Raw genomic sequence first — 72089 nt, 5'->3', positions numbered from 1 at the left:
CCACACACATTCGATACTGACCATCGGATTTCTTCACCAATACTATAGGGGAGCTCCAAGGACTAACAGAAGGTTGTATTAAATCATGCTTCAGCATATATTCTATTTCCTTATTGACTATATCCATTTTAGTGGGATTTAGTCTATAAGGACTTTTGTTTTAATTTGGTTTGAAGCTTCTCCTACTACTACCACATCATGTTCAATTAAACTGGTCAATCCGGGAGAATCTCTAACCAAATCTGAAAAAGAACGAATTAAGCCTTCCATTTCCCTCCTTTGATTTAGATCAAGATGCTTCAGATGCTCATCTAACCCATCCAAACATTGCACATTCTTGGATAGAGCATCTGAAGGTACTTGATTAATTATTTCCTCAGACCCATCAGGAAGCACCTCTGCCACCAAAGAAACCGATTCATACCCTGTTTCCAAAGGATCAGATCTACTAGACACATAAGGTTTCAGTCTGTTAATGTGAAAAATTCGACACTTTCGTTTGGTCCCGGGAGCTTCTATTTCATAATTAAGATCGGATACCTTCCTCAACACCTTCCAAGGCCCCTTATATCTTGGTTCAAGGAAGTTATCCGAATCAGTACCTAACACCAAAACTAATTCCCCAGGCTCAAACGACCGTGCTCGAGTTTTCTTGTCATAATTAATCTTCATAGCAGCCTGAGAGCTAGCTAAATTTTCTCTAGCAAACTTCCAGGCGCTAGAAAGTTTTCCCTAAGATTATCAACAAATTCACCCACGTTCGTCTCCTTTATTTGATCAGATTCCAAAACCTCATATAAAATTTCTAAAGGGCCCCGTATTTTATGTCCAAAGACTATTCAAAAAGGAGCCACGCCCGTGGATGAATTTGGATGACTTCTAAGAGCAAAGAGAGCAAAAGGAAGACCCTTATCCCATTCCTCTCCATGCTCATAACAAAATCTTCTTAAAATTGATTTAAGAGTTTGATGGAATCTTTCCACCACTCCCTGACTCTCTGGATGGTAAGGAACACTAGTAGTGTGCAGAATGGCCAGATCTGCACACTTACTTCGAAATTCCTTACTAGTAAAATTAGTTCCACAATCAGTTTGTATCTTACGAGGGATCCCATACCTCGAAAAGAAAATTACCAACTGGTCAAATACAGCCTTAGATGTGACTTTCTTCATGGGAATGGCTTCAGGAAATCGTGATGCCCGATCCATCACAGTCAGTAAATAGATAAAACCAGTTTTAGTTTTAGGCATAGGGCCTACTATATCAACTACCAGCTCATTAAATGGCTCCCCAATAGCTGGTATGGGATATAAAGGTGCTTTTATAATTGTCTGATTAGGTTTACCTACCACTTGGCACACTGGACATTCTTTCACATATTGTTTTACTGACGATTTCATTCCTGGCCACCAAAAACATTTAGCCAACCTACGGAACTCTTCCAGACACCAAAATGACCAGAGAATGAATCATCATGTGATAAATTTAATATTTGTCTCTGAAATTGAGAAGGCACCACTATTTGCTCAATACGGGACATTTGGGGATCATTCGCAAACAGGGGACGACTCACCCTATACAATATGCCCCTTTTTACCCAGAATCGAGGCTTCGTCAAGTCAGAAGTATCACCTAAATTAAAATTACTCTCTCTTTTCTGGGCTTCAATAAAAGCTGCTCGATCCCAATCGGGAATTACATTATCACTACTTACTACACTACTTATTACAGACCCGGGTCTTCCTACATCTACGTCTACCTCTAAACTACTCAAATTTAACTCTTCATCATTATTTAATAAATCTGCAGCTCTTGTGGTAACTGCTACTGGACACTTATTGATTGACAATATTGGGAATAATTCCTGGCCATCACTATTAATCATATCATTTCCTAATATGCCATCAATACCAGCTATAGGAAGACTCTCGACAACGGCCAACTCGGTCTTTCCATAATACCCAGGGAATGACAACATTACCTCTACTAAAGGAGCTGAAACTATTGTGTTCGGGAAACCTCCCAGAACAATAAAGTTCCCTGAATACTTCACCAAACCTTTTAAACTGCTTTCCAGCACTAACGACCGAGCAGACCCTGTATCTCTCAAAAACCTAACATCAATAATGACAGAATTATAAATTACTTTACCAGGCCATATGTATTTATCATATTTTAGTCATTCCTGTGGATTATTATTTACATCTCCGGGCGTACTATTACCACCACTACCACTATTTATTATTGGTAATTTTACGTCAGGAGATGCACTTGGCATTAAAGCCACAGGATTATTCCTTTGAAGATAATTTGTTCTGGCGTGACACTGAGCTTGGAAATGACCGGGTTTATTACACCAGAAACAAGTCTTCATATTACTATTTCTCGTTCCAGAATTACCTCCATTGGAAAATACACGAGTACCAGGTTTACTCGTGAATTTTCCATTCTTACTAACAGGGAAATTATTCTGAACCACAGAATTCTTAGGCTTATTATTATCGCCTCTTATTCCTTTATGAAAATTCCCTGACTTTACTACATTATTACTATTCATATTCTTGCTGGCGAAATTGCCTGAACCTGTTCTATGGGTCAAGACAAATTCGTCAGCCACTTGAGCTGCCTTACCTAAATTAGTGACCTTCAATTCTTCCAGATAAATTCTTAGTTCTTTGGAGCAAGATTTCTTAAACTCCTCCAAAAGCATGAGTTCTCTCAAGGAAGAAAAAGGGACAACTTGACGACTTTTCAACCAGTCGTCAAACTGTTCCTCCTTGAACCTGGCAAATTCTACATACGATAAGGAAGGTTGTTTAACTTAAATTAAAATTCCTAACTTTAACCTGTATGCCTCAGGGACCAAATCATAGGCTTTTAAAATTAGTGCCTTTACCTTGTGATAATCCCTGGCTATCCCTTCTTCCAAGGCATTCTATACCCCGGATTGCCTTGCCTACCATTTACACTGAATCAGCACTGTCCACATCTCTGGTGGCCAAGACAACCGAGCTGACACCCTTTCAAAGGCCTTGAAGAATTCCGGAACATTCCTTTCATAAAAAATGGGGACCAATTTTAATGCAGCCCCAATATTAAACCTATCAGGCTGACTACCTCGTGGGGTGCTAAATTGGTTAGGAGCCCCCTGTAACCTAGCCATTTCCAAATTAAGGTTGGCCATCTCTATCTCATGCCTCCTCACCCTCTCGTTCTCTGCATGCTCCAATTTCAACAACTCTATTTTTTTACAAATTAAATCATATTCCTGAATTTCCGTTGATTCAGAATTTACAGGCATTGTAGGCACTGCTGGCCCTAAATTCTCTACAGTCAAGAAAGGGTTTGTAGTTATATTTCCTCTTGGCACCAAATTGGCTGGACCTTCATAAATGAGTCCAGTCTGAGGAGGATCATCAAATAGAGAAAAACCTGCACCACCACTAATACCATTATCATCTACAACTAACCTATCATCATTTCCTAATTCACTACCTTTATCACTAATGTTTTCCCCGACTAATCCCTCAGCTTCAGCCAAACCTTGCACAACACTATTCTTCACCATTATTAACAACTTTCTCTTTGTATCCGTCATTTTGAACGGAATACCCAACCACCTAGCACAACTAACCAGATATTCCTTGCCTAGTATTGGTAAATGCCTAATACAGTCGGCAGACCCTAAGAACTCTGCAGGACTAAACTCAAAGTCTTCCAAATTATCCATACTGGTAGGAGAGAAAGGTATTTCCAAAAATAAATACTATAACCCCCACTGAGGAGCGTTCCAAAGTCCCAATTACTGTGTACTCCTGAGCGCAAATCCTGTCACGGTCACCAGATTGTTACGACCTTATTTACGGCCATAATTTCAAGGGTTCTTGTCTCTACTCAGAATTTGCGGTCAGTAGAAATGTAACACAGCAACTTAGGAACAATAGAGCAAACACCTCAACAAAAGTTACAATATTTATTTACACCAGAAAAAGGTAACGGTTGGCAAAATTAATAATCAAAATTAATATATAGATCAAGGGAAAAACCAACCTTAAGATCTTTAAAAGATCACCTATAACTAAACTAAACCCTAAACCAAGAAATAGGATATTTTTAAATATATCTAAAGGTAGGTACCTTCCAAATAGCTGGCCAGACAAAACTAACCTAAGAAAATAAGTTAGGCAGAAGGAAGCAAGAGAAAATAAGAGGGAAACTTAATAATACTCCTACCTAACACATACAGACTAAATTATACTCAAAACTTATATTAAGAATAATTATAATAAGTAGATAAACAATAAATTATGAAAATAATCTTACAAACTGGTTCAACCACAAGAGGCTTAGTAGACTGTCTCTTCAGGCCATACAAGGTCCAGAAGACCGTACTGCAAACAGGGGCGTGCAAATCTACAGGTACTCAGCGATTCACGATCGTCTTAAATAGCTATAAAACATCTCATACCTGTAGAAAGCCGCCCTACTTGTCTCCACGAGTTCCAAGAACTCACTGACGCTGATGCAGAGGTCAACCGAGTCAAGGTGCAATGCCTGCAGGCAACCCAAAATACCACGGGAACACCGAGGGTGGTAGCCTCCGAGAATCCGGGACGTCAACGGTTCTCGCACGCCACAAACAGCGCCGTTCTCAGTAGATACGGGCCAACTCGTTCGGAATCCTTCCGAAGAACGAGGGAAGGAGCGTGGCTGATGAATGCCGCGGGTGACAAAGACCAGCGACCACACACAAGGCAGCGAAGGAATAAAGATGCCGTGATCCAAATCTCCGTACAAAATTGTTGAAGTGACCATAAATAAAGTGGCGAAGCGTCAGGATGTGAGGAGGAACTCGAACTAACCCTGTCACAAATCACCACTCTTACCATCAAGCCTTCCACTCGAGTCAACACAGCTCATAGGAGAGAAAAAACAACGATCGTTAATACGGCACTTCAATGGTTCACGAATACCGGGGGAGAAGGCGGTAAACAAAGCAAAACTGCGAAGTCATATGACTCCCTTACAGAGTTCGTCGAACTAATAAACGATACTAACTTGTTAAAAAAAAAAAAACTTAACCTAAAATAAGATCAAAAGGTTGGACAACTATTAACAAATTATAATTAACAAATTATTAATTTACTTTAATCTAATAGACGGCAATACCCTCGTATGGGGCTTTGAAAATATTTATAAGCTTTTCCTGTTGAGAACATAACATTGATCCCACCAAGACTTAAGATCCATAAAAAAAATGAACAAATAAATGCTTTATAGCCACAGCAAACCCTGCAGCCTAGACAATCACTGAGTTGCAACTCTAAACATTCGAGTATATCATTCTTCAATCCGAATTGATGTAACCTTCAACCAGGTAAAGACATGTACGTACTTAAAATAATAAAGTTCGAATGATAGGTCTTTACAAAACTTATTAAAATAGGTCTTTATAAATAAAGTTCGCATGATAGGTCTTTACAAACTTATTAAAAAAGGTCGTTACAAAACTTACTAAAATAATAAAGTTCACATGATTGGTCTTTACAAAACTCAATAAAAAAAAAAAAAGTCTTTACAAACTTACTAAAATAATAAAGTTCGCATGACAGATCTTTACAAAACTTATTAAAATAGGTCTTTACAAAACTCACTAAAATAATAAAGTTCGCATAATAGATCTTTACAAAACTTAGTAAGTTACTTGACATTAGGTACTTAATTATGACCAAGCAAAAGTCAAAAGCATTAATTTTATTTACATACATGCGCTTTTCTATAGATTCATGGTATGAGTGTCAAACTGAAAAGTATATATTTGTAGTAGTTTAACATTCTATGAAACTATAAATCGCACATATACTATATGTACATACACAAACACAGAAACACACACACACACGTATGTATGTGTATATATATATATATATATATATATATATATATATATATATATAGATATATAATATATATATATATGTGTGTGTATATATATATATATATATATATATATATATATATATATATATATATATATATATATATAATCTGTGCATGTGTATATCCAGATTAAAATGAAGTGCTTTGAGACGGACGAGGTTGCTGACCAAATGTCCTCCAAATGAGGCCAATGTCACGTGTAACATATGGGCGTTTACTTATAATATTTTTCTAACACTAATTACTTCATATTTTTTCTAATTTCGTGTTGTTTGCCCGAGATAATTGAAATAATAGCTTTTAATCTACACAGACGGAATTTCAACGCAAATTGAAAATAAATACGAGTATTATCATTTTTACACTAGAATGCACATAATAAAATATACTGCAAGCTTGTACTCACAGTAAATATGTAGACTTGTGTATTTGAACTATATACGTATGCATATACATATATATAGATAGATAGAATAGATATTGCATAGTATCTATGCAGACCTGTGTATATGAGATATATATAATATATATACGTATATATATATATATAGATATATATATATATATATATATATATATATATATATATATATATATATACTTTCATACATACATACCTACTTCATACATACATACATACCTACATATATGTATAATATATATATATATATATATATATATATATATATATATATATATGTGTGTGTGTATATATATATATATATATATATATATATATATATATATAACACCACTGTCAAATAAATACGCTAATTGCTGAAGCTTTGTACATCTACACAAAGGCTCATTAGCAGCTCACTGAACTCCCAATATGTTGTGCTTTCATCTCTTATCTTACACGTACTCTATCGCACTGCACTGTTCTTAAATATATTTCCACATGTATATATTATGTACCCAAACAAGTTGGACTTTACTGACTTAATTATCCAGGTAAAACCATTGTCATATGAACGAAGTAAATGTTTGAGCCCATCCCTCATTACCGAAGTATTTCCGGCGAACGTTAACATTCAGGAAATGTAAAATTTGGGACGAGATAAAATGGAAACGTTAGTCAACACGTCAATGACCTGAGGTCATGGTGGGAGAGGAGAAATCGTATTCCAGGGACTATTGTCGAAATGATCTGTCATCGTTACCCGGTTTGAAACTCGGCAGTGCTGCTCTTTCCGTGACAACTGTTCGGAATTTCATGTTATGCATACCGAGCGAGGATGCCTCTCTCTCTCTCTCTCTCTCTCTCTCTCTCTCTCTCTCTCTCTCTCTCACACACACACACGCACACACTCGCGAAAATTGATAACATTCCTTTTCCATCCCTCCCTTCTCTCCTCTATTTCAATAAATCTGAAAAACGACTGGAACCATAGTTAATACTTACGCACTGAATCCTCTTATACGGACTCTCTCTCTCTCTCTCTCTCTCTCTCTCTCTCTCTCTCTCTCTCTCTCTCTCTCTCTCTCCAAAGAAAGTCACTGACACTGTCACAAGTATTACCCTTCCTCTCTGGTATTTACATCTACAACGAAATAAATATTTTTTTGCCAAAGAAAGCAATCGTTTTTAACAAGGCAACATATAACAGTTGCAGTGAAATATTGCTTTAACAAGACATAAATCCAACTTCCCTTTCTGCGAGAAAAGGCGAATTAATTGACTGCTCCTGAATCAGTCCCATAAATATATCGTTGCTCTTTCGTGATGCAATTATATGCCCCGGGATATTTATTGGATCATCATCTCTCACCGTGCTTAATCTTTTGAGACTTATTATGGGAAAACAATCTCAATTTCTTGCTGCATCGCTTTCCACTTGCATCGACATTGCAACTTTACATATATACATACACACATACTTATTATATATACATATCATATATTATATATATATATATTTATATATATATATATATATATATATATATATATATATATATATAATACATGTATATATATAATATACATCATATATATCTATATCTACATACATACATACATACATACATACATACATATATATATATATATATATATATGTATGTATATTAATATCATATACATATATATATATAATATATATATATATATATATATATATATATATATATATGAATATACTGGAATGGAAATTTTAGTGAATTTTACATGCCAAAACCCTCGAAACAAGTCCTATTATCTACCCATACATTATGACAACTTTCGTCTTCAATCCCTTCCAAGTCAACTGCTAAGAAACACACCGCCAGTGTCAAGGCTGTGCTTAGTCCCTATTCAATAAGAACCACTACAAAGACAAACGTGTATATAAACGGCATCTTCTGCGCTGTACCCTTAGGTAGGTAGTAAAACAGACCACCCGAAAAAATAAACTACCCTAGGACGTGACCTTTGAAGGCTTGCCAACGTCCAATTCTTTTCCTTCAAAGGAAAACGCCGCCACTAAGGATAAGCGTATAAGGTCTTGCACTTCAAGCTCTGTAGACCTTGCTACACCTCTGCCCTATGGCGGAAGCATGAAAGACTCTCGTACCTTCTTTATTGCTACAGGCCATTTCCACTTCGTTTGTTGATTTTTAGTCCACCTACTGGACCTCATTTGGTCCAGCAAGTAAGACTCTCTTCTTCAGAGTTTAGAGTTTTCTTTACAATTTGATCGCCTGTGCCGCTTTTTTTTTTTTTTTTTTTTTTTTTTGAAAGAACGTCTTCTTATGTTCTTGAACATATCCAGACTTTCTCAATATTCAAGTCTCTTTGCATTTTATACACAAGGGTGGCTGCCATGTGTGCCAACAGCCTCCTTACGTCTTGTTTTACAATGACTTCATCCAAGATGAAACATGTAGTTCCACCTAGAGTAGTAAATGACTCAAAAACACGATCTGTTGTATCTTTCCATTCGTTCTTATATTTCACAAATGCACTGGTGAAAATTATACATAGTTAATTACAGTTATTTACAACAATCACCAACTATTTTCCAACTTCTAGTATTTATGAAAGTCACGAAGTACCTACAACAGGCAGAGCACGTTTATTATGCAAATACTGTGGCATTTCATTTTATTGTTGCTCTTTATCTGTGGTGGGTATTGAATCACCATGTCTTCTATTTTTTTTCTTCAGTGCACAAAAACCATAAAATCATTTTAATCTTTGATCATATTAGCGAACCGAAGCTGCATATACCGTCACCCTTATGTAGCAAATTGGTCATAAAAATTTGGGTGCCCTCTTCTTCTTTATCACCAAAAGCAATCGTGATTTCGTATTTTGTTATATTTATAACCTTTATAGTACGTAATAACCAAACAAACATTCCGAAAATAAATGAACGTCAGTTGCCTGCTTTGTACGCTATATTGCAATTTCACAAGTAGAGACGGCAATAAGCTTGGTTTCCATTCTGCTGCTGAAGCAGCGAGGTCAGCAGATCTGATGAATAATGAGTTCTCCGTTTCCACTTCTGTCTGCATAACTAAGTTCCTCTGATCTGGCACATCACATACGCTCGAGTTGTTTGCTCATAAATGCTACTGTTTCATTGTCCACACTGACGAAAAACACACGGGATAAGCCACTTACAAGAATTCTCATTCGTGGATTGGGAAAATTCTCTCTAAGGCTCTTCATCATTCTCTCATCATCCTTTTTAAAAGAATGCTATCTTGTTTTCATCGTACTACACACCATTTTTTTATGGATTTTTCTTGTGATGGGTCGACTAAAGATGGAGTACTTTCCTCACACAACCCAACATTTCATTATTTTCTAATACTGACCTTTGAAATCGGACTTTGTTTTAGCAAGTATAAGACGGCTTATTCTTACAATGTTTCTTCTCATAAACAAGCATCTTTCACCTTAATTAACGATCAATTTTGGTCATATCCTACACACGTAGATTAAAAGATGAAGCACACACAACGATTAGATGTGAAATTTATCACTGAGGAAAAATATTTTGGAACTACAACCTGCCTCCATAATATATATAATACACAGACACACACACACACACACACACACACACACACATATACATATATATATATATATATATATATATATATATATATATATATATATATATATATATATATATATATATATATATATATATATATATATATATATATATATATATATATATATATATATATATATATATATATATATATATATACATATATATATATATATATATATATATATATAAACTAGTCAATAAACAAATAAGAATAGGCTACGACATGAATTCTATGGAACATATAAAAACCATTAGACTGCAGAATTTTTTTACTTTTCGGGGAGGTGGGGGGCGGGGGGGGGGGGGGGGGGGGGGGTGGGGGGGGGGGGGGGAGGTGCAGAGAGAAAATCGACAAATCATATCACTCCGTCAATCACCGGTCGTTATCTGGATGGGTAGCGGGAGTTGATAAAGGGAGAGGACATTGGGATTCTGGTCAGATGGTTTTTTTTTTTTTTTTCCCCCGTTAATACAAAAGTATCAGGACAAAGGGATGCCCTCCTGTAAAAACAGATCAGTCTGCGTGGATGGAATCGACTGCGGATGCCAATAAGGCTTCTCTCTCTCTCTCTCTCTCTCTCTCTCTCTCTCTCTCTCTCTCTCTCTCTATCTCTCTCTCTCAACTCTCTCTTTCTGATTTCAATACTATATGTATCTGTAAAACAGATTTTAAACAAACATCCTATGTCTTAAAAAGTAAAGAAAATTATACGTATGACCATGATCAGAGTGATAGGATTTAGAGTTTTGAAAGGAGAGAGACGAGAGAGAGAGAAAGAGAGAGAGAGAGAGAGAGAGAGAGAGAGAGAGAGAGAGAGATTAAAATGTAAATGGCAAATTATCACAGACCCCCAAAATAAACCTAATGTCGTCAAAGAGCAAATCCAATGCCTGCCGCAAGCATATAACTGACTCGACAAAAATAGATTGATTCATTGATTGAGATTTATTAGACCGAACGCGTCTTGTTTATCATTCCTTCAAATGGCATTGTGAGCTGCTGACGTCACGTTGGACGTAACCGCCAATCAGGGGCTTTCGCAAACCGAGTGACCTTATTGACTCTTAAAATCAAATTAGGTCGATACTATGATGGCTGGCGAGGGAGGATGCCAAGCGCGTTCGTTCTGGTTTATGGATTAACAAATGAATATTATTTATTATTGACTATACTTTGTTCTCTTCAAATATGAAAAATATAATCTTAAACAAGCGGCGATTCGTAACAAATTTTTATCAAAATCAGTTCACGTTTTATACCCTGAGCTCGGAACAAAATCACAAGATACGTTACTGACCCAAGTTTACATTTTCGTGAAAGAATTCGAGTGACAATTTCACAGCCACTATAAATAAAATCAGAAATATCTGACTGAATATAAAATTCACATACTATGAAATGTTTGTAAAGCAAGAACACTTATAATTAATATATATATATATATATATATATATATATATATATATATATATATATATATATATATATAACATAAATGAACATCCACATCATTCATTTTGTAAAAGTCGAAACGCAACATCAATACCACTTGCCAAATACATCTCGAAAGTTCAATAAAAGCGCCAAAGCATAATCAGCGTCAGTGCAAGCGCCCCTGGGATGGGAGAATAATCACCAAAACATCACATTAAAAGATTTATTCAGAGCCAATTACAAGTAGCAGCATTATTCTCTGCTATAAAATGTGACTTCCTACGTCAGCAACGATTGAAGCTTTGCAAAATGCACGCGACTGTATTTTCTCTAAGCACGCAGCCACTCAATCAATCACACAGGAAGCAGGAACTTAAGCGTCAGTCACACCAATGAGTCAAGGTCTGACAGCTCACCAATCATCTGACAGGAACACGAAGCTCAAGATAGCGATCATATCACCGGCTTCACAACGGATTATTCCGCTAAGTGACAAGCAATTGCATCAATAGTGATTTCTTATGATAACAAATATCAATTATTTTCTCGTGACTTTAACAGGAGTCACTATTAAGTATATTGGACTGAATATAGAATTTTGGCCAAAGACCAAGCACTGTGACCAATGAGGTCATTCCGCGATGAAACGGAAATTGACGGTAAAAGTTTGAACGGTGTAACAGAACAACCTCCCAGTTGCGCTATGAATCAATTGTTAGGAGAGAGTGAAATGTAAGATGGAAGGGAGAATATAAAAGGAGGTACAGTAAAAGGAACGAAAGGGGTTGGAGTTAAGGGGCGAAGGCACGCTGCAAAGAACCATAAGTAGTGCAAAGACTTTTATCGATACACTCAAATTATAAAACAAAACAATGTTAAATCAACAAATCCTCTTTAAGCAACTTCCTAATTTTCTCCTTCCTTCTGTGTTCCCTATACGTTCAAAATCATTTACCTCAACACTGTGACTATAAGAGGCCGCTCAATCGACATTGACTATTTTTTCTTTTCTACCTTCATAATTGGATGATTTACCTTCATGCCTTATGCAGGAGGTCAATTTTCTATTTTCTAAAATGGATGAGTCTTCCCAATAACTAAATGACGATATAGCTATTAATCAGGAGTTGTAAATTAATGTAACATCAAGAGCAAATCTTGAATCATACTTAGAAAGACGGCTTTCATAAATGACTTAATATATTTGTTCTGATTAAGGGGGAAATCGGTAGGGAAGAAGACTAATATATTATAAAAACAAATGAATCAGAACATAAGGCCCAACTAATATATATATATATATATATATATATATATATATATATATATATATATATATATATATATATATATATATATATATATATATATAACGAAGCAGGAAGATACGTCCATATATACGTAAAGAGCAAATAAGTAAATCATATTAATTATTTTGTTTCACACACACACACACACACACACACACATATATATATATATATAATATCTATATATATATATATTATATATGTGTGTGTGTGTGTGTGTGTGTGTGTGTATGAAAATATATTTTTCTGATTAAGGAGGAAATCGGTAGGGGAAAAAAGTAACATAAAACAAAGGAATCAGGAACATAAGGCCGTACTAGTGTACACACACACACACGCACACACACACACACACGCACACACACACACACACACACACACACACACACATATATATATATATATATATATATATATATATATATATATATATACGAAGCAGGACATACGTCCATATATAAATAAAAAACTGCTAATATTAAATTCATATTAATAATTTTCATATATATATATATATATATATATATATATATATGCATATATCTATATATGCATACATATATATGTGTGTGTGTTTCTCTCCTTAAAAGAATAAAGCATCGTAGCTGCTGTATTGTACAGGAGCAGCATTCATCAACATCTTTCCATTTGCCTCACCTCCTTGCGAAGATAGATGTACTGTACGTGTAACCTTTTGAACTCCTCACCCCCATCTGGATACCGCAAACTTTCATAAGACTCCATCAAATCTCTTCAAGATAAATGATGGTGCAGGGGTAGACACCTAGACAAGACGAAGCGGACAGACGCCATAACAACAAAATGTACCCAAGGTCCAAGACCTTGGACGCATAAAAAGCAGACTCCAAATGGTACAAAGCAATTCGGGAAACCATTGTAGGAGGTAAATGATTCATAGCATCATGAAGACGACTACTTTTGTGTATTTATACGCACAGCCACAATCTTTCAGCAGAGATGGGCTAATTGTAAACCTTACTTAAGATCACGCGTGCTCAAGAATTTTTTTATTTCTCAGATTTTTATTTTATTTTTGCCAAATTTCCCTCGTTAAATCTATAGTGACCCATTTTTTTTTATCACCACTTTCCGATCGCCTCTCGATCTCGTCCCTTTGCGAAGAAGGAGAGTCAAGGTTGGGCTCGTAAAGTTAACCACTATCTTAAACCATCAAGATAGTGATATTGTGCGGATTTTTTTTCTACTTCATTTCCTTAATGTTTCCCTTTCTTAGATCCTTCATAGATCTGGACAGATCTTGGTCTGAAGCAAGCTGATTTTCCGAATTCTCATCAAAACTACTTGAGCTTTTATTGTAGGTTACTTTATCAGTACATAGATGTTCGATTTGCATGACTCTCTCTCTCTCTCTCTCTCTCTCTCTCTCTCTCTCTCTCTCTCTTCTCTCTCTCTCTCTGTTTTGCATATCCCTTATCCATCCACCCATGTAAAATAAATGACAAAGATTACCTAGTCATTACCTCAATTAGTCCGCATTCATATCAGCAATATCTGTATATTAAGTCGCAAATACAACTGTCATAAGAGAAATAAGCAGAAGATATTGGTCGCCCTTGTCTTTATACAGGGTAACTCGAGAATGCTAATAGGCAAATGACACTTCAACGACAATTTATTACGACAATTAGGAAGGAATATAATATCTTATATATAAGCGCACACACACATATACTATATATATATATATAATATATATATATATATATATATATATATATATATATATATATGTGTGTGTGTGTGTGTGTGTGTGTGTGTGTGTGTGACTGGTAAAAAATGTTCTGTTACAACAGAATTCCATCTAATAAAAGGAACCCATATAAAAGCCAAAATATAGAAAGTAGTACCATATTTCAGAGACTATATTCAGAGACTGCTGAAGCTCTAGAGAGACAGCAGATTCAGAAATATGGTACTTACTTTCTGTATGTTGACGTTTTCCCGGGCGGGTTCCTTTATTATTATTATTATTAATATTTATTATTATTATTATTCTTATTATTATTATTATTATTATTATATTATTATTATTATGATTATTATTATTATTATTATTATTAATTATTATATTATATACTTTATTATATATTCATTATATATATATGAGATGTGTTGTGTGTTGTGTTATACGTATAAATATGTTTATCAAATTATATATTATATATCTATATCTACTTATATATCTAATATATATATTCAAATATTACGTGTTCCGCCTATCCCTTAATGGGGCGGATTCATACAGTAACGTAACAGACATTAGTAATTATCACATTCATACTTTAAGCAAATAAATCGTGGATGAGCCACTTAGCAGAAAACTGGCACTTAGCCACTTCATACACCTAGGCAGGATCCTTATCTGCAGGGCGTGACGCTCCCCACCCCCCAACGAAATAAGAACACGCGCGTATATAATACTGCTTTCAATGTGGCCTCAGTTATATTTTAAAAAGGAAATAACACGGAAGCTTTTTTATTAGAGACACTCATTTCGTCTTGTTACATCGAAATATTTATGACGGTTTAAATGATAAATGAAAACAAATTTGTAGGTAGATTCATGATTCTTTCATAAACCTTAACCTTATAAAAAGAAAACCCCACCAGAGCCAAAACAAAGGTACTAAATAATAAACAACCAGATACACACATCAAAGGGAAACTACACACTCACACCAACAAAAATGCATTACTCAATGTTGATGTCTTATTTCCTACCGCTATACCATTGACAATGTTTTACGGTTTAATTAAGTTTATTTTAAAAATAATATGCATAGAAATCTAAAGCCATGACAGACTCATAATTTCAAAGGGTAGGTCATTGACGATGGGACCAATGCAACCTTGAATCAGCAGTGAGTAGTGGCCGTGGATTCTAACGTTCTCACTGAGGAGTTAATGTTGGTTCTTCAGAAATCGCATTGTTACAAATACAACCGGCAACTTCCTGTAATAATAAGTCCTTTGTCTTAATAAAAAATCTAACAAAATAACCCATCTTGAAACAAACTCGATGGGAACAACGAAATAAAACCTATAAAATAATTTTTGATACAACTACTTTTAGAACTTATAATAAAGGTAGTCTGTCATAAAATGGAATTCTTATAACAATGCAAGTTGACTGGGTAGTAACATATATACCTTGTTCGTTAATCTTCAATAACTGCAGAAGACCAGATCTTTCGCCGAACCATTCACTTATAAAGTTCGATAAAAACGTGATTTCGTTTCGAAAGGAATGCGGGTTACTGCTAATCTTAGAAGTTCAGTAACAGAAAACACTGCGTAACTAAATTCACCATAGGAGAATATATTTGGCTGAGAACACCCATGTCGAAACCTGTAAATGGAAACTTCCTAACTTCGGACAAAAAGAATAAAACAAACAAATTTCTTTACGATCAAGGGATATTAAAGAAAAGTTGACGAATTATTTCATTCCCTTTCTTTGGTGAATCCAATGTTGGCATAGTTTGTGTCTGAATATTCCAAAATCCCCTGAAATTTATCTCTTTCCTAAAATACAATACGTTTACCAATAAATATCCAAAGTTCTATTGAAAAGAATAGCTTAATTAGCTGAATTGAATTATATTATGCATCCGTCATTCTTTTAATATTTCTATTTCTTTGATATTGGTACTTAACAAAACGTGACAAATGTTCATAATTTGTTAGAAAAAAGGAATAAAAGAGACGTTCAAAGTCTTTGTCTATATATATTGCATACTGAAGGCAGTAAGCCAGTAAGGAATATAAACCAAGATGGGAAGTGAAATGTGGAGGAAAGAACCCATAGAGTTTCCGGTACGCGGTAGCAGAAGTTCGTTGCAGAACGTTTTGATGAACGTCAGCGTTTCAACGGTATCAACAGCTATCGTCAGGAAGAGCAGAACAGTTCTAATAGAAAGGGTCTCTATAGTCGGTAGCCTGTACATAACAGGATCCAGCTACATTATGAATATGGGCCACGCTTGATTAAGCACCGGTATCGAAGAAAGTAAAATCATTTAAAAATCTGGACGAAACTATATAATTAATTCAGCTGATGCAGCTGTTCTTTTCCACAGCTTGTCTAAAAAAGGTATCTACTCTTTTCAAAGAAATATAGTCCTTATTTCGAATGTTTTGCTAAGGGAAACCCATGCAGCTCAAGTAGTCTTAAATTTTATGAGCAAAATGGGTTAAAAGAATTACTGCTGTATAAAAGGTTCATGGCTTACAGTTCAAAAGTTTACCTTCGTCTAAGGATAACGTTTACACATACAGAGATGGACAAACACATCACTACAGATAGCCTAGCTTTTTGCTGAGTTTAACTGAAATTACTTCAACTGCAAAAGGCTGGCCATGATAAGTGTGGAAGAAACAATGACAAACAGATGGATGTGCTGGAGTTGCTATGACGCAGTGACTGACAGACAAACAAAAGGAAAACTACAGTTAATAACTCACAAGTAATGAATGCCTGGTACAAAATCCAATAAAATCCATACTGGCAGCCTTGTAATATTGGAAGGGCGCTGTGTGTGAATCACGAAGTTTCTTTGCGAAAGTTACCTAGTTTCTACAATTCCTAAGGCGTTCAATAACAGCAAACATCATGTCATATACATGCCAAGCACGGCAATTGAATAGTGATACATTTCAGACAAAATGTATCCTAGATACTCAAATGTAGGTTTTATGGCTAATTTATACCTTCATGTACATGTCATAGAGATTTGAAGCATAAGCCCATAAAGAATACTAATCCATAGTTTAAATACATTGGTGAGCTGTTGCAAATTAAATTGAACTGCTAGCTTAGCCCTTGATAATACAACTTTCATGTCGATTTAAAAATCCATCAAACAGAACTTTTCTTTGCTGGCATTCTATCTATGTAGTATATAGTGCAGTAATAAGTTGTAGATGAATCGTTTGAGCTGTAAATAACTGATAACAGAAGACATATGAGTTTGGTGGTTTTAACATACTTCTCTTTACATTAGTATAATCGATTCCTAATCCTTATCCAACGATGTGATTCTACCGGAGCTTCCAAAGCATATTTGTCTGTGCATTCAACAAATACATATAAATATTTCTCTGTACCTTTCAACAAATACATACAAATAAAAAGACACTTTAATTAAGGTATCTGTTAAATCTACTTGCATACCAATTATATATCATCAATTAACAATATTCTTAAATTGATATACCGATTTTTTTTCCAATTAAAATAACACTAGATTTCAATTAATGTCAGTGATAAAGACAAATGACAGAAATGTAAATCAGAATCTACGTTATTCTTCCAGTTCCGCGATGATATTCATAACTTCACGGATTATAACAGATGATACGGATTTTGTTATTCTCCGAAAACTAAATCTAGAAATGTTTCTCTACTCTCATATCAAACCCCTCTGATTTGCAAGGCGCTATTTGTTAACCATTTGAGGATAAATCTCGAACATTACGACACGAGGGTAGCCAATATATGTTGCGAATTATTCATAATACTAAGGAAAAAGAAAATACCTGTTATCGTTCAATGGTCAATGGCATTTTCATCAGTATAATTTCAAAAATATGTCTATCACTATTTTGTATTTTTGTCAGATTCTTCCTGTATTCTTTAATTTTGCCACGTCTATTATTCTTCCTTTTTTTATGTCAACTAGTGTTTTCACATGCAACGAAGCTTCAAAGATTCCCTATGGCTGAAGAACTTTCTACACTACAAAATTTATGTTAGTCTTATGGAATGTGTTTTCAATCTACATATTTCTATCTACACTTCAAAATAATAACGATTCCCTGTCAATTATCTTCAAATTGTAATTATCAATGTATACATATACATTTATATTTTGCACACAAATTATATATATATATAATATATATATATATATATATATATATATATATATATATACACATATATATTAGCTATAATGTCTCTCTTACAATATTATCACGATACCTACTTCTATCGGTACGATTCCGCAATTAATTGTCATACCTTTCAATTGTACACAATGGAATTAATATGGTCCTATTCAAACAGCAACTTCCAGCCTTCCAAGTGTTTTCTCATATACGAAATTAGTGAATACGTTGCAGATAAAAGTGAAAAACATAAAACATGATGATAAATTAGCGAGGTAGAAAGAGACATTCTTCGAGAAACACGTTGTTATCAGACAAGCATACCAGGGGACGATCAAATAACTACTATGTTTTATGGTACTAGCAACTTTCTTGACTGACTGACTGACCAATTTACCTTTATTATCAGGAATTGCAATCACTGTGGCATGTGATACAAAAACCTACACCAACTGCAAAAGTAACTTATCAAAGCCATTCACTCAATCAATACGTCAATATATCCTTCCAGTTCATAAAACCGAAACATTTTTCATATGACTGAGGACAATAAAAACGTGAAACTATTCAAAGGCTAAGGAGACTCAAACATCATCCTTCGTACATTGAAGAGAATCAAACAATCGATTAACTATTACATACCAATGAAATCAGTAACAATTAAAAACAATTTTCAATCATGTTATTTTGTCTGGTCAATAATTCATAGCATGTCAATGAACTTGATAACAGTGACTTATCTCTTTTCAGAATCAGAAGTATTCCATGGAAAGGCTAAATCATTTCAAATATAAAAAAGGTAAAAATTAAAATCCTTATATTTCAAAATCTAAGATGAAAATTCGGAATTCCTGTTTATATTATCAATGATAATATAAAGAATATACGGCTTTTTTTGCCAGCCGCCAAAAACAAAAAAAAATAAACCAATACTTATCGGAAAAAACATATGAAAAATTGATTTCCGAAACCTCCAGCCTCTCTGACAAGAATCAAAAGAAAAAGTAACAAAACATAAAAGTAATTGGCTACAAAAAGAGTAAATAAAAATAGAAGCGCCTCATACATAACGACTGACAACAGACATATTAGGAAGACAAAAGCGTGATTTCACGCGAACAATGCAAGAAAAATAGCCATCGTCATTAGGATAACAAAAGAAGGAATCTGAAAAAAAAAGAAAAAAGCATAATAACTACGAAGACAAAAACCTACAAGCAAAATGAAAAGTGAAACCCTGGATCTCAACGCTAAAACATATCCCAAGCACTCAATGATATGCTCCATTAATTTCCATTTTCCGCTTTTATTTCCAATTGATTATCCTCATCAAAATAATTTCATTGAAAAACTTTACAGATTTAACATATATATAAAATTAATGAATACTGAATATCACTTCTCTTCATTGCAACCAAATATCTCAGTGATTTTACTCTCTCTCTCTCTCTCTCTCTCTCTCTCTCTCTCTCTCTCTCTCTCTCTCTCTGAGCAGCTGCGAAGTCTCCTGATTTCATTAGCAGTAACAAATGAGTTCTCTTATCCTCTTTTTTTTTTCTTTTTTTTTTTTTGCCTAACTAGCAAAGGCAAATAACTGGCACAGCTAATATACTTCCGCGCAATTACATACTTCGGTGCTATTAATGCCTGGTGAAATGAAAGGTAATTTCATTTGCCGTATCTATTGTTATGTTAATGTTAGTTCTGTTTTTACGACAACGGCTTGACTTTTCGATTTCGCTTATCAATGGAGCATCCATACCTTCCCCTTCGTTATTGCATTTTCGCTCTGAAATCCAACAACGATTCCAAAGTTGCCTGCAAATGGTTTCACGAGAACATGTTTGGAGGATATCTATGACACGTAACGAAATTTAAACGACGGAAACGGGAAAGATAAATGCAAGAGAATAAAGATAGAGAGAGAGAGAGAGAGAGAGAGAGAGAGAGAGAGAGAGAGAGAAGAGGAAGCAGAATCCCCGATAGAACCAAAATGAGCACCGGGTTTAGACAATGGGCATCCCGATGAATGTGTGGGGAAAAGACAATGCTATTATTGGAGGTCGAAAACAAGTCGAGTGAGGCCCCTATGAATATGCACATGCGTTCATTTTCACATACACATTCGTGTGTGTGTATATATAATCAATATATATGTATGTATATATATATATATATATATATATATATATATATATATATATATATATATATATGTATATATATATATATATATATATAATATATATATATATATATATATATATATAAAGGTTTTTTTGCATATATACAAATCAGGTATGAAAGCATGCGTAAATCAACAAACATACGACACATGATTATGAAACTACAGACAATTATGAATATTAACAATGTTCAGATAAACTGGACAATTAGACTAAGCCAACATTCCCTCTAATTGAAACAGAGGATGAAGCCTTTGAAATGATCAACAAGTAAAAAGTGCGTCGAAGTTTCTTCGGGCACAATCGAGTTTCCTGTACAGCCGTTACAGTGTATATAATCAAGGCCACCGAAAATAGATCTATCTTTCGATGTTTCGGTATAATGCTGTATGAATCGTCTTTGCCAGACGCACGATTACTGCTCAAAAAAAAAAAAAAACTTATTGAGGATAGAGGGCTCCTTTGGTATGTTTGAGGATTGGAGGGTGGACGACCAACACACCAATTTGCAGCCCTCTACCCTCAGTAGTTTTTAAGATCAAAGGACGGACAGAAAAAGTTCGGACGGGTAGACAAAGCCATCTCAATAGTTTTCCTCTATAGAAACCTAAAAATTAATCAAACCGGCGTAAATCAACTTAGTGCGATTAAAAGGACAAATTAAAAGCCAAAGTGGTGAGAGGCAGGAGGACCCCGACAAAGCCGAGCAAATCACAGCTAAAAATTCCTTCGTCCTAAAAGTTACTTTCCTATTCCTTTCAAAATCTCATGACATGTTTCTAGTCAAAAGGACCGACTTTGGCAGAATTTCTATATAATTCCACCCTAAAACTTTTGCGTAATTCTGCCAACAAAGAAACAAAACGAACTAAAAACATACCATACTTTTTTTGGAGGTAACAAAATCAGTGGTTATATAGCCACAAGTACACGTTTGACACCATTTTCTCATAAGAGAAAAAAAAACGCAGAGCATAGACCTTCGACCAAAATATGAATATGAGAGAGAGAGAGAGAGAGAGAGAGAGGAGAGAGAGAGAGAGAGAGAGAGAGAGAGAGAGAGAATGAACACAACGTTAAAACATCCAGTTTGCTCTAAAAAAAATGTTTCCAATTCGTTAATGGAATGGTTGGAATGGCCGTAAAAGATTCCTCTACTAAAATAAGCCGCGAGTAATGAATTCACCCTTCAGAATTCCAAAACGGACATTTTCTAACAGAATAGTATATAGCAAAAATACGTAAATAAACGCACGAGTAATCCAAACAGCAAAATGGGAAACGAATTTTGGCCTTCTCTTGAGCATTACGGAAGCTTTCCGGGCATTTACGAAGGGTATATAATAGGGATGTCTACGTAATTGTTATAAATTACATATGAGAAATCTTCATGCATTTTTTTCAAGAAATACAAATGCTGTTTAATCTGTTTTGTATTTTGTATTTATTTTGGAATAAATATCCACGCTGCTATGGTACTTTTCAACAACCTGACGTGGGAACGTTGTTTATGTATTTCTGAAAGCATAAGTATGAAGGCTGTTTTCGTATTTTCCAAAAACATAATACGAAAGCTGTTTATGAACGCTTCCAAATGATCAATATGAAAGCTCACGTCATAAAACCGCAGCGTATTTGTTGGCGCAAACATTTTAAACGATGCTTTATCCTACATATTTCCCTGATGAGAAGCGCGGCGCCGGTAATCCCACATCACTTGAAAACAATTAAAACGGAATTGGACAGCAAACGATTAAAAGTTGACCCGAGTCCCGGTGTTGTTTATTTTAAATCAGTCCGTGGGCAGTGACATATGTATTTAAAGCCAACAACCAATGAAAAGTTGTTTTCCCTGTGAAATAAAGCGCAATATTAACGATAACGCTCCCTCCCATTAAAAAGGAACAAAACATAAATCATCAAAATACAATTGAACTATAAATAAAATACCTCCCTTGTCCATTTTCGCAACGACTCGCCTTCTTTTCGTGATTAACTTGCTACGACTTTTGCCGAGAAAATCCTCCCATGTGATAAACTAAAACAAAAGATGAAAAAAAGAAAAAAAAAACTAAAAGTAAAGGAAAACTCCTGGAATCCAAAGCGATGACGAGAGAGCACGAACAGCGCCGGACGAAAGGCACACTGGGACGGCCGGCCTGAACGTCGAATTTAATTGCTTTAATTCTTTGCAATCTGTAGGATGAAGGAACTGGCCGCCCCCTTTGACGCAAATGCTTTAATTCATTTAAATCCCTCAATGGTCATCAACAACGATTGCTTTCATTTAGACCCGGTCATAACCGCCTATGGAGACCTGAGACACAAGTGCGAACCCGATTACGGATTATGATTTCACGCTCTATGCGAGAAGGATTATATCCTCTCCTTCCAATCCTTCGAATCTTATCAAGTTAATTAATAGGCAGTACAAATGGGGCTGCATGAAGAAATTTAGCTGGTTCGTGGAAAGGAGGTAAGAACGGCGGTAACATTGTTAAACAAAGTGGCATTATGGTGTTGTAGCCATAAGGAAGATAACGAATTCCTTATACAAGCATTTCTCAGCGAATTTTCATTTGCTTTATCACTCATAATAACTTCAACAGAATGTCTTCATACAAAATATGATTATTCTATTAATAAATTTAGGAGCACAGTTAACCAATGACTTTTTCTTTGTCCAATGATGGAATCTAAGAAAAAAAAATTTCTTTTTTACTCATTCTAAATCTTTCTATGTTGGTTGGTTGGTTTACATTAGGCAACATCAGGCTTGCATGGGACGCTCGAGAGTGAATAGCAGGAAGCTGAAGCGAATATCTGACCTAGTATGGATTTCTAGACTAGGACCATCAACGGTAAGAAATCTCGCACGAAGAAACAACAGAACGACATTACAAGACACAAGCATGCAAATATTAGGAGAATAGCAGTGGGAAAACATGTTGGACAGTGACTGCTGAGGAAAATGGTAAGAGTGAAATACGTTAAGTTAGGAACTGTTGAAGTATAGGAGGACGGCTGCTGCTGCTAAAAGTTGAATGAGCTGAAAACAATGATGAACGCCTTCACAAGTCCATTTCGAGCAGTGTTTACTTGAAGAGTACCACGGCTTTAATGCATAAATGAACATATCTACTGAATAAAACCTAATACATATATTTAAAATTAAGTAAAATACTGTGAGAGAGAGAGAGAGAGAGAGTATATATATGTGACGCAATACCTGCCAAATGGATGAAAAACTGAGAGAGGGGGGGGGGAGACCAAATAGAAACCACCAAAGATGTGTAAAAGCGGATTTAAAGAGGTGTTGCAACAGGATGTTTTTAATATACAGATAGCCTATGACAGTGTGCAAGTAATAGTTGATATTATGGAAGTTTCCAGCACAGGAACTTATCCTTGATTCAGTAGATAAAAGATAAAAAAATGTTCTTTTCCAGAATCAATTTTTATAAATGGAAACGAAAATTATATATAATATATATACACATACATACATATGTACATTCTCTCTCTCTCTCTCTTCTCTCTCTCTCTCTCTCTCTCTATATATATATATATATATATATATATATAATATATATATATGTGTGTGTGTGTGTGTGTGTGTGCGTGTGTGTGTATACACATAGTATACATACAGATAGACTGGATGACTGGACCGTTAAAATAGAATAGTAAAAAAAGGTAAAATAATGGAAGATATCAATATACAGTACCGGGAGGGTTGATCCCATCGAACATAAGAGAGTAATCATTTGAATGTTCGTAAACTATCACTGAACTGCAAAAGTGCACGAGTTCGAAAAGAAATACATAAATGTTAACATATAAAAAATAAAGCGCGATTGCACGAGTGAAAAAACAGGCAAAATGGAGCCAGAAAAACAAATTGTGATAGCCACAGAAAATATTTTTATAAACGACGCGTATACAGCAGTACAAAAAAAATACAGTCAAATGCCAAAAATGATAACTAAAAAAAAAATAGGAGGAAAATCAATAACGTAAACCCACCAAAATTATCCACTAAGGGGAAAAAAATATATGCCGTCCTAAATTTTCGTCGTCTGGCTTGGCCCAAAGGATACAGCATCAATATACATGTCATCATCTATAATCAAGCAGGATTTGAGAGAGGAACCAAGCAACGCTCTTACCGTGTCTGGTAATCCGGCCAGGCGAATGAGGAGAGAGACGAGAGAGAGAAGAGAGGAGAGAGAGAGAGAGAGAGAGAGAGAGAGAGCTTGCGGGCGAACGGCCCTGGCGCGATGAAGCATTTTCTCATCGATCAATACACTTTAGTATATTAAGTTATTTAGTATATTACTAGGATTAATGTTCACGGATTTTTTAAATTACATTGGCATAATTCATGTGTACTTTGTGTATATATATATATATATATATATATATATATAGATATATATATATATATATATATATATATAATGTAAGAATTGTACATATTATTATATTTATAACATAAAGATATGCTATATATATGCATAAATGAATTTATTCAAGTAATATAATGTATAATTGTGCATATATGTAATATAATATATATAATATTATATATATATATATCATATATATATAGATATATATATATTATAATATATATATATATATATATAATATTATGATAATTATATATACATAAATAAATGAATTTATGCAAGTAATATTAGTATATAAAAAACTAGAAAAATAGCGTTCAGTCACATAAAATAAAAATAACTGAACAGTTACTTCGATATTCTTGATGGTTATTTTCAGATAAAATTACACCTCTGCAACACCAATTTCCTTATCTCTCCAACCTCACTTAAATCTATTGTCATAAATAATGCGCAGAAATAATAAGGAAAAGGAAATCAATCTCTTTCTTTGCAAGCCGAAACCTGTATCAGTATACAGACAATGAATGTTATCAATTGAATGTAGAATTTAAGTCAAAGGTCAAGCACTGGGAGCTATGAGGTCATTAAACGCTGAAACGGAAATAGACAGTAAAAGGTTTGAAAGGTGGAACAGGAGGAAAACCTTGCAGTCGCACAATGAATAAACTGTCAGGCGAGGGTGAAAAGTAAGATGGATAAAAAGATAATATGAAACTAGGTACAGTAAAATAAACGAAAGGGGTTGTTGCAGCTAGGGGCGGAAGGCACGCTGCAAAGAACCTTTAGTAATGCCTACAGTGCACCGACGGCACTAGCAATTGAATTTCCAACACTACATCACTTTAAGAAGGGAATTTTAATGTCATGAAAGTCTATAAACAAACCAATTACAAAAACGCTTCAAAGACAGTTAAACTGTAAATAGAAAATTTATATTTACATGACTGAGAATAAACAAGAGACATACCACAATGACCAACCAAAAAATATGTGAAAGACAGCAAATGCCAAACCTACAATCAGCTTTATAAACATTTGAAAAGAATGAGATTCAATTATAATCTATAAAGAAATCCCCTCCTAGCTCCCGACGAATTTCCTCTGGGGCCTAAGCATTTACATGAAAAAGAAGTAAATTTTTTAACTAAATGACTTTTGCGACTGCTGCCAAGACCATATTCCACATAAGACCCCTGTAACGTTTCTTTTCCATCTCTAAGCAAATTTGAGTCTGTAACAGGCGTTATTTTTGCCATGTTTACACAGCATAGAGAAGAAATCAAGGAAAACAAACCTAATCTACCTATAAACGCCAATTCCAGTAAAATAAAAGGCTATTGCCTTGGAGGCAATCCTCTCCTAATAACATTTGAATGCAAAATATAGAGCAGTTCAGTGACTAGTGATAATCATACCTTAGTTTCGATAAAAGTTAAGTGGTCAAACCAACGAAACTGAAGCTAAAAACGTTCCCGACATATTTTCACTTCTCTGCCTAAATTTTTCCGTGTCTTTTTTCCCCAACGAAAGATGCCAGAAACTATAAATTCAAAATGAATACATATTTATTCGACCCTTACTGTTAAACTTAACTTTTATTATTACCATCATCATACAAAATGATTTTTATTTGCCCATTTTTCTTCAGGACGAACCATAAAACCCTAAACACGGCGGGGCTCTGTAGCAAGTTTATTTTCCTGGTCTTTTCACGGCCTTTTCCGTAGGAAATTCTCCTTTCGATTTAAAAAGAGTTAGGTCTATCAGGAACCCAAATAAAATCACCTTTGGGTCAGTGGCACGGTTTTTTCCACGTAAGATCACTCACTTTACGAGACGTCTTCAGCTTTTTCCTGGATAAAATATTATTCCCCGAGAACTTCATCACTTTCTGAGCAATGGACTTCCACAGTTTTATAGGCAGGAAATGTCAGTGTGTGTGCGCTCAGGTTATCACTATGAAAATAATCTGCATTGAAAGGTTTAATATATCGTATAATAACGCGAAAGTCAAAGGAACAAACGGTGGAATTAAATCAGATTATAGTACAAACGTCAGCTTCTAACAGAAAGTAAATATTACGAAGATATTTGCAAAAGTGGAATAAAAAAGAATATCCTCCAACAAAAGTTTTCTTTAAGATGCTGGCTATTTTGCTATTTTTTCTGAACAAAATTTTGTCTCGGTTCTGAAACTAACCTGTAACCTTAAAAGCTGGGAACAACCATTATCTTTGCTCTATAAATCATTAACTACTAATGTATATCTACAAAAAAATTATAAGTAATTAAATACGGATCTCTCATCATTCAGCATTCTTTAAGCTTTTACTTAAAAAAAGCAGATAAATTATAATTAATTACATAGTCCCCTACTCTGTGGTAGTGTACGAAAAATAGACATCTTACGGCAAAGATGACTGGTATAACAATTACTTGTATGGACAACCATAAAAAATGCAAATGCATATAAATTATATACATCCGCGAATATGTAATAAACATAAATTTATTATTATTGGATCGTGAATTCATATGCAATAAACTTAAAATCAAACCCCGAACTTCAACTCTACAAAAAAAAAAAAAAAAAAAAAAAAACTAAAGATGTATTGTACCTACGCATCCATGCATTTTTTTTTCGTAAAAAAAATTTTTTTTTTTTTACAAAACCGCTCATCATAACTATGTTGAAAATACCACTAAATCTTCTCTAGCTGCATTTGTTATGGAATGGAATGGAATATGTGATTTTGGCATAAAGCCAAGCACTGGGACCCATAGAGTCATTCAGCGCGGTTATGGAGGATGAGAGCAGACTAGATATAACATATGACCTTTGACACCACAACTAAATAAGCATCATCTTACTTTTTAGGTGTACAAAAAGTAAAGAAATTCGAGAGGACAGGAAATTTCGTTAAACTTTGTAATGATTGACAAATTTACTATACGGATGTTAAAAATAAATGTTCCCCTAATTAATATATTCAGATGAAAGCCGGTTGCTTTTTGCATCTATTCTAACAGTAAGAAGCAAAGAAGCTTTAATCAAAAGTGTCCATGCTACTACAGTTAAAGGTAAAATGCTTTCAATACATACAGCTTACGGTTATCTACCATCGCCCAATAATCTCACTGAAGAGTAGCTTTACTGATACCTCGACCAAAGTTTCTTTTAGGTTTAATTTATTTTAAATCCCCTCTGAATAAACGTCACTTGTCCCAGCAAATACGCTGCCATTAATGTTTTTCATTTTCGAAAATACACGTTTAATTTAGAATATCAAGTATCATGCGTGTTATACCGTTATTATCATCGTCAGTGAGCAATATCGTATATCTGCTTCCATACGGATGCGTTTTGCATGATATGTACAAAATTATAACAATGCCATCACAATTAAACTGAAATAGTTTCAATAAACCTACAAATAAAAATACAAGAAATATAAGAATAAAAATTAAAAAGGTACTAAAAAATGAACCCTGATGAGCACCATGTAGTCGAATACTGCTGAAGCGGCCTTTCAGCAAGTGATTTTGCATATTCCTTTTAGCAGGAAATCACTAATACTGATATGAGAGGAAAGGGCGGAAGGAAAACAAGGAGCATACCAGGTTTTCCGTAATGGGGACAAATTACTACAAAACAGGCATCAGACAAAGCGCTGAGTCCATTTGGCATATTACAGGCAACATTAGCTGATAGTAAGACGAGTAAACAAACCACCACGTAGGTTATTTCAGTCGGTTTAACAATACGAGCGCACGATACATCAATGAACAATAAAATCAACCATGAAAGCGGATACATTATTTCATAAAGCGTTACTGAATAAATCACAGTTTAAACCGAGAGTAAAATTTCCAAGCGCTAACGAATCCAGGAGGGTGGAAAAAATAGGCAGCCAGCAACAGCGTACCCTAAATTTATCAGCAGCACTAAAGCCTCGGAGGGAGGGAGAGAGAGAGAGAAAGGAAAGTGGGAGAGCCGAGAGGCCGAGAGGAAAGAAAACAGGAGCAAAGGAGCGACAAAGTCGGCAATCGGAGCAACTTTCGCCAAAGAAAAACACAAGTCAAATGACATTCTTGATTAAAAAATCGACACTTGTTTGTTGAAATGTGAAGCGACTTCCCGACGACAATGAAGATTGAAACATCATCATCATCCCAACTGCTTTTATTCGGAGATTTCACAACTTGCACCGGAATTCTGTCGCCGCGGAAAAATTCGTACTTGAAGAGTGAGCTTAACCACCCCCTTCTCTCTCTCTCTCTCTCTCTCTCTCTCTCTCCAAGACAACTAGAACTTCCCCACCCTGAATTTTATCAGCTTAAAAGGCAGTTAGGTATGTTTGACTCCCCGCCCCTTCTGCTCCCGAAGGAAACCTCCCCCAGATCAGCGCCCGACCCCACAACCACCCGAACTCTGAGACTTGGGATACTGGCTATGAGATTATTTCCAGCACGAAGTTTATGAAGACGAAAACTAAAATTCTACTAACGACCTCACATCTTAAACTAGTTAGTGAATGTCTCCATCCTTAGTTCCTTTTTTTTTTTTCTTTTACTATCCAAGAATTAAGAAGCATAACTGAAATTCTGTCATTACGATGACTACATCAATGATATCAAAGAAGTCTGGTAAAAATCAAAATAACTTTTCTGATTTCGAAAGTCATGTAGACTGGAAATGTACCATAAAATTTAACTCGCTGTAACTGGCAATTGTATGAATTTAGTAACAATGGTCTATGCAACATAATCTGTAGAATCAACAGGACTAGCGATATCAATATTAATAATAAATCACTGCAAGTCTAACAAATTACATATACCTACTAAGAACACGGAGTTGGCCACCAGCATTTCAACAGGTACAGTGATATACAACGAAAGGAGGACATGAAGCAAGACCTCGAGTTTGGCGCTATTAATATAAAAAGAAAGAATCTTCCCTCAGACTAAGGCAGACTAATGAAAAGGACAAGGCCATCTTCTCACCATCGGAAGGGGAGAGCCTTTCCTAAGGGCTGTAGGCAGCAGAGTGCTTTTCACCAAGTTCGAAAAACTCAGTTTACCTCATTTATGGCATACAACAGCACTCCGGCAAACTGAAATTTGTTGAACTTTAATACTGACGTGAAATTTTCAAAGACTTAAATTATTTCACATCTGAGGCCAGAAAGAAAAAACGACATATGGCTAGCCTGAGGTTATTTCCAGACTAACACCATTCCAATTCCAATCATAGGAATCATATAACTCAGGTAATACACGTCCACTAACCACCACCAACAACGTCTTCCATTACATTCCAACAGCTGAAATGCTGAAGAATATACCGCTAAGGTCCTTGCAATGTAGATGGACGGACTACATAATCCCACTTCATGTACTCCACAAAATCTGTAGGAGGAGTTACAACGACAAGGTTGCGTTACAATCACAAAAAGTAGAAGATAGATGCACGAAAACAGATGGACTGACAGACGGAACCAACATTAACAGAAATCCCTTCAATCGCGTAAGAAAAGCTGCGATGACGAGGTAAGCATATCAAACCAACTGATGGACAGTCAGACACAAAAGGAAGGAAAAACTCTGAACACCCCCAAACCCCGCCCCAATCGTTCGGTACTAGTCTAAAAAATATTAATATCACTAACAATAAAAAAAAATTATCTTTCCAATACATGCTTCCATGGAAGCTAACTGGAATTCTGGAGAGCATTAGAAAGCCAGAAACATGCCACGTCCACTGACCGTCACCGAAAACCCAGGACACCGTGCGGCACGTTAACAACAAATACCAGTTTCCGAAACAATTAACATCGGACGAGATTGTATGCAGAACATCTGAATCGTGGAGAGAGAGAGAGAGAGAGAGAGAGAGAGAGAGAGAGAGAGAGAGAGAGAGAGAGAGAGAGAGGGGAACCGAAAAAGAAAGATGTTGGAATCTAGCTCAACAAAGTAATCGTTAATGGTCGCATGGGCGAATTTTTCTTAAAAAGTAAATACATTAACCAAACGGAGAGACGGAGATAGCGAGATATAAGAAGTCGATGGGAGGAAAGCTACGAAGTGGGGAACTGGAAGGGAGAGTGAAAGGGATTTAAAGCTGGGGGAGATACGGGGGGAAGTGATGATCTGATGGGGATTGGAGGAGTAGAAGGCGCAATGAATAACAGAAAAATAATCAATGTGGGTTCCTGGTATCATTAACGATCTGGTAACATGATCATCAACTTCTTTTCCTGGAGGTCTCATATGAGGACACTCCATAAACTGCAGTCTCTCTGCAAAATTCAATAAAAAAAAAAAAAAAAAACTAGAAACCTACAAATAATAAAAAAAGTAACAGTGATGATGAATTTCAAATAAAAAATGGGTCCATGAAATTAAATCCTGTGATGGTATATTGCTCTCATGCAATCACATTACCTCATTGGTTTATAATAAACTTTTGTGTATTATCCCAACCTCAGATGAGAAGTAGATTAATAAATGGCAAGTCAATTAAATAAATTCTTAATACAAATTGCTTTCACCTGCATCGTTTCAAAAGATTTTTGAGAGAGAGAGAGAGAGAGAGAGAGAGAGAGAGAGAGAGAGAGAGAGAGAGAGAGAGACTTATATATTATAAAGAAGTTTACATTAGTCATTCAAAATTCTAAAGTGAATCTTTTTTCCACCGATAACCTTCCCCTAAATGGAGTGGCTCCTTCTACAAGGAGCTAGCTTCCCGATTCCCAGTTTGACTTTTTCCGAGATGAAGCTACTGCCGCATGTCCTTCTCTGTCCTAGTTGCAAAAAACTACAGTCGACTAACTACTAGGTACATAATTTACTACTTGGGTCAACAGATGAAAAATGGGATTTAAAGGACAGTCATAAAACGTTCCACCTGGTTCGTCGGGAGCTCTCTCAATTATGGGGTAAAGGTTATACAGAGAGAGAGAGAGAGAGAGAGAGAGAGAGAGAGAGAGAGAGAGAGAGAGAGAGAGAGAGTACTTATTATCAAGACTGCCTATTATGATAATTTACAGACTCCACTGTTTCTCCAAATTTTAAATGTTACACATGTTGTCATATGCTTAAAAAATCACTGTAGATGCACTGTCAAGGAGTTAATGATAAATGCCTTGACAATGTCAGAGTAAAGAGAAAAGCGCTTGGATTTCTGACTATAATTTTCCTGTGGGATTCGCTTATGTTGCCAAATGTGTTACGAAGCCGTGTCCGGAAGTGCATCTTCAAACGGTGTTATGTAAGACCTAAGTCCTAAAACCTTCGATTAAACGTCCTGAATTTTTTAATTAACCGGCACCTGAAGAGAGTTCACCTTTGGTTTGGCGGGTCTCCCAGGTATATTTTTATTACATCGTGGAAAAAAAAATGTGTAACTGGCAAGGCTCACGTGGCTTTGAAGGTAGCTGAGAACGGGACCTCTTGATAAAAAAAAAAAAAAAAAAAAAAAAACGTAAATCTAGTTTAATTAACTTTCAAGGCCTCTCAATCCTGTTCCCGACCTCTAATATAGCAAAACCCTCACCACTTCCGAAGCCAGCAACCTTTCAAGCTATTACGTAACTCGAGTTCTCATTTCCTTCAGTACTGTCGAGTAGTATTTCTAACACAAGGATTGACATGAAACTAAAAACAGTACGTAGCATTTCTAACACAACGATTAACATGAAACTAAAAATAGTACATAGCATTTCTAACACAACGATTAACATGAAACTAAAAACAGTACGTAGTATTTCTAACACAAGGATTGACATGAAACTAAAAACAGTACGTAGCATTTCTAACACAACGATTGACACGAAACTAAAAACAGTACGTAGCATTTCTAACACAAGGATTAACATGAAACTAAAAGCCGTAACTAATAAACATAGAATATACGTTTTGATGTCATCAAGCTGAAACTTTTCACTGTCCTCCTCGGTTGACATTTCGAACCGAATAAATTCTTAAGTTCTCTTTCTTTTCTCTCATTACTGAATATGAACACAAAATAGATTCTTCTCAAAAAACCTTTCTTTCCTCACCTTACTTAATATGGCCACTATCATTAAAAATCCACTGGGACTGGCCAAATTTTGATGAGATACAACACTGAATCTTTGTCGGTAATATACTGGTAAAAATCTTGACGCAGAACATTAACAGCTTTTGGAAAGATACATATGGTACAAGGAAACTCTTAAGTGACTGGAACAAAGTAACTTTTATATGTACACCTATGGAACTTCATGGAAGAATGCTTACTGAGATTGCCCAAATAACGACGAACGGTATAATACGTAATAAAGAGAGTCTTGTGAGCTTAGGCAGTAAAGTTGTGTTTATGATGGAAAAGTCGTGTTAAATGTTTCTTAGTGCTCTACGGAACACTAGTTGCATATTAAACATTAGATATCTTTGGGAAAAGAGGTTCACGAAATGAAAATGATGAACGTTAAGAGTTATTATACGGTGTTACCGATATTCTATCTCAAGATACAAGGCGTGATCCGACCTCAAGCTTCCTCGGCTGCGTGCTAAAATCTACGTTAAATAGAGTTGTTTCACCAACGAATATTAAAATAAATACGATATATTTTCTTAGAAATAATTTTTATGTGGTTTAACTTGCACATTCTTTTTTACATTTTCAATCTCATAAATAAATCATAAATATCCTACTCTAAAATTTTTAAGCTTTCAATACGGCTTTCCTAATCCCCCAACAAGAACAACAAGAACAACAATAAAATAGTTTGTAAACGAAAACATTTCTTTAATGTATACTGTTCGAAATTTACATAGGTAATGAATACTTCAGTTTCCTCGATAAAGGAGCAGCATATTTCTTGTCGATGGATCTGTTCATGAACGGGTAGATACGACGTATCACAAAATTTAGGTTGGTTAAATAAGATAAGAGGAAGCTTTTAAAGATACAGCTACGGATTGTAGAAGATGCATTGCACATTGGCGCAGACGAGTAAATAATGCAGCGCTACAATTGTAAACATTTTGGAGAATAGAGAACCGACGCAGACAAACAGAAGTCAAGATGTTTAAACATGTCATTCACGAGGTCGATAAACAAAGACTCCTGTGGCTAATTAGGAATTAAATTTTCAAACGATAGAAGAGAGAGAGAGAGAGAGAGAGAGAGAGAGAGAGAGAGAGAGAGAGAGAGAGAGAGAGAGAGAGATGACCCACTGAACATCGGGTGTGTGGAATGAAAGAGATAGGTTCACTCAAGGAATTAATATGGGGCACAGGATGTGAGTCAACTTTATCCTGATTATTCTTCCATTCTACCATTAGGCTAGGCAACCTTATTCTAAAAACGCAATATCCATACACTTGCAAGAAGACTTAGAAGACTAGGGAGGGTGGTAATAAGTCACAATGCGGCTCTCAAGTTAAGCTATCACAAACAACTACATGGAAATCACGCATAAGGTAACTTAGTTTAAAAACACTAGTTCGTGTACTATACCGCGTCAGTCTACAAAATTATACAATAAAAACTCAGAAGTACGAGTAAAAACACTCAGTGCTTATTTATTAATTTATTTTATCATTCAATAAACCATACGACTAAACACATTCGATAGTTTAGTAATTTACTTCACCATTCAATAAACCCTACGCTTCAAAATTTGTTAATTATGAAATGTTATGGGCAGGTAATGGCTATAGGTAATTAAATACTACAAGAAGAAATGCGCCAATGTAACAAATATATTCCTGATAATAAAATCTTGGACGCAAATCTTACAACAGCTTAATGTATAAAGTCATGCAATCCAGAATGCCAAAAACACCTAATATCTATGCACAGAAAAACGTTGGGAGAAAAATTCGGAATACCAAAACTTTGTCTGGCAAAGTTTCCGTTCACGGGCATGTCAGCAAGATAACTTGAACCAATTAGAAGTCCTACAACCTTCTCAACTAACCAATGTCTGTTATAGCTACATTGTTTTGCAATGTGTACTTTTCAAACTATACCGAAAAACAGTGAGAGCTAGTCTTTCTAGCTCACGTTCCGTGGGGTTACTCTGACCGGCTCACTTCCTTAATGTAAAAAACAATACGTTATTATGGCAAGGCATATCTAAAACAATCATGCAAAGTATCTTAATTTATATTTATAATACCACTGCTACAAACACTTTTGATATCGTCCGTGAAACGTCTGCATTGATTATGCAACTATACACGTAAATACATATAAAAATTTAAATACCCATGCATATTATATACATACATACATCATATATATATATATATATATATATATATATATTATATATATATATAAATATCCATGCATATACATATTGCACATTTCTGATTCTCTCTCTCTCTCTCTCTCTCTCTCTCTCTCTCTCTCTCTCTCTCTCTCTCTCTCTATTGATCACGAATATATCAATTTCAATTCCGCTCCTGGTAAACATGAGCGCTGCCGAGATTTGCAAATCATCTTCATCAGACTTCAATCACCGGCTGTGAGGTTCCTGTACACTGCAATGTCTTTCGTCAATACGAGGGGCTGAAAATGTAAACGGGCAGACAGAGGCATTCTCTCAAGGCGTCACGTTCGTAACTCCTATAAATATTTTATGAATAATCAACCACCACCTCAGAGAAAATTATGTTAAACATTGATCAACGTAATTCGTAAAAATAGCGTCACAATGACCACGGTTACAAACACGAATTCGTCCTGAAAATGTAAGAAAATAATAATGACACAGATAACTGAAAACTCAAAAAAAAAAAAAAAAACATCGATTTTCCACCGAGCGAGAATTACACTTTACTGTTGAAAAATGGTCACACTGCGGCTGTTGTTGCTATAATGCCAAAAACAAAATATTAAACTTGCTGTAGACATTCCATTTCCAAAAATAAAAATGTTTCAGAGCAGCGGCACAGCCCAAATAATAAACTCGCTACAAACATTCCATTTCAGGGAAAAGATTCTTTTAGAATACTAACCTAAATATATATATAATATCTGTGTCTGCGTATGTAGTACATATGTATATATGCTCATACTTATTCTACGTACAGGCAAAAGTGCATACACATACATGTATGTGTGTATGTATGTATGTATGTATGATAGTATATATATATATATATATATATATATATATATATACGTAACAGTTAACTGAGAGAGGGAAAGACTAAAAACACCAGACACTGACCAGACCTGGACTGGACCCTCAAAAATATCCACGAGAAAACAAACGTGAAATACAATTATGACACTGGAGATTAACTTGGTCAGACAGACACGACAAGAACATGGACCTGTAACAAAGGCACACGCCTATACCAAACCCAAATAATTCCAGTAAGCGGAGGAAAAAGAAAAGGGGTATATAAATGAAAAAACGAGCTTGGTCACGTTGAAAATAAGATTTTAATTTTTAGCAAAAGTTTAAAACGACGATGTTTAGGAGGGTTTCATTCTCGCCTTCTAAAGATGAGAAAAAGTGGGTCACTTCACGTTCTTTCTTTCAAGAAGTAATTGTAATTCCCGGAAAAAGATACGGAAATGCAGTGTTAAAACTCAAGGAGGTGGGAAAATGGGTGAGTAAAGTGTCCTGCATTAAACACGAGCACTAGAAAATGTCCCAGATGGATATTTATGTAAACAAAATTACATAGCCCAAGCGAGAGGCACAAAGGGGAAAATAGGGTAGGTAAGGGGTTTATGTGTAACTCTCCGACAGCAACTCCACAAGACTATAGTAGTAGAAACAATGAATCAAAAAGAATTAAGAGAAATGATAGGATAATTTAAATAACCACACGACCAGGCAAAATGATTGTCTTCAGTCTTTTGCATATGATACTGGAACAAAAAGACATTACAAATTTTAATTTTACCATCCCTCTTGTTAAAATAGAGCATTTTTAAAGTTATAAATAAAAGAATAAATAGATATATGACACACATATTTAAAAGTGCAAGGATAGAAAACGTAAAAACTAACAAGAAAATACCTAGAGCTAAAACTTACGTAATAGAGCAGTATTTCATAATGTTTGTTCTTTGTCCGAATGGAAAAATATCAAAAACAAATATTCAGACAATAAGGACTAAAATATTGTTATGCTAGAAGATATTTCTACCTTTCATCGCAAGATGAGCCAAACCTTGTGTAGAAGATATCGGAATGAGTTTCACCTTCAATAACTAATATTATTATTGACAGAACTGACGTAAATGCCTTTCCGAGAGTGAAGACTGAATATCAAAACACTAATTTAATTACCGAAAGGAATCCAAACGTCATTCAAGATTCCTACGCAAGTCATTCAGCCTTTACTTTTCACTCCATATAACCTATGAGATTTTATAATTCAGAAAAATACGTGTGCTTTCCACAAGGTTAAAGAACGCAGATCTCAAGGGATTTATTTCAGTATTTATGTAAAATGAATTTTTCGCACTGGATAGCATTGTTTATTAAAAGTATATCCTGTTAGATTAAATGATTTCTCTCAATTAGAGCGTAAATAAAAGAGCAGAGTGAAAAGCAATGGTATTGCTATTTTGTTTGGGATAGTCATTAATCAAATTTTAATATATAACACCAATTTCCGGCTTCCCCCAAGGTTGCTTTTAGTTAGGAAACGAAAGGGCAATTTGCAATTTACTCGAAAATGGCTTCAAGGTATAATACTATAAATTAATTTCTCTACATTTAATATATTTCATAGAATACAAGATTGGAAGCTATGAATAAATATCTATTCCTCCGAGGAGAATGTGCGATGTACATAATTCCCACAGCCATGATGCACAGTACGCAGGAAAGTAAAAATATAATTTCAATCATTAGAATGACCGAATAATTAATGAAATTTAGGCTGTCAAGCCTAGCAATGGGGCATTTTCGACCATTTAGAGCTTTAGACACTGAAAAGAGGGACTTCGGCTGCACATCAAGATAAAGAGATGTAGAAAACAAAGATAAAACGGGGGAAAATCTCATATTGCACTAAGAATGTTACAGAGAAAGGTGTTGGACAGCAAGACTGAAGAAAGGATTGGAGGTAAGGTAGAAGGTTAAGAAGTGGATACAGCTACATAAGAGCCAGGGGGACCCAGTAGACACCTTTTCGTAATGCAGTGCACCAAGTGAGGTGCCCTGGCATCACCCCCCTTCCCCCGTCGCTTTATGTGACTTTGCAGCAGTAGTGCTACCTTCTATTAATGTTAACAATTTAAAACTAATTTTAAAAAATACAAAAAGCCAAAGGAAAATATACTAAAGGAACCAATTAAAGACATGCAACATGACAAAACTGAATGATAAAAACCATCCAAATGATGTGAAAAAGACACAAAGTTAGGGATTTTCCTAGCTGTAAGAGACGGAAAATGACCAATCGAATCAAGACAACTGTCTGGTGGAACAGGCAACAATTTAATCCTGGTTCTTCTCTCTTTCTTTAGAACAGAACAGAATATAGGATTTAGGCTAAAGTCCAACCGCTTGGACATATGAGGTCATTCAACGCTAATTTGGAAATTGACAGTAAAAAGGTTTGAAAGCTCTAACAGGAGGACGACCTCGCAGTTGGACTATGAATCAATTGTTAGGAGAAGGTGGACAGGAAGATGGGAGAAAGAGAATGATAAGGGTTGCAGCTAGGGGCCGAAGGGGCGCTGCAAAGATCCTCAAGTAATGCCTATAGTGCACAGCACGAGGTGCACTGACGGCACTGTCCCCCTACGGGAAACCTTTCCTTTAAATCTTCAGCTGTAAATCCTAATGTACAGAGTCAACAGACTATAACCCCAAAGAAAAATTATCCTGCAGAGAGAGAGAAGTTATAGGCAATGCTGGTGTAAGTGGTAAAGTTCCTAGCAGTAATATCAAATACATTTTCTTGTTTACAAAATACCTTTGACAAACAAAGACTTCATCTAACAGAAAATGCCTTGGTTTCCCTATAAAATATTGAAGACAGCAGAGCTGCAAATAAAACTTTTCTAGGAAATTTGTGATATAATCTAAAAGTATATCAGTGAACCCTGCAGAACAAAAGCTGATTCCACCTACAAAACCTAAAGGCCTTTCTGATTTAAGACTACGATTTCAACTGTGGAACGTAAGGTATAATTAAACTTATATCAAAGGGTTTTTTCCTCGAGATTCTTAAAGTTAACAACGACAGATGTAGTTTAATCAATTCTCACTGTCAACATCATCAACACGAGTGGAAAGTACAAGTCACCTTGTACCTGATTCACAGACTGAAAATAGCTTCACAGACTGATTCTAGCTTGTACGAAAACCTAGAAGCAAGAATCTGCATTTTCTTTAGATGCTATGCCACATGGGGAGTAAAAATAGTAGCTCTCGTTCTAGTATATCATAACATAATTTTACATTAATGTACCAAGAACAATGAGTATCTAGGCAGTAATAGGTCAACCCAAAAGGATATTCTTTTAAACGAGTGGCAAAACTTGGAGCAAGGTAACAACCCTATAGGACGAGACCAAGTGAGAGGAAAATTAATCGCATAAAGGTGTGTGTGTGTGTGTGTCTGAGAGAGAGAGAGAGAGAGAGAGAGAGAGAGAGAGAGAGAGAGAGAGAGAGTAAAATTTGAATATTTAAATAGAAACCTAGAATATATCCACCAATAACTCAAGCCTTCCATTTTCCCCTAAAATTTACATGAACATAAATCACAAATTCTGTACATACACTAAAACCGTTTGTAACATTCCTCCCTCCCCCTTCCAACCTCTTCTCTCTCTCTCTCTCTCTCTTCTCTCTCTCTCTCTCTCTCTCTAAACCTGAGAGCATCCGTCTCTTTTATCTCTTCCTTGGCTGCATTCTCTAGATGTCTATTTTCAGTACATAACCCACGGCCATGAGTGAGTCTCCCTTTCTTCCATTCTGTGAGAGAGAGAGAGAGAGAGAGAGAGAGAGAGAGAGAGAGAGAGAGAGAGAGAGAGAGAGAGCTAAGATACCTCAAATAGCCATTGGCTTGACCGACTCTCCTTCAGAATTTTATCTTCTCTCTATTCTCCGTTTTTCTGATGCATTTCACTGTTGTCCGAGGAGTGCATTGCCGTCCTCAAACCTAAAAATATCCGCCGGTTTCGCATCCTTCAACTCGAACTTTAAATTGTTGTCTTCGCTGCCAACAATATTCAATCGTCGTTAAGACTTTTTGGTTCCTTGGCTCTCAAATAGGGTATAACAATCTTTCGTACGAAATGGAGGAGTCCGAACTTTACGTCGGAACATGTTTGTACCCAATACGCATAACTCTTTAACTTCTCAGGGCTATTTTATATTCATGAATAGGCTTAGCTTTAGCGCAAAGGTAAACCAAGGAAGTACTATGACTATAATATCGTAAATTCAACAATACCATCATTCATGTAAGCTTTAAATCCAAAATCAAATCAGGTTAATTAACCCAAAATCCGTTCATTTTCGTAACTCAAACAGAAAAATGACTAACCAAATAAAACTATCATGTATAAAAAGAATAAAATTCTTTTCTATCGTTTAAAGCATCATAAATGTAACTATGCTTATTTCTTAAATACTTAACTATACTGGTAAATCTTTGACCCGTTTATGTTCAATTACAGTTCATACAAGCACACACGCAAATATATAAACAAATATACATATACACACACACATATATATATATATATACACTATATATATATATATATATATATATATATATATATATATATATATGTACACGCACTTATATATATATATATATATATATATATATATATATATTATATATATATATGCACACGCACTTATATAAATATATATATATATATATATATATATTATATATATATATATATATATACTAGAAGTAGATCAATACGGATTTGGGGTTACTAATAAAGAAGTGGAAAGGTTATAGATGTTGCCCAGCATAAGGTTAAACGATTTCCTTTGTTCCTGTTCGTGAACATCCTAAGTGTTATCTTTAAAGGTACTGACAGTACTGTAAGCATTACAATGGTTATATTTATGCAAACATAAAATATATATAGAATATTCTGCAATATGAATACTATGCAGCTGAAGATGCAATAAGCATAAGATTATTTTCCATGTAAATGCAAAAAGCATAAGTTTATTTTACATATATTACAAAATAAAACGTTACCACGTTAACATATAACTGTACTCTCCATCAATAACAAGCACTGTAAAGGACAGAGCCAACAAGACCACCCATCCATCAATGTATGAGAACAAGAAAAACGGCTGCCAAAAAATTACTAACTGTTAAGTGATATTAGTAGAGAAAATCTCGAACAGATTCGCAGTTTTCGTCCTCTCTCTCATGGTACGAGAGAGAGAGAGAGAGAGAGAGAGAGAGAGAGAGAGAGAGAGAGAGAGAGAGAAATAACAAAACCAAAACAACGATGAACGGTACTCTCACCCGTCCTTTCAAGTACTCGGAATTTGTGTCTGACATTTATCTTACACGTTCGACCTCGTAAATCAGTCTCAGTTTTTTTTTTTTTTTTTTTTTTTTTTTTTTTTTTTTTTTTTTTACGTCTCGGGTTTTTTATTTGCTTTTTTGGGGGGCAATGTATCGTAAAGAAGCTATGAAGAGTTGCATGGGTTCTGTAGGAAATGAAATGGATTGAAGTAGGGCTCTGCAGTTTGCAACCTTCATCACGTTAGGAAAGCATACTCAAATGGATCACAAAACAATACTTCCAACAATAACCGTTTTTTGCGAAAATCGAATCCCTCGCGGAGTATTAGTATTTATAAAACTATACTTGCGTATATATAGTATACATCTACTTACACAAACACATACATGTTACACATAATGGATATATATATGTGTGTGTGTATGAGTTATGTATATATGTGAAGATGAGTTTTGTATAAATTCGAAATGCATATCACCATAACTCATGCTGAGAGAGAGAGAGAGAGAGAGAGAGAGAGAGAGAGAGAGAGAGAGAGAGAGAGAGAGAGAGAGAGAGCTAAAAACTAATTTTTACAGCCTGGCATAATTAAAATTGAGATGATTTTCAAAGGGGAGTGTGTGTTGCATTGTCCACTTAATACCAGAATTCAGTTAATGTTTAGAGGGATAAGAAAATCTGGCCCTTTCCACATTTTTGGGAAGGCGGGTGTGAATGAAGGGTTGGTTGGAGAGGCTCTTAAGACAAATTGCATTTTCCTCATACTGATAGTTTACTGAAGATATGGTAATGAAATATTTTTTTTATAATATGCCATTGTATATCATTCAGATATTCCATGAATTGGACATAGAAATAAATGCACAACAAGAGTATTATCAACGTGTTCAATCTTATGGGAAGTTCACATCACAAGTAAATGATTTCCAGTAAATCTTAACCTTCAGCCAAGGCTGAGAAACCCACAACTCAAAAGGTCTCTACTTAAAACAAGAAGCCCCCAAAGAAGAAGAAGAAGAAGAAGAAGAAGAAGAAGAAGAAGAAGATACATTCCTCTCTTCCAGAATATAACCCTTTTTTGCTCCTCAAGTGGCTAAATTTTCCCATGACTCCATGTACCGCTTTTTGGGTAATCTTACTAATAACAATGTAAACAACCCAGCACGAATATACAACCTCATTGGAGGAATAATAAACTAAATATATAGTAAATACTAGTCTAGAAATTAATTACAGTAAGTAGGTTATGACAGACCTTTAATACAAACTCCTAGACGATTTCAAAGAGACAGAGTCTTTTGATCTAGTGCAGAATAATTTTTCTTTTGGTAAAAAAAAAAAAAAAAAAAAAAAAAAAAAAAAAAAAAAATTAAAAAAGTGATAGAAGTATTTCCATGAAAAACATAAAAGTAGACTTGCACGGAGAAATCTCCGGAGGCAGGAAACACATGAGGCCACGGCAAGTGGATTAAAAACTAAATCAAAATATAATAAAATTTTGGAATGGGCGACCACCTGTGGCCATCTCGGTATTTCAACTGGACCCCTCTCTCATTACAGCAAATATCGTCCTACTCATCATGGCGACTCTATTATTAAATTCAAAGTGCTCATGACCGCCGGAGGAATTTCGAGCCCCCACTAGATAAATTTCAGTTTCAGGTTCAAACCCTATCATCGAAATCAGTTAATAATCGGCTCAACAAATTAATGTCAGATTGGGAATAATAATAATAATAATAATTATAAAAATAGTGTTACAGCTCTCGTGACATAAATAAATCCAAAAAGCACAAAAACCAAGTGTATACAAACGCCCAAACTGTAGAAGAATAAAAACTTTTCCTAACCTTGTTTTCTTCTCCAAGTCTCAAATCTCTCTCTCTCTCTCTCTCTCTCTCTTCTCTCTCTCTCTCTCTCTCTCTCTCTCTCCGTGCCGTGTCTTCCTCGTGCCCGAGGGCCCCTCGTCGAGACGAACGAAGGAGGACACTTTTGTCACATCTTTTTTCAAAGCCCTTCGACCTTTTCGGATTGCTCCCAATACTGCCCTTAATGCTTGAGCCATGTCCACGCCTCGGATGCTTCCAGATCTGGCACTGCTTCAGCGAGAGGCGCTCCGAGGGAGGAGGAGGAGGAGGAGGAGGAGGAGGAGGAGGAGGAGGAGGAGAAAGGGCCAGATCGCCATTGTGCGAAATCGTATATGGAATTTTTATATATTTTGCCAATCTTGCAAAAAAAAATTTTTTTAAAGTAGAAAACTACCCGGCGCATTTTGATGATCTCGGTCACGAAAGGATGATGTTGAGTGTCTCAGTGTTGCAGAAGTGTGGTTGTGGTTGTGTGTGTGTTTGTGTGTGTGTGTTTCCGAATAGTAGCGTGCAATTTGTAATAATTACCAGAGAACGAAACATTAACTAAGAAGTAAATCATAAAAGACACACTTCATACTCAGGCACATCCGACTCCTTCAATTAGAAACAATGCTTATATGTTAGGACCAAATTAGGAAGCAAATTGAACTACACACGTCTCATGTTCTGCTGGACAAACATGGCATTACGCTCAATTATAGCAAACAATATGAAAAAAATTGTACTGACATGCAATGCCAAACTTTCCCTAATTAGACAGCAGCTACATCAGAATAAAATACTCCACTTCCACATTCAACGTTATCAGTTTCCATTTCCAGGAAAAGTACAAAACTCGTCATGAATTCCTGTACGCTACAAATTCCGAGTATTTTTCGAAAGCATCACAAAAGCGAAAAAGAAAGAGTCTCATAAAAAGACCAAATCTACGGGATTATCAAAATCGAATTTGAAAAACGACGAGAAAAAGTGATAGGCGAAAATTAAAAACGTCCTGCAGGTGACGAATTTTGCCAAATTATCACGCGCTGTTTCGAAAATGCTAAAATAAACATTTCGAGTAAGTGCCGAATCCCATAAAATTATCACATTCTTTTTTGAACACCGAAACTTAAAATATTCACGTAACATAACGATCTCCGCCTCGTTTTCAAAACAGTTTTCAAACAACGAAAAGTGAGTGATAAGAACTTCCAGCTTGTGACGGAACAACGTTATATTTCAAATCCTATTTACAGCAGCAAACAAAATTAGGCATGCGAGCATATGCTGAACAAAGTTACATGTATGACGACAAAAGGAAAAAAAAAACAAGTAAAGACTTGGCTCAATACTTAATTGAATTCATCGAAATCAAATTCCAAGTCTCCAATTGTATTTGTGCAATCGTCATCACCCACAGTCAAAAATAAAAGCAACAATTTCCCTGATGTTTGTTGTATCAACAATTTCATCGAGGTTGCATCATCGTACGCCCGCTATGCTTAATTATTTCATATCAGACTATGCGGTAGTAATTTACGCGCAATTCAGTCCGCTGTATTTTCACTATTTCGTGGATTTTAGCGCAAAAATTCTATACGCTAAAATAACATGGACACATACGGTTTGTTTCATCACATAAAACTGTCTGATGCATAATAATCATTTCCCGTGTGTCATCAGGATAAAAGATCAGATGAGCAGAGTGGATTGCACCAATTTTTCCCACAGTGGATTCTGGAAACATTTCATCAGGTCATTAGCATAAGGGAGGATGCGCCGTCAATTTCCAATGCCACAATTTACAATGAAACTTGCGTAAAAGACGGGTTTTCATATTAAGTAATAACAATAAAAGCGACCCTTACCTGAAATTTGTGTATATTTCTTCTTTTTATAAGCATTTTCACATACCAAGCTTTTACAAAGTAGTGCTCTTCCCTTAAGTCAGTTCCTCTGACCATCTTCAGAAGACCACTGTGAAATCGCATAAAACCTACAAAGATGACAGCAGGAGCTATCGTAAGTTAAGGCCACTACTTTGTAAAACCGTTATCTGTAAAACTGTATATATTACAGGGAAACAAAAGAAAACCATAACAAGGCCTGATCCGACCTCCAGCTTACTTAGGATGCGTACAATACTTTCCCCTCACGCATAGGTTGTGAACATTATTCCTAACTTTTAACGTAAATTAAAACGTGCTAAAATCTACAGTCAAATGAGCCTTGTTTCACCAACGAAAATGAAAAATACGCTACATTTTATTAGGAATACGTTTTCTGCACTGTTTAACATGCGCAATATCTATTTTTTTACATTTTCATTCTAATAAATAAAAGATAAATATCCTATTCTAAAATTCCTGTATCTTCAACTCAACGCGAAACACCATTTCCAGACTCTTTTAGGCTCTCCATAGACCTTTCCTATCCTTCCCCCTCCCCCAACAAAAAACAAGAACTACAACAACGGCAACAACAACGAGACGAGTAAGCGAAAATATATCAATAGTATTCGTTGAAAACAAGGCGACTAGCCATTATATTTGCTGGTCAATAAAGATAAGCTTCCTTATACTTTTGCCAATTCGTGTGATCACAGAAAATGACCCAGTAACAATAGACCTGTGCCTGGAATGAGAGGGACAGGCCTATGCATCTGTCATATGTATGAGAATAGTATCCGTGTTATTGCAGATGACACTTACCTTTTACTTGTTTTGCCCTGTCACTTCTTCAACTTGGAAAATGTTACCTGCGATATGGTTAGGGTTGGATCCACCCCTTAACATCAATAGTGGAATGGAATGGAATGAAATACAGTTTAGTAATGAAGTGCTGGAAGGAAAACTGAGAGTAGACAGGTAATGGAACAATTGTTAGAAGAGGGTGGACAGTAAGAAGGAAGAAGGACGCTGCAAAGAACCTTTGGTAATGCCTACAGTGCACCCCCTTAGGTGCAACGACGTTACTAGCCCCCTATGGGATTTAAAATGAAAGCACCTTATGAAGACAGTACAAAAGCAGGGAGAATTCAAGAATATGTGAGATTTTATGGGGTGTTCGTAAAGCTACTGCTGAACGGGAAGACATTGGATGGATAGATTAGTGTCAACATGTTGTTTCCCAAATAACATTTTTAACAACGTGTTTGCATAGATCTTAGAGGGAGCTTGTTTGTTTGTTTGTATGGTGCTTTTGCGTTGCATGGAACCAGTGGTTATTCAGCAACGGGACCAACGGCTTTACGTGACTTCCGACCCACGTCGAGAGTGAATTTCTATCACCAGAAATACACATCTCTCACTCCTCAATGGAATGGCCGAGAATCGAACTCGCGACTACCGTGGTGGGACGCCAACACCATACCAACCACACCACTGAGGCGCGACTTAGAGGCAGCAACTTGGAGATGTTCTCTGCAATCAGAGCCACCTGAAATGAAGCTTCTCCGTTTTGAGTGGGCAAAGGCTATTCACTCAAGCTTATGCGAACAACTGTGTCACTGATTATCCTTACGCTAATCAGGTGTGGCATTAAATCCGGCATCCTCAGTTTTCACCCTAACCTAACCACTGCACTTGCGATGCAGCACAACTTTCTTGCTCACTTTTCTGTGCTTGCTTAGAGCCTCACACTAAAAATTCACAGTCGCTTCACGGTAAGGAAAATATGTGAGCAACGATAAATTAGGATTAGATTTTTGAAACTGTAATAAGTTTTTTTATTGGAGTAACCATGCCTTGTTAACCAAATTTAAGTCAATAAGCGTAAATGTTCAAGATTTACGATATGCATTTACCCTATAAGCACTCCAGTTTAAATGATTAATTTTTCATTCTCTTGACATTAAACAGTTACAAACACTGAAGCAGTAGTTAAATATTCAATAAAGATCTGAAAAAAATGGCGACTTTCACTTTTTAAAATCAGTTGCATATATTTCCCATTTTTCATGGAGGCTAATTTGTATTTCAGATATTAGAAAACACCTTAAAAGTCACCAGCTGGGAGCACATTTTTATTCCGATCGTTAGGTACCAAAGTATCAGAAAATGCAATAAACTTTTGTGCCTCGGGAAATAAGTTTTACTAAAAATGCCCATTCCGCCACTATACCCCTACTAGCAAATGAATAGATGTCACAACAATCTATTAATTCGTGCATCAAAAATCATTTTGAAAAAATCTTACGCGAGTTGTTTTTTTATGAAATCGTTGACCTTGTAAGAAGTTGATGTAAAAATTACAAAAAAATAAAAAAATAAAAATTATTAAAAAAGAAACTGCATTAAATCACAAAATATACAAACTATATAATATTTGGGCAAGGGTAGTGGATATGCCCAGGAGTTCAAAATTTCAAAACGTCATCCCGTATGAACGAATGACCTTCGAAAAAATGGCAAAAGTTTGAGTGACGGACGTAGAATTTCACGTGAAAAATTAAATAACCTGCGTTAAAACCCCCTAATTCCAGCCTGCCTTCTACGTATGGCCCTCAGAAAAAAACAGGCAATGATTAGTTACTTAACCTAGAGAATTTCAGCTGCAAATGCATAAAATAACCACACCAGAAGTAACCAAAAATTAAATAAATAAATAAAAAAGGGGGGGATAAAAATTTAAAAAAAAATAAAAAATTCTTAATGGGCTAAGGAAAAGTACTAAATTTTAAGCCGTAATAGTATTAAAATCTACTTATAGTTCCATTACACCTAAGAACAATAATAATAATGTGCCTACAACGCGGAACATACATACATACATATATACATACAGAGAGAGAGAGAGAGAGAGAGAGAGAGAGGAGAAGAGAGAGAGAGAGAGAGATTCCTGATGTTTACACTGCCTCGTGAATAACACAAAACATCTAGAGCGCTCTTTCATCCGGCATTCCTTCCAATCCATTACGGAATTTCCATGCTGAATCCGAAATGACTTTCGCCCGAAATTGTTATTTCGAACTTTTCCACGCCCATAAAAACTGCCCTATAAAATCTCTCTCCTTTAATAGGCCATACTCAACATCACTCTTCTCCTTCAAACATCCGTCCGTCTCTCTCTCTCTCTCTCTTCTCCCCCGTCTCTCTCTCTCGTCCTCTCGTCTCTCTCTCTCTCTCTCTCTCTCTAAGTGTATATATATATATATATATATATATATATATATATATATATATATATATATATATATATATATATATTTAATCTCTCCTCTTCCCCTCTTTAACGGGCCATATTCAACATTACGCATCTCCCTCAAACATCCGTCTGTTCTCTCTCTCTCTCTCTCTCTCTCTCTAATGAATATATATATATATATATTATATATATATATATATATATATATATATATATATATATATATGCACATCCCTAGGCACAAGTAAAGCAACATCAGGTGTATTTTTTAACTTTAAAATGTAAGTGAAATCATTAAACGCGAACAAAAAGGAAACCCGAGAAAAAAAAATGAAGTTCGGGTCTGTAACCCTTGACTCCCTGATATGCATTCCAAGCAATAACGGCTGTTCTCGCGCTAAATCTATACAGTTGCCCCTTCAATCGCTGAATATTAAGTGCTGTTAGCGAGATTCCATAAAATTCAAACGCTCCATCAGCGCGATTAAATGGTAAACTTTATCGTTATATCATCGCGACGATTGGGCAGCTGCATTTGATGTACATCATGAACCAAATACCAGCACAAATAATTAACATAATGGAGCGTTAGAATTACCTAATTATCACCCTTGCTTATGACTGAAACCAGGTTTTAAGGACACCATATACAAAAGTATTTTTCAATTTAAAACGACAGCATACATAAAGGCAATGCTTTCGTAAATACATACACCTATACAGAGCCAATATATATAAAAGGTAACGTAACTGACTTCCATTAACTCTGAAGATAAAAGTGGCCATGAACCTGAAAGGATGTGAACATATTTTCAAATTTATGATATATCGAAACACGTTCCATTCCATTCCTTGACGTTACAATGAATCCGTGCAGCAGTATCTTCTATAGAATACTACAGTATGTTTTGTCAACGACTCAGAACATTGTTCTGGACCTCCAGTGATCAAAGTGAACTGGCAAGACCATCTATTACAATAACTATGCCTTACGCTGGGGGGCCGTTCCCTATCTCAAATGTCAATATGCATCTGTCGTGGATCTCAGTTCTATCAAAACGATGACAGGCAATTTGTCTGGATGAAAGATCAACAGATTTTTATCTCTTCTTATTTTACAGCAAAGATCACAAAACCAATATTAGCCTACTAGTCGTTATTTCTTGTTGGAATGACTGTGTCGCCAGTGTTAGAACCCACGTTTTGTATTATCTTTAATATATGAAATGAAGATGCAAGATTAGCATTATTCTCTCGTTCTTGGTTCCCAACCAAAAAAAAAAAAAAAAATTATATATATATGCATATATATATATATATATATATATATATATATATATATATATATATATATCCTAGTAGACAGTTAAACATGAAATATGTATACCCAATGTTTCAGAATACAAAAATTCACATTCCCGATAGGATTGCAGTAGGATGAAAAATAACAGCAGTGGTGTTATCAGTAACATTCGTGGTCGTAGCAGCAGCAGCAGCAGCAGCAGCAGCAGCAGCAGCAGCAGCAGTAGTAGTAGTAGTAGTAGTAGTAGTAGTCAATTACAACTGTGACATCAATACCGATAATGAACAACTTCGTCAACAGGAGTCAGACACCTGATACAGCTGTAAGATTTCCCTGGTCACTTGGAAAGAAAAACCTCATTACCATAACCCCTTTAATCTCATAATCAAAATATAAGCAACGAATTAATGTTCTCCATTAACACTCTATAAAACTAATTTAATGAGAGAGAGAGAGAGAGAGAGAGAGAGAGAGAGAGAGAGAGAGAGAGAATTTTCCTTTTTACAGGTACGATCCTCACAGGGTCAACGCCCTGTTCTAAACAGAAATTGGTATCGAAATGACGTGGTTAATTAGTAATGCGGGCGTTATTTTTTCCATCACTTTTTACGGGATGTCTGAGCTGTATCTGGGTGGCTAGGTAGAAAGGGCTTTGAGAGAGAGAGAGAGAGAGAGAGAGAGAGAGAGAGAGAGAGAGAGAGAGAGAGAGAGAGAGACTCCTCTTAGTGTAGATATACGAGTGAGAGGGAGAGAAAGAGAGACTCCTCTCAGTATAGACTTATGGGGAGAGAGAGAGAGAGAGAGAGAGAGAGAGAGAGAGAGAGAGACTCCTTTCAGTATAGACTTATAGAGGGAGAGGAAGAGGAAGAGGAAGAGGAAGAGAGAGAGAAAGACCTCTCTCTCTCTCTCTCTCTCTCTCTCTCTCTCTCTCTCTCTCTCTCTCTCTCTCTCTCTCTCTCCAAATTAATTTCAGGGAACACGGTTTTGATCTCATTACATATGTATTCGACCGTGCTAATCGGGAAGGGGTTAAGCTACCTGATCAATCAAAGCAGAGTGAGGATCTTGTGGGAGAAAATAGAGTAAATATTTTTCCCTTCGTTAACCAGCGAATTAATCAACCGTGACTTGGCTAAAACACTTCGTTGGGGAAAGAGGACCGTAATCCTCATTTCCATCAACATCATCATTAGCACTTTCGTGTATATTTCTTAGTGCGTCGTGGAAGCTGTAACGACTATGATGGGGGTGATGATGATATTATTATTATTATTATTATTATTATTTTTTTTTTTTTTTTTTTTTTTTTTTTTCCTCTATCACAGTCCTCCAATTCGACTGGGTGGTATTTATAGTGTGGGGTTCCGGGTTGCATCCTGCCTCCTTAGGAGTCCATCACTCTTCTTACTATGTGTGCCGTTTCTAGGATCACACTCTTCTGCATGAGTCCTGGAGCTACTTCAGCCTCTAGTTTTTCTAGATTCCTTTTCAGGGATTTTGGGATCGTGCCTAGTGCTCCTATGATTATGGGTACGATTTCCACTGGCATATCCCATATCCTTCTTATTTCTATTTTCAGATCTTGATACTTATCCAATTTTTCCCTCTCTTTCTCTCAACTCTGGTGTCCCATGGTATTGCGACATCAATGAGTGATACTTTCTTCTTGACCTTGTCAATCAACGTCACGTCTGGTCTGTTTGCACGTATCACCCTATCCGTTCTGATACCATAGTCCCAGAGGATCTTTGCCTGATCGTTTTCTATCACTCCTTCAGGTTGGTGCTCGTACCACTTATTACTGCAAGGTAGCTGATGTTTCTTGCACAGGCTCCAGTGGAGGGCTTTTGCTACTGAATCATGCCTCTTTTTGTACTGGTTCTGTGCAAGTGCCGGGCATTCACTTGCTATGTGGTTTATGGTTTCACTTTTCGTATTGCACTTCCTACATATGGGAGAGATGTTATTTCCGTCTATCGTACTTTGAACATATCTGGTTCTTAGGGCCTGATCTTGTGCCGCTGTTATCATTCCTTCAGTTTCCTTCTTTAGCTCTCCCCTCTGTAGCCATTGCCAATTGTCATCGCTGGCTAGTTCTTTAGTCTGTCTCATGTATTGTCCATGCATTGGTTTGTTGTGCCAGTCCTCTGTTCTTTCTGTCTTTCTCCTGTCTCTGTATTTTTCTGGGTCTTCGTCTGCTTTTATTAGACCTTCTTCCCATGCACTCTTTAGCCACTCGTCTTCACTGGTTTTCAGATATTGCCCCAGTGCTCTGTTTTCGATGTTGACGCAGTCCTCTATACTTAGTAGTCCTCTCCCTCCTTCCTTTCGTGTTATGTATAGTCTGTCCGTATTTGCTCTTGGGTGTAGTGCTTTGTGTATTGTCATATGTTTCCTGGTTTTCTGATCTATGCTGCGGAGTTCTGCCTTCGTCCATTCCACTATTCCTGCGCTGTATCTGATTACTGGCACTGCCCATGTGTTTATGGCTTTTATCATATTTCCGGCGTTGAGTTTTGACTTGAGTATCGCCTTGAGTCTCTGCATATATTCTTTCCTGATCGTGTCCTTCATCTCTTGGTGTTTTATATCTCCTCCTTCCATTATTCCCAGGTATTTGTATCCTGTCTCATCTATGTGTTTGATGTTGTTCCCATCTGGTAGCTTTATCCCTTCAGTTCTCGTTACTTTGCCTTTTTGTATGTTGACTAAGGCGCATTTTTCTATTCCAAACTCCATCCTGATGTCCTCAGATACAATCCTTACAGTCTGGATTATTATTATTATTATTATTATTATTATTATTATTATTATTATTATTATTTATTTGTGTTTTTTTTTTTTTTTTTTTTTTTTTTGTCTATCAGTCATCCTATTCGACTGGATGGTTTTTTATAATGTGGGGTTCCGGGTTGTATCCTGCCTCACTATGTTATTATTACTATAAAATGGAATAGCTAAAACCACAAGCAATGTAACTACGTAACTAGGTACAACAAAAAAGAAAGATAAGTTCATATGTAAAAACAAAGAAAGAACAAAGTAAAACTGAATAAGATATAATAAAAAAGCAAACAAAGCAGAAGATAAACAATAAATTGTGACTTCGATAGGTCATTAAAACGCGAACCACTTAACTAACAGGTAGAACTGCTCTACGCTCAAACTAGGCCAAGCATTATTACAAGCAAGCTAGGTTAAATACAAACCGTTTTCAGTTTCAAATCAAGAAAGCACGTTCGAAATCCTGATACATCAATCATTCCTATTATACAAAAGAGAAATCTATATGCATTCGTCAAAACTAATAGGTTGGGGCACCAGTCACTCATTGTTTACTGGCACTTAAAAGCGTTCTTCCTTCAAGGTCAAACAGCCTAAAGTCTTCAGGTGTCGGGCTAAAACGCTGGTGCAGCATTCATTTCCACGTTCAAAGTTCAAAGAGAGATATATTTATCCAAAATGTTAAAAACGTCAAAATAATTCAGTATTGATCCCTCATTTGGAAGACATATGAAAGTCAATGTTAAACGACTCTGTTCAGGCCGGATACTGTATTCATCTTCCAAATCCAAAGGGCCTTACAATGTTCATCCACTTTGTTGAAAAGAAGATAAAGTATTCACAACTAACCCTTACAAGCAGATACTGCCTTCATTCACTTTCTTTAAAGCTACGTAGGTACTGTATCCTGTCATAGGCTTGACAAGTGTTTATTACGTATTTCTATTATGCACATTGAAATAGGGTGCCCGCGTCAAATGATGAAGAGTTCAGCATCAGCACACTATGTATCATTCATTCTCTATATTTAAGCGAATTCCACAGGAAAATGATAGTCAGAAATCCAAGACGAAAGCGCTTGGATTTCTGACCATCATTTTCCTGTGGGATTCGCGATTTATGAAGTCACGTGCATCTACAGTAATTTTTTAAGCATTCTCTATATTTGTATATACTGCACATATAAGAACAACGCTCAGACAGAAACTTAAACCATTTTTAAACCATATAACAAAATTTTTATTGTGATAAAAATCATCACTTCATTCCATTATCTTTGATAATGTAATAAAAAATGTAAAATTTTTCATTGTATTCCAACAATAACAATGACATCGGAAAATGAAAGAGAACTAAATCGACATCTCACTGAGTGCAAAAGAATGATAGAAAGACACACGTGTACGTACTATATATACTGAGCACAAAACTGATAAAACTTATTTTCTAATTTCGTCTGAAATCTTCTCACATTCTCGCTTTAAGGACCACGTCCGCCAAATCCTATAAGGAGGAATCCTTTGATCTTTGTAAAGGCCTAAGGACACTGATTTCAAAAACGTGGGTTTTGTCGTATTCTTGGGTTACAAATTCTACGAATTCTCTCTCTTTTAGCTGAGCTCAACCAAATAAGGAGAATTTCCGAGCATTTATGTTCCCCTTTATGCAAAAAAAAAAAAAAAAATTAAAAAAAAAATAAAAACCTTGGAGGTAAGTTTGACATCCATTTTACTCTATTTTTTAACTGTGAAGGAGGCTTTGGCGAAAGATCTGAATGAATATCCCCACTGTAGACATACATACATACATACATACATACACAAAAACACACACACACACACACCATGACTTTCGCTCTTATATTAACGTGATTATATATATATATATATAATATATATATATATATATATATATATATATATATACATATATATATATATATATATATATACATACACAATAACGATAAAATGAGATTAAATCGCGGTAATATAAGAGAGAGTCGATATGACATGCAAAACTCCGAGGACGTTACGGCTACGTAACATCCAAAGACTATAACTTAGATAACTTCACTGTACCTACATACACAGCCCTGCTACGCAGAAAATAATAAATATATGGTTACTAACTGCGCCATATGCATTGCAAGGAAGGGTGGGATGTTCAAGTAATCCTGACTCTCGTGCTCTTTTTATACGAAAAGCGAGAGCAAACTCACCTAGCAGGTTTTCCTGGCCATTAAATGCATAAGAAAGCTCATTTGCCCCACACTCTCTCTTTTTCTTCATGACAGGACGCTAAGTAATAACCTCATCATTAACCCATCACAGTCCCCAAGTAAGGCATTTCATTCTAGTTCACTGCGTGTAATAATGACCATTAAGCTTTCTTTCGCTATTATAACTCGCTTAAATACAGATCAAGCATGAGGGGATTTGAAGCGAGAAGGAACTGAGAAGCGCTTCGTGATTCTGGGAACTTATAAATATGTAAGCGTGTCGCTCTATGAAGATGCGCAAACACACGCATATATATATATATATATATATATATATATAATATATATATATATATATATATATATATATATATATATATATATATATATATATATATATATATAACTGTGTGTATGTATGTATTTTATGTATGTATTAAAAAGAATATAAAGCTCTAAAGATTGATATTTCGTGTGAACACGGGCGCTCGCCCACACTCACGTTTGTGTGTGTGTGTGTGTGTGTGTGTGCGCACGCGCGGAAATATTTTGCATCATCACTATTAAAAAAATATATAGTTACCAAAATCTTTGCGACGGAAACCAAGCCTTCTTTTTGGAAAATAGTCACTTCGCGTTCTGAACCAACGTCTACCTTCCCCTACCCGATTATACGCTTACGCTAAAATCAATTACGCTTACTTTAGTATTTTGAATGTTATCTTCACATATACATATCATTTTTAACAATAAGGTTAAATGTTCCGGTGAACCCACAGCAGGAAAGACCGGAACGACCTTTTTCAAAGAACTTGTACACTTCGATGAATTCGTCTTAAAACTCCCCAGAAACAACTTAATAACAAATGGAAACCTCCGGAACAGAAATACTAAAGGTCACAATACAGACTTCCTATTATAAAAACTTCTCAGCGTGTTTCCAACTCGTCTATATAATGGACCACAAACACACACACATACATATACATACATATATATATATATATATATATTATATATATATATATATATATATGTGTGTGTGTGTATAAAGTGTATAACATATATATATATATATATATATATATATATAATATATATATAATATATATATATAATCTATATTTTAAATATATCATTTACATTATACTGACATATATACAAAATATTCAATATATATGTACATACATACTACATGCATATATATGTGTATGTATGTATAATATATATATACTACATACATACAAGTTGTACACATATGATAAATTAAAATGTACATAAAACTAACCAATTAAAAATTCGAAAGCTCACCTTTAATTTCGACAAGGATTTTATTCTCTATCCCTTCTCGCAATCTCTCCCGGAGCATCTGTTCGAGAGAAATTAATAACAACTATATAAAGCCAGCAATGCAATGCGAATGGTAAAACTGAATAAAAATTAATTACAAACTCACAGAAACAATATCCTTTGCAGATATAACTATAAACTAGGAAAGGTATCAGTTTTACAGAATTTATTAAGCGGAATTTACAGAGGCACAATTTCCTAAATTGCCAATATGAATAGACACGAAGTGATCCAATAAACATGTTAATCAAAACTAAAAATCTCCACAAAAACTGAAATAAAACAGTATGATTAAAACCACTGATTTTGCGTCGTAGGAAAAGAGGAGATACAGACATGAGACCAGGCGAAAAAGTCCTTGCTTTCAAAACATTAATTTAACAATATATTTACAACGATATAAATAAGGTAACATAAATATTATTTAATGGGTATGTAAATAACAATAAGGATTGACTCCTTTAAACTCCTCTCGGTTAACATCCCAATTCCAGTGATTCATTTTACGAGTGCAACTGTCGGAAAATATGTGTGTGTGTGTGTCTATATATATATATATATATATATATATATATATATATATATATATATATATATATATATATAACAAGATAAACCGAAAACTGTTTCTAATAATTGCTTTACACCTCATCTGCTCAATTTCCGGCTGCATTTTTATACAGTTTATTTTATTTCAGCGAATCTGATATTCGTAAATATTTATAAAACACGAAATAATTGCCTTTTTCATCTCGGATCTTTCATAATTTTAAAATTCATAGGTAGTGATAAGTTTACTATGAAGAGAAAAGTATAAACCCTCCGTGGAGCAGTGAATAACACACGACAGAAATGTGATTAGTAATTAAAGGTGTCCACATGATGGATAAGGTACACTAACGATTGTGTAACCTTAAAGAACGATAATTAAAGATGTCCACATGATGGATAAGGTACACAAACGATTGTGTAACTAAAAAAACAAAACAAAAAAAATAATTAAAAGAAATGGAGATCATTCATGATGGATAAGGGATTTTACTAACGATTGTAACCTCAAAAAAAAATAATTAAATGTGTCCACATGATGGATAAGGGATACTAACGATTGTGTAACCTTAAAGAAAGATAATTGAAGGTATCCACATGATGGATAAGGTATATACTAACGATTGTGTAACCTGAAAGAAAGATAATTAAAGGTGTCCACATGATGGATTAGGGATACTAACGATTGTGTAACCTTAAATCAAGATAATTAAAGGTGTCCACATGATGGATAAGGTACACTAACGATTGTGTAACCTTAAAGAACGATAATTAAAGATGTCCACAAGATGGACAAGGGATACTAACGATTGTGTAACCTTAAAGAACGAACAACAGAAGTGCTTTTCAAAACCGAAAGAAATAGTATCTTTACGCGTAGAATATAGAAGAACAGAATACAGCAATTAACCCAAAGGATAAGCACTGGGATGCATGAGGTCATAGCGGTGGGACCTATCAGGTCATTCAGCGATGACACGGAACTAGCCAGTCGAGAAGATTTGAAAGGGCATCAGCGAGGTTTTGCTATAAATCAATTGTTAGATGGAAAAGGGTGCAGTAAAAGGAATGACAGGGGCTGCAGCTAGGGGCCGAGGGGACGCTTCAAAGAGCGTTAATGCCTACAGTGCGCTGCATGAGGTGCACTGACGGGGATGTAACCACGTATTTGATATGGTGAATGGGGATCCTAAAAACTAATGGCATTGTATTTTGAAAGAGCTTCAACGTGAGTTTGGAAACTATCCGGTGCACGGACATAAAATAGCGTTTAATATATGTTAGTGGGCAGCAGTCGGATTTCATCCATAATTGAAAATAAAAGCTTCGCTATAATGAAAGGTGCTGCATTTTCTTCCTTAGAACTTATCCCTATTTCCTAGCAAAATAATATTACTCTAAATTTTGTATCTAGCTCTTTGCTTTAATATCTTGTTACCGATTTTACTCTTGACTCCCATACTATGATTCCGCTTCAGTCTCTTATTTTTAAATAAAATTATACACATACATATTATAGCAAACGGTACGTTCTGGCTTGACGAAAATTTGGAAATGTTGTTGAACTGCTATTATTAAACAGCCTTTTGTTTCATGAACCCGGTTAAGGAGAGCTGCACAAAACACTTACGTACTAATTAATAATGAAGTGTGATACTCTTTCTCTCTCCAACAGGTATGCTTAGTTTTATCTGAAAGTAAATTAGCAAACTAGCTCAATGCCAGACTTGGTACAATTTAATGCTGTATTTTAATTGGTAATAAAGTTAACATTAATAATATACAACTAAAATTCGAAATGAAACCTCTCTCACTCTCTTAAAACTTCACTTCAGTCTGGAAAGTGTAACAATAGACAAACAACTTTAGCGAGCTCCTAATGACGATCGCCCTTTCTTGATTCAAATATAAAATAAATCTGTTTAATCATGCGATTACATGAAAGCGCTAAAACAACCTCAGAAGCACAAGTAAACATAATATCTGCTTCACAGAGAAATGGACATTTCCTTGGCGGGTATCATTTCGTTTAAGCATCGTTCATTCTAAAAGATTTTATGGTTATGGCATATTCATGCATGCGCAAAAGGTTAAGTTTCCCTGGGGGTTAAAAAAAAAATTAAGCTCCATGCGGTAACCCATTCATTTTGATTTCAGCAGATTCGGTCCGCGAACGCTTTTCTTCATCCCTGTCTATTTGGGAGCAAGTTATTCGTGCCCCAAATCACTCCATCCACTATGTTAGGTTAGACTGGATTTGGGAACGCAATGACTGTTACCAGGGAGGAGAAAAAGACTGGAATCCGTCTATTTCGGGGACATTTTACCGGCACTCCATCTTCCTTTTCAGTTTCCTTAAAAGTTCATTTTAAATCCCACTGGATCTTCCTCTGAAGACTCAAATTTGAATCTGCGGGGTACCTTGAAACCGCGAATGTGTAACTGGGTGGCGAATCCCATCTATCTTATCGTGACATTGCCAAAGCGTTTTAAGAAAATCCGGCCCCATTCCACTCTTTCGCTTCTAATTTCTCTCTCAGCTTCTTTCATTTCATTCTTTTAGAGTTATCTATTCTCTCTATATTTTACTGTTATAAATAAAAATTAATCTTTCATCTGTTATCTCCATTTCCTACACTCGTTCTTTCGTCTGTCAGCACTATTTTGCGTTTGTTTTTATAATAAAATAATTTCTTTTTAAATCTACTGAACCAAAAGCAGAATCTTTCGTGCCACAAAAGGGAGTCAAACAAATAGGGTCAGATCTTGCAAGATCTCTTCCCATCCTTATAAAACAATAAATCAACATCACTTCCAACAATTTCCCACATCCTTTTGTACAGAAGGTTCCAAAAGCCCATTCTACGCTTTGTAAAAGCAATTCCGACTGAGGCAATTCCCAAGAACGGGGTCAAAAGCCATTCAATTCTCCCAAACAAAAGTAATACTCATCAATTAAAAAACAAATCGTTTAGTTTACAACCTTCGTTCCTTTATTTCCCATTTGGGAAAATAAAGATCCTACAAGTATAGTTCATATGGCTTGTTCCCAGTATTTTCTTCTGTCGGATATAGAAATAGTGAACCTGGACTTGAAGTGGAGAGCATATATATACATAAATACACATACACACACGTATAATATATATATATATATATATATATATATATATATATATATATATACGTATGTATGTATGTGGTATTGTATGTATTGTATATAATTATATATATATATAATATATATATATATATATATATATATATATATATTATATATATATATATATATAATATATATAATGTATGTATGTATATTATATATATATATATATATATATTATAATGTGTATATATGTATATATATATATATATATATGTATATATATAATCTATATATATATATATATATTGTGTGGTTTATGGATGTGTGTGTGTGTGTGTGTGTGTGTACATATGCAAAGTATATTATAATTTTCATTGTAATTTGTAAGTTTATTTTCATTGTGGGTTTCAGTTGCAGACTGATGATGTGTCGGTGAGAATTCCCCACATACGCAGACCCTCTCAAAACTGATCCATCCTTTTATATCTTAGCACGCCACATACTACATATTATATATATATTATTATAAATATATATATATATATATATATAGATATATATAGAATATATATATATGTATATATATACATACACAATTCATCTCAACACCACCAGCCTTTCTCTTTCATTTGCATTCAAAATCCCGAATGAACTTTCATAAAAGAAAGCGGACTCTACAGTCCATTCTTATTTTCCAACCTTGCTTTCCATTTGTAATGAATTCTACTTTATAGCTTCAATCTACTTCGGCACTGCCTTTCCATTTAGGGCTTCCGTAGACAATCCCATTTTCTTCGTAATCTTTTGCAAACATCCTGTTACCTTCGTTGCCTCAGTTGTTTTGTGTTACATCTCAAATTCTACCATCATTATTTCTAATTACATTAACAACAACAAAAATAACTATCTCCTCTTGCAAAAACTTCTAACTTTCATTGGTTTGTGCAGCTTCTCTTCATTATTCCTAATGAGCAGCGTATAATCTGAACAGCTCAGCCAGTCCAAACTCCTCAGAAGACTCTTTTACTTGTACCATAACTATAAGCATATACCTAATGTCCATTCTGATTATGCGTCTGTGTTTGACAGAAGCCAACGTGAATGTCTCAATGAAAAAACAAAATACCACTTACGGGTTCAGCTACCTGCAATCAAATTAGGACTACAAAATTCTTTCGACTTGCAATTAACTAATAACAAAATAATCTGCTATATCTAATGATAAATGACTTACTTAATTTACCCCACAGTTAATCTTTTATTCAAAATGAAAACACTTACTTCAAGCAAGGGAGCATGGGAACAAATAAAAGAACCGCGCGCACGTCGCTCGATCACAATCTAACAAATAAAAAAACTCGTGTGCAAATAGAGTTATAATGAGTTATAAATTTAATCACTTAATTATGCTCGATAAATAAGGATAATGACGACCTCCATCACCGAATTATTCGCTACTTAAATTCCCCGCGCAGCTTCGAAAAGCTTTGACAGTATCCATTTCCCAAATTCAAATCGGAAAAATACACACTCGTCGACTTTGCCTCGTTGTGATTACGCATTGCAGACAAACACAGTTGACCGTCCCGGCTGCATTTGTAATGGATTTTTATCTATGAATACAAGAGAAACCTTTCATCTGATGGAGAGCAGATTATGCCTTTTAAGCCCTTTAGAAATAGAATATTACCTGTTACCTCTTGAACCTGTGTAAGTAAAACATCCTCGTAAACATTTCGTGCACATATCAATAACACTAACATTATACGTTACAAAAAAAACAGAACTTCATTCACATATGTATAAATAAGCAATAACATCATACACGTAATGAACGGCATTGTCATCATTATTATTGTAATATACCAGTATCATTACTCATTAATATCTTCATTAACACAATTACCATATAATTAACAACACTGCTGCCCTTACTCGCATCATTACGAAAAGTTCATCATCACAACATTATTAACGCCAATAATCCCCTGCCCCGAAACATTTCCAATCAAATGACTGGACAAGACATGTGCATCATACCGTCACTAACCTTCCCCACACCTGCACCCACACAGCCCACACCACTCAAAGGATAGTTATTATTTTCCTAAAAGTGCAAATTGATAATTCCATTAAATACGGGCAAAGGCTTTGTTGACATTAATCGTCAGGTAGAACGCCAACTGCATCGCAATAATAGATTCATTAAGCATTATATTACTGGGGAAGCGAGCCTGTCCTATTTGGGGAACCGGACTAATTCGCAAATGAGAGAGAGAGAGAGAGAGAGAGAGAGAGAGAGAGAGAGAGAGAGAGAGAGAGACTTATGTGAAACAGAGGGAGGGAAAGAGTCTCAGATCGAGTATGATGGGAATATTTGGGAGAGATTCTATTTTGGAGGGGGACTAATCTCAGAGAGAGAAAGAGAGAGAGAGAGAGAGAGAGAGAGAGCATATTGAAATGCGGTATCTCTATTACGAGCCTCCGTTCCAACCGCAATAACAGACCTGGTTTTACATGCAACACAACAGCCAAAAAGGTATGAACCAGAGCTATTTACATAAAAAAGAAATTACCTGCATATACTACTTGTCCTGCCATCTTGCTTTCTGCATTCATAGCATACAAGTAATTTTGATACATTATAAACATAGAAATGAAAAACAAACCACATACAAACACCAACAAGTATATAATACATTCAAATATATATGTATATGTACAGTCAAGTTCATTAGTCAGTCAACACTCTCTGGTTATCATTTTAATGGTACATGGATGGCGCTAGTCTCGCCACCCCCAAGGTAAACTTGGAGAGGCCGTTCTTCCCTCTTCCCAGTTGAAATGGGCAAAGTAAAGAGAGGAGGAAAAGACTACTTTAAAATATAATAATTAAGATATTTTGTCCACTCCTGTATGACAAACGCAATGATAATCATTCTGCACATTTCTAGTGCTTGGATAGTCACAGGGTTGATATATACAGCAGATAGACGTAGTGCTTCAAACAATATATAACTAATATATATAATAATATAATGGAATGCTAAATTGGGATTATGTATATGTGTATGTATATATATATATATATGTATATATATATATATTCACACACGCACACACACACACACATATAAATAAATAAATATATATATATATATATATATATATATATATATATACATACATACACACATACATGCAGAGAGAAAGAGCTCTTAATTATAAATCGTTTGTAATGGAATAGGAGAGTTAACCTGTACCTGTGCAATACAGGGTGCAACACGAGTTTATGCAAATATTTTAGGAAATGAAAGCAAAGTCTTTCTGAGCAGAAATTATTCTATAGACATGCATCTCAAGGCTTCGTTTGTCAGTGAGGTGAATTTCTACAATTACCGTTCATCTTTAAAGTTGCTTTAGGGTAAGTAAGATGGCGAACGGGATGTCGGAGTAGTCAGAGAGAGAGAGAGAGAGAGAGAGAGAGAGAGAGAGAGAGAGAGATGGCGTTATCAGGTCGCTTGTTACTCTGAAAAGTCTCGTTTTTCCACCACGATAAGTGAGCATGTCCATGTTGCATATTCCCAAACTGTAACTGAGTATCGGATTGTCCCTGAAAAAGCGGGAATCCATCTCATAAAAACTAACCATAGAATCTTCTTGAAAATAATGTCACTAAGTTCCCCAAACCCAATATTCGCAAATAGATCCTACTTTGAACTTACCTAATCTAACCCAGCCAAACCTAACCTAACCTAAGGGGCATTGCATAAAATAAAACCGGGGCAGGTACAATACTATTATACATCTCGTGAATTTGCTTCCAGATTACAAGTGTCAAATTCCTTATTTATTTTGAGAACAAGAAACTGGAAATTATGCCTGACTATTCCAGTGACATGAAATATGCAGATATGATGTTTATTTATGGGTTTTGCAACAGTTCAAGTGCTAGGTTACACGGTTGTGGACTCCATGTTATAAAAAAAAAAACCAAGCGGCCATCAGGCACATATGAATAAATTACCTCCAAATCAAATGTATTCTTTGGATACTGAACTCCGATAAAGAAAAGAACGGCAAGCCTAATGGAATCTCCTCTCCATCAAAGGCAGGCCTAGGCCTGTTCATTACACACCGATCAAAGATTTAAAGCGCATTAACTAAGATCTCCATCAAAAGTATTCCTGCCTAACTAGTCATCATGACTGTCACTATCACTTATTCAGCATAGGCGTAGACCTAGTCCTGACTCCTAATTCAACAATTCCAAGACGAGGCGGCAGGACACACGATAGAATTCAACGAACACAAATAAATGTTGACAAGCAACGTTTACACTTATGTGTTGATACGTAAAGCTATCATTAAAATTAGATTACAAGAAATCTGATCACAGGTGATTTACTAGCTGAAGGGACTGTAAAGTTATATTTTTCATTAACCTGCTAGAAAGAAAATTGTAATCAAAAGACTAGCAAACGAGTTGCCTAATGCACTTATCAACCCTAGCCTAACTCTCGCTCCCCCCCCCCCCCCCCCCCCACCCCCCCCCACCCCCCCCACCCACCCCAATATCCCTGACTACTCCAACATCCCGTATGCCGTCTTACTTGCTCCAGAGCAGCGTTGATGATTATTCTAAAATTTCACCTCAACCCGCAGATGAATCCTTAAAATGTATATGTTTAGAGAACATTTTCTGCTCTAATGACTCAGTCTTTCATTTCCCAAAATATTTGCATAAACTTGCGTTACACCCTGCATAACTTTCCTATACCAACGTGCAAGTTATAAACTTCATTTACTTATGCAGTGCCTAAAGGACTTTAAAAGATAAAAAGTATTTTTATATATATGTATGTATGTGATATCTACATAGAATATATATATATATATATATATATATATATATATATATATATATATCGTTCAATCCCTGAGTGTAAAAACCCAGGAACGGAAGACTATTTGGAACACTTTCCTGAAAAAATCTATTGCGCCAGGGTTGCTCTAAGCAGAGACTGGGTATCTGGGGGCTATTCGCCTGTAGCCGGTCATGAGGCTAGCAACCTCATTTCAAAAATATTGCTGAAAACCGGAAAAATTAACATTTTCTGGAGCCAGGCGTTGTGTACAAAACCATAAGTTTCCCTAGTATGAAATAAATTTCGATTTACATTATCTGATCACAACAAAATTAGAAATTAAGCAGGAATACAGTAACTTCTGTTGTAACAGCTACGATATGAGGGCTACTATAGAGGTGCCTTGATGTCACAAATGTTATCAACGCCATATAAATTTCTTGATACGCCTTTCTCTAATATAAAAAAAAGTAGGAGCAAGTATATGGAAGGTCAGGCATCCAAAAACACATAATCATAAATATCTAACAAGTAGTCTATGCAGCAAAAAACAACTCATAATCTATAGGACACGCGTGAAAAAGAGACAGGTCTATCTAGTAAGGAAGAAATACGAGTGATAAAAGTTTAGTTTTATTCTAAATAAAAGTCTATAAATCAAAAAGAAAAAAGTCACATAAAAAAAGCCTATTGGACAAACAACCGACCGTCGATAATCCCAAACCTGAAAAAAATTATATATGAATGCACAAGAAGAATGGGGTTAACCCGGAAGAAAGCGAATAACCCTCCTCGTAAAATGGAGTAATAATACGATAACCCTCAAAACATAGGAAAAATTTTGAATCCTAAAGCTTGATCGTGAATGGAATCAAAACGCCAATGAACCAGGAAGAAGAGTAAACCAAAGAGACGCCGGCGTGCAGTACAGAATTCAGTGAGGCAAAATGACTGAATCAGGGAACTATTGAGAGCGTGGAATTTCTTGCTGCGTTATGTTACCTTTGTATCAGGATCCTGGCTTATACATGCCCGTGGCTATCTGGGTGATGCAAAGGCATGAAGCTTACACCCTCATCCTCTAAAGTCTAAACAAACGCCTTATTTAGGGATGGCATTTTAACACTCGCTGTTCACCCCATCGTCGGGACAAGAGGATAACTGCTGGCAATCGAGTAAGAAGGCGAAGAAGAAAAGCAATCCGTTTAGGCGTTACATTTCTAAGCGGCATATCACACAGATAAGCTGATGATCACGTGTATAACATGACATCCACATACAATGAGTACCTATACAAACACTAATATATACTGCTTAAGCCGAAGGAATATACTCAACTGCTTAGTCAGATTTACATAAAACAAACCAGAGACATGTACTAATACGTATTTGTATATGAGTACCTATACAAACACTAATATACTCAGAAATCACAAAAGTAAACACGTGATTTTGTTTATTAGCTGAAGCCACAGGGACCATTTAAAAAAGAAAAAACAGAGTGCCAAGTACTTTCGTGTATTTAACACTTTGTGCCCAGAAGATATGTTAAATACACGAAAGTACTTGGCACTCTGTCTTTTCTTTTTTAAATTTTCCCTGTGGCTTCCGGTAATAAACATTAAATATATACTGCTTAAGCCGAAGGAATATACTCAACTGCTTGGTCAGATTTACATAAAACAAACCAGATACATGTACTACGTATCTGAATATGAGTACTTATCCAAACACTAATATATTCAAGAAATTACAAGTTTTAGATGAAGAGTAAAAACTACACAGGTGTCTGGTGTAAAATTAATAGTTGTTCATAATTCACTCATAAACACGAAGCACAGTACTTAATAGTAAAGCGTATCACACCAATATCTTAAATGAATGATCGCTTCAAATCCCCAAAATGCCCTAATATGGGAATTCTTATAATATGGTCCGTAACTCTTCACCGACAGAGACTCCCATTCCCTTTACCGACCAGCATGACCATTACCATACTTTCCCGTGACTATCGTCGTAATTACCATTCCCAGTACGATCACTTTCGGCTTTTCTTGCTTCATTATCATCATCTTCATTAACGCTCCTTCCCCAAATCCTATATCCATAACGTAATTCTAATCCGTAAAAATGGCCACGGCCAGAGGGGTAAAGGGTGATACAGTAATGAATTTTCCTGGAACACAGATAGACTGAGACACGAGGAGGATCACGCTGCCGTGACTATCTCCATCTTCCGGCCCTCGCCAGACACGCAATCAACGGCTACTTCTTGCCACCGAAAATGATAATCAATAACAAGGTGGAGGAATTGGAGAATACTGAAAGAGGATACGAGACGGAAAATCACAGACTATACTAATCCACTCCTTGTGCTGAAAACGGACCGCTCGTTCACGCGTTTCATTTAAATACAGTTGATATTCATTGGTCTCATCATGTCAGGAAAACAAATGACTATGACTAAATTCGTGTCTAATGCAAATCCCTTTCTTACAACACGGCTTTTTTTCTTCTTCTTTTTGTTTTTTTTTTTTTTTTTTTTTTTTTTTTTTTTTTTTTTTTTTTTTTTTTTTTTTTTTTTAAAGTTGTAAGAGGCCAGAGTTCGATTCCCAAGCGAGCCCAGGAATACTTCCTTGCTGAATATCAAAGTCCCCCGTTCACCTAAGCATCGAATAAAGTCCCTTGAAGATAGTCAACTGCGTTGGGGCCAATCTAGGGTAGTGATAGGCATGAACTTCAAGACCTCATCCCAAACGGGAGGCTAACACCAATTTAAGCCGCCTCTTCTCAGAGTGAAAGGTGTATGTGAATATATATATTATATATATATATATATATATATACTATATATATATATATAATATTATATATATATATATATGTATAATTTTGTATTGAGTCAAGATTTTTAACTTTCATTATTCCTTATATGCATACGAACGTACGAAAATACAAGGGAGAGAAAGAGAGAGAGAGAGAGAGAGAGAGAGAGAGAGAGAGAGAGAGAGAGAGAGAGAGAGAGAGGGCATTACGACAGTCATAAAAAATAAAAAGATTCACGAAGCGAATGAGTAAAAACATCAAGAAAACAATAACCGTAGTAGCAGTAGTAGTAGTCGTAGTAGTACCAAGCACCATGAAACTTTCTTTCCAGAATGACAAAAGGAAATCGTAAATCGTCAACTCGTAAGTTGACAAAAAATAAGCATGAATAAACATGAGACCCGAAACCGCCAGATAATGAGTTGCGGTTATTTTGTGTATGTGAGAGAAAGCGTTAGAAACTTTTGTTTTCTAATAACGGCAAAAAATAAACTAGGATGATATTTAATGTCCCTTTAAGACTAACGATCCCTTTGTAGCCTTCGTATCTAGTTATTTTTCTCCTCTTCCTTTCTCCGCCTTTGAAGTTCACAAACAGGGAGAGTTGTTGACGGTGACGGTGTCTATCGAAAAGTCGAAAGTGACGTCTTTTGTATTTGTTTCATATCAGACGTCACATAACGTCACAGACAAGTTTAGAATACCAACGAGAAACGACTGACGGCCGCTTGCTCTCTCTCTCTCTCTCTCTCTCTCTCTCTCTCTCTCTCTCTCTCTCTCTCTCTCTCAGTATTTCGTAATCGTCTTTGAGGTTCGTTCAAAAGAAAGACCAGTTTAAATTTCACATAGCGTACTTTTACAAATAAGAAGAAAGAATGCTGGTGTCTAAATGAATGCTTCTCCATCCGGATTAAATGCCTTAAATAACAAATTCAACTTCAAACGAAATCGGTCACATTGCTGCCATTTAGGTAACACATTGAAGGTATTTTTCTGAGCGACACACACACACACACACACACCCATACATACACACACAACACACACACAAAGGCACGTCTTGTTTACATAATCTTGGGTCCATTATCTCTTTTTACGGCAAAAAACTAACTGGTGTCCGAAGGGAAGAAAGCTAATGGTTTTTCTAGGCACAAGAATCGCATGATTCACTAGATTATGCAATTGGGTCACGCTAAAACAGAATTACGATGAGAAAGGAAAGGAGAATACTGAGCACATATAAGGTGCTTATGAAGCGGAGCTGGAAACCCACGTCTCTATGTATGAGACTGAAAGAGATTATATCCACCTCCTGGCGTCTTAAAACCGACTCACAGTAACAAATCAGTTTTATTTCTACTATCATTAAAGGGGACTATACGGTCTTCAATGACGGTCGTGCAAGATGGGGTCCAGAAGGTAAATTTTGGTATGTGGTACGCTACCTACGTTCCCCATATACTGAAACAATGCACCATCATTCAACAGACTTGTGAAGAGGCCACTGGTGAGTGAGGCTGGTAGCCGGATGGACCACCAGTCAGTGTGATGTTTTCTACCAAAAACGTTATGTATATCTTAGTTTAAGCAGCCCACTGAGCTGATTAACAGCTCTCCCAGGGCTGGCCCGAAGGATTAGATTTATTTTACGTGGCTGATAACCAATTGGATACTTATAATAGGATCTGCAGCTTATTGTAAGATCCGAACCACATTATCGAGATATGAATTTCTAATCACCAGAAATAAATTCCGCTGATTCCGCACTGGCAGCAGCGGGGAGCGAATTCGGGCTACCAGATAGATAGGCGAGTACGCAACCCCCACTCGTCCAGTGAGGAACAGTTTTAAATTATCGTTGTTACATACAGAAAATAAATATGGATAAACATTTCGTGATTATTACTAGCATTATTGTACCTGAGAACGGACACGAAAAATCAGCAGTGAAAGAAAACAACACTTGAATAAGACTTCGGCAAAAAAGTAAATACTCAATTACAGACTCCTGGAGGCAAGTCAGCAAAAGAAAGAAGAAAGCCCACATAACTAAGAAGAAGCGTCTCAGCTACCGAAGGCGAATGTAAAACTTGGACCGGTACCAGCAGTCGGATAGTTCGTACAAAAACATGAATTGATAAGAGTATGTTTTTTCCTTATCATCATACTATTATCATGAAAATCCGAAGGGGACACATTTATCTTACCAACTGCGACCAAAAACGACGCCAGAAAACCCGAATCCAGAGGCAACTAAAAAAAAAAACAGAAAAAATCTGTCATTTACAAAACCAAAGGGATGAACTTACTTGAGAGTCACTAAACTCTAGAAAGACAGAAAAATATCACAGAAGTTTAGCTGAAAAGATTCCCCACAAGCAAATAAAATTTCTATAACAGTATGTATATGTATATACGTATATACATATATATATAATATATTATATATATATATATATATATATATATAGATATATATATATATAATTATATATTGTTATATTACTATATATATGGGTGTGTGTGTGTGTAAACATTATTTATTCTTTATCACAAAACTTACCTCAGTACCTCAGGGGAAAACACCAATGGAAAGTCGTGAGTGCCTAAAAGAAACCTCCTTGGGTATATCGTGTGGCAGGCGAAGGGGTGAGGGGTAGAGGGGCGGGGGGGAACAGCAAGCGGGGGACAGCAGAGAGCAAAATGAAAATGAATCGCCAACCCGCACGCCACGTATAATTATCCCTAACATGCTGCCTAGGCCATTGTTGAAGGCGACATAAAGTCAAGAAGGCACATAAATATGGTAAGTGGAGAACAAGGAGCACTGCTGGAAATTCCGGGGTCAATAACTGGGAAAACAGACAGACAAAAAATACCGAACGGCAAAGAACGGGGCTCACGCATAGCGACAGAGACCTCAGCTAGTTCGCGCAGACCGAGCACTCAAAACAAATAAACAAACAAACACACAGAAGTGCTGACGTGCTACTACAAAAGAAAATATATATATACCATGATAACAAACACTATAAATTATTATAATTACATAAAGATGATGTCAGATAAAAAATACAAGATGACCATAAAAACAGAGATATATATATTTATTAGATGGTGTTGTTGACACTAGTCGACGAGGAAAATGATTAAATGATAATCGTCATGAGGAAGATGAAAAACTGAGAGAGGGCGCAGCATCAGCAACAATAAACACTAGAGAACTGAAGGCGTCTGTGCTAATTCGGGAGGATTAGATAAAGGTGAGAGAGACTTCGGGTTTATTTCAACGGCGAACAATACGACTTCGCCCATCCCGGCGAATGAAAGAAGAGGGCTTTATTTTAGCGACAAAAGGCAATGCTCCTCGCGAACAAAAGCCCTAAAGGAAAATGGGAAAGGAGACGGGATCCGCGCGATAATAATCGTTCTTGGGAGAGAGAGAGAGAGAGAGAGAGAGAGAGAGAGAGAGAGAGAGAGAAGAAAATCTTTCTCGGAAAAAACTCTTACATGAGAGAAAAAAAAAAACACACTTCATAAAAGAGGGACTTCTCACTGCGAATAGTTGCCGGTAAGTTTGCCTCATTTTCCTGAGAGAGAGAGAGAGAGAGAGAGGAGAGAGAGAGAGAGAGAGAGAGAGGAGAGAGAGAGAGAGAGAGAGAGACTTGAGTACTTGCAAGAAGTTATTAAGGGTACTAATATATTCTAACGGTATATTCTCCCTTTCCTCCTTGCAAGTCTACTGCTGGCAGTTGATCAATGTTACTGTTGCAAGCAGTAAATTACAATTTACGCAGTTCGAACAATGAAGAGGAGGAGGAGGAGGAGAAGGAGGAGGAGGAGGAGGAGGAGGAGGAGGAGGAGGAGGAGGAGGAGGAGGAGGGGGAGGATCAGTTTATTATATGAAAATGCAAATTGCTCGATTATTTCAAGATAGAAGAAAAAGTAATTTAAATGATCGACATATTTTCCTCTTTAAGTCTTGCTGTTTTATATCATTTATAAATTATCATTAATTATCAATCCTAACACGAAAAATCACCGTTAAAATTCAAAACATTCAATTTTTTTAAAACATCATCAATACTGCACCTTTTAATGGTTCGTTTATCCATAAAATAATAACCATTATTATTATTATTATTATTATTATTATTATTATTATTATTTATTATTTCTTATTATTATTATTATTATTAATTAATTATTAACGTGTGAAGAACATTCACGTTAAAAATACGGAGGATAAGACGATTTTTAAAACCAGAGTATTAAGGAAGTAGTGGCGAAAAAGGATAACAGAAGTCTTTTTATATTATCATT

The sequence above is a fragment of the Macrobrachium nipponense genome, chromosome 22 (assembly GCF_015104395.2).
Source record: "Macrobrachium nipponense isolate FS-2020 chromosome 22, ASM1510439v2, whole genome shotgun sequence".
Lineage (NCBI taxonomy): Eukaryota > Metazoa > Arthropoda > Malacostraca > Decapoda > Palaemonidae > Macrobrachium > Macrobrachium nipponense.
This window is presented reverse-complemented; position numbering follows the sequence as displayed.